At 44.5% G+C, this 72,089-nt stretch overlaps 1 long non-coding RNA gene across 1 annotated transcript; it reads right to left on the reverse strand.

Moving 5' to 3' along the window:
• Nucleotides 1-47,282: 47,282 nt before the first annotated feature.
• LOC142492029 (uncharacterized) lies at nt 47,283-49,435 on the reverse strand. Its single transcript, XR_012800680.1, has 3 exons — nt 49,379-49,435; nt 48,476-48,548; nt 47,283-47,343 (listed from the first exon to the last, which is right to left on the reverse strand). It is a non-coding gene; the product is annotated as an uncharacterized LOC142492029 (long non-coding RNA).
• Nucleotides 49,436-72,089: the final 22,654 nt, after the last annotated feature.

Consider the following 72,089-nt stretch of genomic DNA (forward strand, 5'->3'; position numbering starts at 1 on the left):
GATAAGTGGAAAAAAGGGAGTGTTTCACTTTAAGTACATTTTCGCTTTACATACATGCTCCGGTCCCATTGCGTACGTTAATGCAGGGTATGCCTGTATATATATATATATATATATATATATATATATATATATATATATACTGTAAAATTATAATATAATATTACGTGTACTTTATGTGTGTGTGTCATAAGTAATAATGAAGTGTGATAATTAAGGAAAGAGGTGCAACTCACTTTGAAATACTATGGGTGTCTTTAAATTAATTGATTATAAGAATGTAAGAATTTAATTATTATAATTTAATTATGATAATTAAGGAAAGAGGTGCAACATACAATTTTTTATCTCAAATTTACATTTTTGGCCTTACCGTGGGCGTGTTAGCTGACAGTGGCTGCTGGTACAACGAGGCCCAAAGTATTTATCCAGCATTGAATCTGTGAAATTCATTGTCCTCTCTTGTACATATCCTGTATTCTCATGCTGAGATCCTTAGAAATCTTTTTAACTGGCATCACTGCGTTTAGAAAGAAATACAAGCACAAGAATGTATATTCAATGTGTAGTCTGTGTATTCAATGTGCAGTGAATCAACAAAATGGATGGTGTATTTATACTTTAATGAGTCTCATTACAGTTCGCCCACTTTTAACACCTGCACCTCGTTACCATGCACGCAAAAACAAACAAACAAACAGGGGCACAGTGTATAAAAGGTGACACAAATTGCATCGCCTACAAATCGCTGATCTGTATCTGAACTTGCCCTTGTCCAGATACAGCATTGTGCCATCTGCTTCCATGGATCAACCCCGATTATACGGACGCAGGAATCTGCTTTCTTCTGCCATGACTGCCATGAAAAAGCAAAAGGTGGAAGCCTTTTCCAAGCCAAAGCCAAAGCGAAAGGATAATAAAGAAACGTTCAGACGACTCCAAAGGCTAAGAAGCCTGGGACTTATTATGTCAAGAAGAAATTCACTGGCGTACAAAGAAAGCAAAAAGCTTGGAATCCACCAGCACCCATCCACGACGCTGCTCTCCAGGGAACCCCCAGGTCACCTTCTCCTGCACCCATCAACGACGCTGCTATACCGGGAACCCCCAGGTCACATCCTCCTGCACTCATCGATGACGCTGCTCACTATGGAACCCCTAGGTCACATCCTCCTGCACTCATCAATGACACTGCTCTTTCGGGAACCCTCAGGTTACCTGCTCCTGCACTGATCGATTATGCTGCTCTCCCAGGAACCCCCAGGTCACCTGCTCCTGCACACATTGATGACGCTGCTCTCCCGGGAACCCCCAGGTCACCTGCTCCTGCACTCATTGACGACGCTGCTCTGCTGCTGGGAACCCCTATCTCATCCGCTCCAGCACCCATCCACTCAGATGTCTACAGCACTCCTTGCACAAGATCCAGCTTGTTCGCCTGCATGCTGAATGAGTTGAGTGTCGATATCCCTGAGAAGTCTATGGTGCTAATGATAGGTCTTCTTTTAGAGACCATGTTAAATATGGATAGGCGGATGGAGAAGATGGAGAAGCAGATGGAGAAGATGGAGAAGCATATGGAGAAGATAGAAACTGACATAGCAGGGATACATTGTTTGCTTGGAGTTCCTGCCCCTGTATGTCGGACGCAGGAGCAGGAGGGTGGCATGGATGTGACCTTTATGCTTCCATCACCAAGCGCATCCCCTCTGTCTGAAGAATATGTTTACATGTATGCCATTGATAAGCGGTTGCATTACCGTTGTCTTGTTAGTAAGACTTTGTGTGCGAGGCAGGTGGGGGTGTGGGGAACTGCTACTGTCGAAGTGTGTGCAGGATTAGTTAGTAAACACAGTAAGGGCGGGGGGGAGATGTGTGGTGTCTCTTGTTCCCATACAGGCATGCGTATAAATGTGATGACACGCATATGCATTTCAACAAGGTTCCATGAGACATACTGTATACTGTACGCATGCGCATTAAATCAAAATAGTATTAAAACAATACATACAGGTATAGAATACACATACTGTATACTGTAGAATAAATACATAGTGTATAGCATACTGAAAAAGAATATAATTTTTTGGGGGGGTTACTTATACAGTATGTAAAAAAGTATTGTATATGAAAACAGCAGCATACTGTTTAAGGTTTTCTATAAAGCTCACAGTTATTCTATCCTAATCAATAAAAATGGCACTGTCACAAAATTGTTGCCTCCAGTACTTGGATTTTTAAATCAGATTCATCAATGCGCAAGCAACGTTACAAAAAGCGATATTATCCATCAAAATCCCTCCATTTGTCGGTCTCCGCTTGATGACAAAGTTTCTTTTCTGAGGAAAAATAAAATTATTACTGGTACCGTATGTTATATTTTTCCGTTATTGCTGCTGATAGATTGTTCTATTGTTCAAAATTTAGAACATAATGTTTTAACTCAAAAAAATAAAACAAAGTTGAATATATTTTAAATTGTTTCATTGTGCAACCTTTTATAAAAATGTCAGTGTTTCAAAAACATACAGTAAGTACTGTATAACATTACACATACTGTAATGGTTGGTTAAAATCAGTCAGTCCCCTCAAGAAGTTCCCACAGTCAGTCCCCACAATAATTTTCTGGGGGGTGGCGTCTCTTTTCACATACACGCATGCGCCTAAATGTGATGACGCATATGCGTTTAAACAAGGTTCCAATGAGACATACTGTAAAGTACACGCATGCACCTACAGTAGATGTCCACCAATTGCTCAGTATCGACTGTAGAAGCTGCTCAGCCAATGATATTGCTGGACTACATTTTCTCCAATTGTGACTAAAATAATAGAATTAAATAACCATAAGCAAAGCGATTGATTAAAGGAGAACGGACCGAACTGCAGTAATTGATTGCTTCTCTGTGTGCATAATTTATTGATATTTAAAAAAAATACGGCAGCTGTACTGTACTTTCACTATAAACTTTGCAAAACAGTTGGCGCCAAGCCACTGCCAGTCCCGTATTCTTGATTATACATGTAGTTGACAGGTGACAGCGGGCCTGCTACACATGTACAGTAGTTGAGAGCTGATGAAGCTGGAAATCTTTTTGGTACATGCAAGCTTGTTGGTATCTGTACGTGAAATCTTGCTCAAGCTGCAGGTATCCTGGCGGGGACAGATAGCAAGGGTTGCCGGTCACCCGGTTTTCACTGACGGTCGGACCGTTATTGTAAGCCGGTGCTGGCGCTTGCCCCGGCTCAGGCGCTGTTCCTTGCTGGCATGGGACTGACGAATCTTAGTTGGTTTTCCATGACCTTTCGCCTTTTGAAGTCTCCGTGATCAAAGATACTGGAAAAATCTGGCACCAAACACCAATACCCTCCTCTAACTCCGTGTGCAGGATAAATACGAATAAAACACGGATCAATACATAACTTTTTTCTTATTGCATGCTTTCACACACAATCATCTGGTGAAAATTTGTAAAAGTCATAATTTCAGATAAAATATTGATAAATTTGACCAAGTGTGGCCATTTTATCATCTGCTGCATTAAATGTGGACCATATTAAATAAGCGTACGTTATGTCGGGCTTTTTGCACACGTACTGCGGTGGTGTACTCATCTCAAAACTTTCAGAACAGTAGAAAACCAGTACTGTAAAGTAAAAAAGACACTGTGCATTGAGTTTTTATTATGAAACACCTAAATTGATACAGTATTATAACTTGTTCAGTACCAAGGTCAATTCACAATGTGGTTTTTTTTAAACACCTGCAAGTCAACACATTAATGTACTGCACTGTAGAAGGACGTGCACAGAGGCATGCAATGGAGACTTTTTAAAGGTGAAATTAAATAAGGCTTTTATTGCGCCTGTTTCTTTAACATAAGAAAATCATCCAAACATATGCAAATAAGGGGTCAAACAAAGCTTCTGTTCCACTTGGGAGTATTTCTAGTGAAACCTATGCAGTCCACAACTCCCTTTAGATTAGCATGTCTCCCAGCCCCAAACATATATCTTGATATGTGCAGATATACAAAAAGTCTTATAAAGGAAAGTCTTATCTGTTTTCTTGTAGTTGGAGGGAAAGTCTTCTCTGTTCCTGGGTTGCTGCCTTTTTCCTCAGACTATATCAGCATTCAGGTTCAGAAGTGCTTTCCCCTGTGTCTTGCAAGCAGCGTGCAGTTTCTTCTGGCTGGTTCAAGACATCCGTTCCTATGGTCAGTCCCACAATTTGTGAGACTTAGGAAATCTCCCTTCCTGTTTCAAGGGCAGGCTTTTCTAACAAACCTAATCAGCCAGGTGGTGTTGGTTAATTGACTACCTGCAGTTAACCACCACACTGCAGGATTAGAGGCACATTTCCAGAACAGGGATAAATCCCCTGTTACATACCCTCCCCTGTTTGTGGGAAGCTCGGGCTTGCCACGGCCAAAGCCCATCCTTCCACTTTCATTCGAGACATCTCTGTGACTTGTATGAGAGTGGATGGAGGAAAAGAACCCTCAGTCCCACTGGGATTGAAGCCCTTTCTCCAGTTTTTTCGTGTCTCCTCCCGAAGGTGCTTGCGATCAGCACTCTTCAGTTGCTCGAGGAGGACTTTTTCCTGCATGCGCAGTCATGAGATTTCCCTCACGTCGGGTGCTCATCTTATTGTAGGCAGACTGTATGGCAACAGTTGCAGAGCATTTGAAAACAGCCGTTTGAGTTTTCCGCTCTTGAAGCTGTCTCTGCACTTTTTCCACTCAATGGAGTTGCTAGTTCAGCCTCTTTGGGAGTGAGTTGCAATTCCACATTCACTTCCAGAGAATATCCCATCTTTTCAGTTTTATCAGCTAAGGATTCTTCTGGTTTTGATTCAGCACGTGTACCTTTTTTTGTTGCCTGTTGGGTGGCTGAAGGTTTTGCTAGTGCTTGTTTAGGTGGTCCAAATTTTGCAACCATGTTTTTTAGACAAGCGGTATTCCCAGCTATCACTGTACCCATGTCTTCATGGGTTTTTGTGGCTGTGGGATACTGACGCTTAGTCAGGGTCAATACATGTCCTTGTAGAACTGTAATCTCATCCACGAGAGATCCCTGTTTTTTGAGTGCGTCTTGCAAGTCTCTTCTCAGGGAATTTATCTGCACCATTTTGCTTTCGCTGAGCTTGCTTCATTATTTTCATTGTATTGTGAAGCACTGTGAATTTCTTTGCTCGGGCCACAGTTACTTGTCTCAGTTTCTGGACCATCTTGTGCTCCCTTTTGTGCTGAGTCACCTGGGTTCTAAGCTTGGCCTTTAGCCGATGCTTTGGTGATGCTCAGGGTAGCCTTCAGTTTCTCATGCTGCTTTGTGGGGACATACTGGGTAATCAGACGTTCCTGCAGCACTTGTACTTCTTTAGCAGCCTGCAGATTGTCTTCCTGCAGAGTTTGCTGCTTCTCCTCGGCCTTCTGGAGGTGCGTACGCAGACCTTGCAGTTGGTTCTGCAGTCGGTGCTCTGCTTCAAACTTTTCATCTTCCAAAAGTCTATTTATTTCTTTTAGCTCATGCAGCTTTTCATTCTTTTCCTTGACGTAGTCTGTCAAATTAGAATTTTCTTCTTTCAGTTTTAAGTTTTCTCTTTTTAATCTTAAATTTTCTCCTTGCAGTCCACCTTGGCGTAGTCAGCAGGATATAGCTTAGTCTTGAGATCGTCCAATTCTGTCCTGGCCAAAGAGTAAATTGTGAGCACATCTTTCTGTAGCTTCACGTTATTTTTCTGTAGCTCTGTGTAACCATCTGTTCAAAGACTATGCACACAGGATCCTGCGCTTGGTAAGTGGCATTCCTCATGAGCAGTGAAGGGGAAAAGTATGCACAGGCGCTCTCGTGACTTGCCACATCTGCAGCTTTCTGTGGAGCACCCTGTCAGTGACGTCACCAGCCAGACGATAGGAGCTGTCAATCCTCTCTACTACTTAAAGCAATGAATTCAGCTTGTTCAGTCCCAAGCACTCGACAGGGCACCAGGAAGAGGGTTTGCTTATACTTGTTCACTGATTGACATCTGATATCTGCATATGTTCTGTGTCTTTCACAATATTCTTGTTTCTACATTTATTGTTTGATATTTGATATCTGCTTATGTGATTTGCCCTCTTTAGACTTTAGATTTATATCATTAGCTGAGTGTGAGATTATTTGACAGTGGGGAGTGAAGGCTTAGGGAAGTACCTCTGGGACCCTTTGGGACCAGGGGGAATGGGCCAGATGATTTTTTGCTTTTCTTTTGTGTTTTTTCCCGTTCTCCTTCTTTCCCCTCTACCCCCTTTAATTTTTGATTTTCTCTATGGTGATATTTATTCTTGCATTGGCGTATTGGCTATTGTTGCTATATTTTCAGTTTATTATTAGTGTAATTAAATTATTCATATTCCCTACACTGGTATTTGCTTATATCGGTAGCTGTGAGACAGAGAGTGCTGGTACTATCTTTTGATTTGTTAGTACTTCTGAAGGGAATTAGGGTCCCTTCCTGTTCCGTGCACCCTGCAACCTTGCTGAGTCATTGTGTCAGAGTGCTGTCTATCACCCCCCCTTTCTACCATCATTCTTTTGTTAAAATTGTTCAAGGAGAATATCACAGTCATGCCTAGCATTTTTCAGGGCATATTCAGGGCTGGTCAAGGGATCGACACACACTGGTTCTGGCTCCGCTTCACTGGGATTGTTGGTTGAAGGTTTCTCACTGTTGGCACAGGACAGACACTTCTTTTGGGTACACGACTTCTGCCTTGGCCCCTATGGACATTCGGTTATCCGCGGGATGCATTCTCCATTTTCTCTAGGCTGCAGGGCAGCTCGGTCCCCCTTTTTCTCCACAGGATCTGCGGACGTGTCTGTTCCTTCCACGGTAAGTGAAGAACCGCTTTTCTTTTTCTTTTTCCGCCTTTTTGTTTTGGATGACTCCGTCCCATCAGGAATACTGGGGTCTCCTTCTTTATTTGATACTTCAGCGGCTTCATTGTATACGCCAGGCTTTTCTTGCAGTTGCGTTAGCTGACAGAAATATTTGGTGATCTGCTGCTCCCGCTCTTTCTCCTGACGATCATATTCATCATCATAGAGAGCGGTCTTTTCGGTTCGTGCCGTGTTCAGGCACCCCACCATTCTTGAGGTGTTTTGTGGGTGTGAGTCAGTTTGGGTTCCCCGTAAGAGATGTCTTCCTCTTTATTGGACTGGAAGGGCCACTCTTCCGTGGGGTAGGGTTTATTATAGGAACGCTGCATCTTGTCCTCCGTTTTGGGGATATCAGGTGTAATTTTCTTCCTGACCTCAGAAGGCGCTATTGCAGCTGTTGCTACTGTATTTGCTAGAACCCCCAATTGTGGTAGTCCTACAGATGGGAATATTTTGCTTGTAGAGGTCGTAGCTCTCACAGGCATCTCTGTAGACTTTTTTTTTTCTTAGGTAAGTATTACAATATCAGCAGTACTGTGCACGCATTCTCTCTCATTAGGTGTACTGGATGTGCAGTTGCTAGGTAAAATCTTCTGCTTGCTTTACACCATTTACTTGCTAGGTGAAATCCCTCCGCTTCAGCCAAATTATGTGGTTTTCTGCTTGAGTTTAGTAATTTGGGCATTATGCTCAACTTTGGGTATTATGGCATTCACTCTTCAAACTTTGGGTGCCTGTTTTACTCCCAAGATACATAGAAAGACTTTACTGTATTTGCAGAAAAAAAAATATATTCTTTGCAGTGGAATATTTCTTTCACTCCGGGCAGGGTGACTCAACACTCAGCAATTGGCTTTGGGATACCTTTTACACAGCTCAGAAATTCCTTTTTCCCCAGTAGGGCAATTTTACCCTCAGCACTTGTTTACTGAAAATTCCCCTGCTTCAGCACAGTCTTGCATCAATTTTCACACTTTTCTGCATATGCTCCATTCACAGCTGGTAGTCCTATGCGGTGTGGCAGCCTTTACTTGCAGAATCAGTACCGCTCGTGGGTCACCATCTGTATTCACTGCTTCAGCGAAACATTTGAAAACAACAAACGCCTATCCCTTTTAAGGGCTAACTTACTTCTTGAACCCTGACTACGGCTGGAAGGCAAAACCCCTATTTCAATGACCAAATTACACTTTATTGTGATAGGCAAATAAGGTTTACCTGCTTCAGCACAGTCTCTCTCTCTCCTCTTGGAATCGGGGAAAAGAGTCCATCTGTGGTTTTGTGGGTTTCAGTGCAGTGTAGATTTCCTGCCTGTGTATCATTTTAACTCTGGTATCTGTTGCATGAGTTCTTTGTTTATGTTGCTCTGGCTGTTTGTAGGAAAAAGGCACAAAATTTTTTTCACAGGCAATCTCCGGGGCCACTTTTAACTTCAAGGGCCACCTCAATCCCACTTCTGACACCATATGTAGGAGGACGTGCGCAGAGGTATGCAATGGAGACTTTTTTAAGGTGAAATTAAATAATGCTTTTATTGAACCTGTTTCTTTAACATCAGAAAATCATCCAAACATAAAGTCTTCTCTGTTCCTGGGTTGCTGCCTTTTTCCTCAGGCTATATCAGCATTCAGGTTCAGAAGTGCTTTCCCCTGTGTCTTGCAAGCAGCGTGCAGTTTCTTCTGGCAGGCTCAAGACATCCGTTCCTACGGTCAGTCCCACAATTTGTGACACTCAGGAAATCTCCCTTCCTGTTTCAAGGGCAGGCTCTCTAGCAAACTTAATCAGCCAGGTGGTGTTGGTTAATTGACTACCTGCAGTTAACCACCACACTGCAGGATTAGAGGCACATTTCCAGAAGAGGGATAAATCCCTTACATGCACACATTAGAATTCATTACAATTCATGAATATCTGCCACCTGGCGGATAAGCGAAGAATTGCCCCAATTAAATCCGAACCATTATAATTAAACAGATCAACCATGGATCAGCCGCGGGTGCTGGGCGGCGCGAATGTGGCATGAATGCAGGGATGCCCAATTTATTGTGCATGGAATTCAGAAGATGCAGTCGCTATGCCCCCGAGAAGTTTTAAAATAAAGGCTGGCGAAGCAGTAAGTGAATGCATTAAGGAACAAATGTTATGCATACATGAGCTGGGGGTATTTTCCTCTCCAGCTTCAAAGGCCCCCTGTTGAGGCAATGCCTATGGGTCTAGGGACATGTGGGAGATGAAGAGCCCCAGAGTCTTAAAGTGTGACTTAACCGGGGTGTTTCTGAGTAGCAGATCCTGTTCCTCATCCTGGATGTTTCACACCTTGGGACCAAAAGAAGAGGTTAGAGAAAGAAAGCTGGAGGCCCAAGGGAGAGAGAGGTCATCAATGTGGCAATTGAAGTCCCCAAGGAGAAGAACAGGGGAGTCTGAGGAGAGGAAGAAAGAGAGCCAGGATTCAAAATGAGAGAGAAAGGCAGAAGGGGGATGAGTAGAGGTAGGTGGGCGATAGATGACCGCCACATGAACAGGGAGAGTAGAGAAAATCTGGACAGTGTGAGCCTCAAAGGAGGGAAAAGCAAGAGATGAAGGAATAGGAAGGGTTCGGTAACGACAGAGAGAGGAGAGCAGGAGCCCCACGCCTCCACCCTTGCCATCAGTGTGTGGAGTGTGGGAGAAGGAAAGGCCACCATAAGAGAGGGCAGAGTCAGACTGAATGAGCCGGGTCTCAGTTATAGCAAATAGGAGCAGAGAGTGAGAGAGAAAGAAGTCATGTACAGAGAGGAACTTGTTAGAAAGGGAGCAAGCATTCCAAAGGGCACAGGAGAAAAGGAGAGAGGAGGGAGAGTGGCAGGGTATGGGTATGAGGTTGGAGGTGTTGACACCAGAAGGAGTAGAGGTTGCAATTGGCAGGCGAGGATGAGCGCATGTAGAAATAAGGCAGGGATCAGGATTGGGAGAGATATCCCCAGAAGCAAGGAGGAGAAGCATGGATAGAAAGAGGATGTGTGAGGATGATTTATAGGGGTGTGTTTTAATGCAGGGGATATAGCTGTGTGGTGTCAGAGGGCGCAGGTAAGAAAGGAGTTCATGTGAACAGAGAAGTGGTGAAGATAGGAGAGATGGAGATATATGAATAGAGTTAGAGACATACTGAGGCTGGTAAAAAGAAGTGCATAATTTGAGAAGAAGTGAAATCACAGCAAATATAAATGGTAAAGGCAGCATTACAGCACTATACTGCTGCGGCCAAGTTTATTCGAGCATTTGCCCGTTCTTGGCCGCAGCAGTAGCCTGGCGCGCGCCCGAGAGTGACGGGCGCGCGCCGAAGCAGCGGAAGAGCGCCCTCCGATCGGGGTGCTCTCCCTACCGCTACCGGGTCCGCCGGGTCCCCCGGAACCCCCTGCCGCCGTCCCGCAATCGCGGGACACCAGGGCTCCCTCGGGGAGCCCTGGACGCGCGTGCAGGGGGCGCACGCTCCCGAAGACGCGTGACCGCGCGTCTATGACGCGCGGCACGCCGAGGGGCGGCCACTAGCAAGCCGGGAAACCTCCCGGCTTGCGGATCTGGCCGCAGTGCGATAAACTGTGTCGCCACTGTACACAAAAATATAATTTGTGATTGTAATCAGAATTACTTTTGTTTCTTACAGAACGAAAAAAGGATTTCAACCGGTTTTGCACCGGCATCATAAGAGAACAGTCAGGGACTGATGCAGTCTGGTATAGATGATATCCTCCTTTCCAGCGTAGTTCAAATGCAGGAATCAGGGCCAGTTGGGGGTGTCCACTTCTTCACTTCTTTTGAACTTCCTTTTAAACTTACTTTTAAACTTGAGTTGTCCAGTAGTCCTGCCACTTACAGTATAATGTGCCACTTGGACATGTGCTGCATGCAGACTAAAGCTGTTCTACCTGGGTTTATATGGGCATAAACAGTCACCTGACAGTGTGGTTCAGTCTGCTTAATTAGCACATCTGAGGCACATTCAAACCGATGGTTTTCTACACAGGGTGTTCCCTGCCCAGGTGGCAACACTTAATTTGATTAGGGGTAGACAGAAAACAGCATTCAAATATGGTTTTTACCTAGCATTGTCACTTGCATATACTGTACTATAATACACACAGCAAAGGCTTCAATGAGAGGATTTAGGGATGGTTTTTACCTGAGGAGAGAAGAAGGATAAGATCCATTAGGGTAAAAGTTCCTTCGTTTTAAACTTGAGTTGTTCAGTAATCCTGCCACTTATAATGTGCCACTTGGACAAGTGCTGCATTCTGGGGATATTTTTCCCAATCCTGGTTCTTGTCTTATTTCTATGTAACCCTCTTTCCTGCTAACATAGAAAGGCTACTAATGATGTATATACCTGCTGGTTCAGCGAGATCTGAGCCTCCGCTAAATGGGAGCCTGCGGTAAAAATAAATAATCTGGCAGCACCTCCACTCGCCCAGGATCTCCAATAAGTGAGATGCCCCTGGACAAGAATAATAATACAACCCACAACTCTGTAACCTTTTTCTAGATAGAGCATAGATATACGTAATCAGTCAGATATCGATACAACAGTGAACAACATATGCATACAGAATGTATTGATACCTTACAATAATATAACACACTGAATATAGATTGTCCTGGCCTCGGTAATCTGTATATCAGTGGCTTTGGCCATACTCCACCCTGGAGTAGTGTCCCTCACCCACCACCGCGTGGGCCCCACACCTTGTCCAATATACTGAACCAGTCCCTTGGTCACTCAACCTCAGTGTCCCCAAAGAACCAATCCCCAAGGCGGGATCAGCTCCTGCAGGTACCCGTGTTGGTGCACTTATAATATTACCTTCCAGGCACTCCAGTACCCGGTAACTGTACTTCAAAAAGGATCCACCGATCCAGCATTGTCTCTCTCAGTTGATTCCTCACTGACAGAGGATCTCTCATGAATATTTACTTGCGTCCAGAAGCTTGATCCCAAAATACTGATCACCAGGCAGCGCAGGAAGATACTGTGTCCCTGTCTGCTACTATCAGTAAAGGGTATGTTGTTCCTATCAGTACCACAAGCTGGTGGTGACTCAGGGCCTGCACTGGGGCCTAGGGGAATTCCTAGCCTATGCAGTGGGTCACTGATCCCTGCAATACACCTCTTCTCCCCTTGCTCTCCCCGGAAACATTGGCTAGCGTGGTCTCTGCTGCATACTTCCCTTTCCTGCCTGTCAGAAATCCTCACACCCTATTGGCTACTGAGCCCCCTCTTACCCTACTAATGCTCATGGGAAGTGTAGTCCCAGCTCAGAGCCTCCTATCTATTGGCCAGCCGTTCGCGCGTTTACACTGCGCATGCGCGACCTACAAGGGATGCCCCCTCGCACATCTACTCTGCAGACGAACATCCCAACAAAGAGACAGAATCAGCGGGCACTGCTGGGCAAAGGTACAAGGCTGGACTATGCTGTAGTAACCAAATTGAATTTATTAAATCATGCACAAAATGGATAAAAAGGGATAAACCCCTGGCAGAACTCTAACGCGTTTCAACCCTTGCGGGTCTTTGTCATAGAGTACAGCCACTTGATATACAACCCGTTATGTAGCAAGCCAGAACCGGAAGTGACGGCGACCCGCCAATGACGCGGACCATCCTCTGCAATCAGCCGAGGGCGGTCAGCGCAGCCAGGGTGGCGGCGTGAACAAGCGGACCGGACCATAACAACAGGACTACACAAATGATACAGAACAAAGAAATATACGTGAAAAATCATCTTTAAGCATTATATATATGCATGCCAATAAAAAAGGTTATAATGTGACGGATAAATCATATTCAACTAAATACAATCTATATAATGTAAAAATGTTTAAGAAATAGTGAAATGTAAAATCAAATGGGGGAGGTAGGGGAAGCAAAAAGGGAGGGAAAATATACTTGCATAGATGAATATGTATAAGGTGAATTAAAAATGAGTTAAATGGCAGAAAGAGACTCTCCGAGTCATATGCTAATGTTTGTATATAATAATTGTTATGAATAAACCATATTTAATATAAGTTGAGTCACATGATTTTTTCGTCAATTATATTCAACATATTTCACCAATGATGGAATTAAGGGAAAATATAAAATAATGCAAAACATAACATGAACATTTGAACGTTGTTATATATCAGACAAATGGTATTCTCAAAGAAGGTATATATATATGTAGTATTCCATTCTTAATTAATAATTCATGAGTTAATGGAAAATAGTTGGATTAATACCCAATCCAATAGATACAGAGAATAATTATATCCAAGTTGTCACCACAGTATCTCACTAGGTCAAAACATTTGATCAGTAAATGATCATTGGTTTCTTCAAATATGGTCAACTTTAATCATAAAAGATTCTAGAGAAAGATTTGAAATATAGGGAAGGCGAGGAAGGGACAAGATGAACATCCAAGTGGAAAGGTAACGCATGCTAATTTGGTTATGCAGAACAATACAAAACTATGATAGACATCACTTGCAAAGAAACAATGTCACAAATAATGTGACTGAGTAGTTATTATGAAAATTCCAAATGATGTATAAATGCAAATGTGTCATAACATAACATATTCAGAAACCCATTTAAATTTGTTAATTTCCCCATGTAAACCCTAGATGTTAGGGAGAGGCAGTAAGTATAAAAAGGAATGTTATTAAAGAAAATGTTGTATTTCCCAGTCTACATTAATTCCTTTGGGGACCAGAGTATCCATTGTAAAGATCCAGATCAAAATCTGATCATAAAGAATGCCGATATGGGTGGAGCAATTGTGATCCAGAGCAGCATTAACTACAAGATAGAAGCCCTTAGGCAACTACAGGATAAAAATTCTTATCTATTATTAAAAACAGATCCGACAGATATTTCTTGGCACAAATTAAAAATATCTTAGATTTTGGTGTGATCTTGCAGGAACTCAATGACAAAAAAAGAATTTTTTTGTGTGTTCCTAATCCCGTTATCCCCATCTTCCACCATCTCCCAAATATCCATAAATCTCTGATCGGCCCTCATGGTCGACCTAAAAAATCAAGCATTGGATCTTTGGGGGATGGTTTATCGAGGTATGTTGATATCTTTTTACAGCCATTGGTCCACAAACTCCAATCATACCTCAGGGACTCCACTGACTTACTAAATGCACTTTCTTACATCACTTGGTCCCCCAATTATTTGTGAGTTACCTTAGACGTCACATCTTTATATACAATTATTGATCACACACAAGGAATCACAGCAATTCAATATTTTCTCAATCAGTCAAAATTTTCACCTGTACAATCCACGTTTATTATAGAATCTATTTTATTTTTATTAACTCACAATTATTTTTTATTTGATTCACATTATTATTTACAGACACATGGAACTGCAATGGGCACGTCATTTGCACCCTCATACGCTAATTTATTTATGGGTGAATGGGAATTTTATCACATTTTTAGTCACACCAACCTCTATCATCACAATATTATCTTTTATCGTAGATATATAGATGACTTGATTTTGATTTGGGAAGGTGACACAGGGTCACTGAATGAGTTTGTGGACCATTTGAAACATAATCAATTTAATTTGCATTTTATATTTTCGTTTCATGCTCAAAAGATTGACTACCTCGATTTACAACTATATGTTGACTTGGATCACCGGATCCAGTCTGACATATTTAGAAAAACAAATTCTAGGAATGCCTTTTTGAAAGCTGATAGTGGACATCCCAAGTCTCTACTCAGAGGTATTCCTAAAGGACAATTTTTGAGGCTGAAATAAATATGTTCAGATCCAGAGAATTTTTTGCAACGATCTAAAGAATTAGCCTCTAGATTTTCTCAAAGGGGATATAGAGAGACGGACATACAGAGAGCTTTTGAGAGTGCATATTACACCCCACGAACAGATTTCTTGAAAAAGAGAAATAGTAATAAATACAAGGATCGTAATGTACCCCTTTGTTTTATTATACAACATAGCCGACAGGCAAATGCTATTCGTTCTATTATTACCAAACATTAGAACGTTTTAAGTCTTGACATGAAATTAAAGCCATCTATTGAAGACTTACCTAAATTTGTATTCAAAAAAGCAAAAACATTGTCGAACTATGTTTCACCAAGTTTATTTGTGACACCCGCAAATCTTCACAAATGTGGATATTGTAAAATGTGTCCTTATGCGAAGTCTATAAAAAACATACATTCTAAGAAGATTGGGGACAAGATCAAATTGAGAAGTTTCATCATGTGCAATACCAATTATGTTATCTATATGTTAACCTGCGGATGCGGGAAGAACTATATAGGTAGAACTATTTGTCCATTGAAAATACGCATAACGGAACATGTAAGATCTATAAAAAAATAAAGATTTAAGGCTTCCAGTTGCCAGACATTTTGCTGAATGTTCAATGGGCAAATTAAATTTGCTCACATTCAGCGGTATCGAGCATGTTCCATCTCCAGTCAGACGGGGGATCGTCAGAACATTTTAAATCAAAAAGAAATGTTCTGGATCTTTACAATGGATACCCTGGTCCCCAATGGAATTAATTTAGACTGGGAATTACAAAATTTTCTTTAATAACATTCCTTTTTATACTTACGACCACTCCCTAACATCTAGGGTTTACATGGGAAAATTAACCAATTTAAGTGGGTTTCTGAATATGTTATGTTATGACACATTTGCATTTATAGATCATTTGGAATTTTCATAATAACTACTCAGTCACATTATTTGTGACATGTTTCTTTGCAAGTGATGTCTATCATTGTTTTGTATTGTTCTGCATAACCAAATTAGCATGCGTTCCTTTCCACTTGGATGTTCATCTTGTCCCTTCCTCGCCTTCCCTATATTCCAAATCTTTCTCTAGAATCTTTTATGATTAAAGTTGACCATATATGAACAAACCAACGATTATTTACTGATCAAATGTTTTGACCTAGTGAGATACTGTGGTGACTACTTGGATATAATTATTCTCTGTATCTATTGGATTGGGTATTAATCCAACTATTTTCCATTAACTCATGAATTATTAATTAAGAATGGAATACTACATATATTTTTATATATATATATATATATATATATATATATATATATATATATATATATATATATATATATATATACCTTTTTTGAGAATACCATTTGTCTGATATTGTCATATTCTCTAGCCTGCTGTACCCATGCTTGGCCACCGGGACTGCTGCCACTCTCAATGTCTTGTTCTAGTCTGCAGTACCTATACTTGTCCACTTGGATTGCTGCTGCTAAACTAAGGAACATTCCAGACTCTGATACCTGACACCTCTGCACCTGTGCTTCCTCTCAGCCTGCATATATAAAACCTCCCTTTCCTGTTCCTCCCTTGCCTCTGTTTCAAGTCAGACTCCTATGCACATGCCTCTGATCCTGATCTGTACCTGTATTTGAGTCTGTTCGCAGTAAAGGCCCTTTGCTGGTTATTTGGCTTGTCCCTATTTGTTCCCGTTCTCAGTCCCTGCTCCCAGACCTGTCCCTGCTCGCCTGTCCTGTTCCAGTCTCCTCGTTGCCGACCTCTGCTTGTTACCTGACTTTGCTACCTGCCACCTGCCTCGGACCCCTGCTTGTTACCTGACTTCGCTATCTGCCGCCTGCCTCTGATCTCTGCTTGGGACCCCTACTACGCTCCTGCTGTTCCGGCCACTGAGATCCTACCCGCCACAGGAGTCTCCCGTGACAGAAAACAGAGGACACTTCTGGACCTCGCTGGAACAGATTCTTCTTCTGCCTGCTGCAGCAGACCACATCCGCATGGTTGAAGATAAGTACTTTCGTTTCTTTTTTGGAAATCCCAGTTGGGATCTCGAAGGTTTTTTTTGTTGCTGCTAAGTGTTCTGCAAGAATTATTGCGTTCATAAAGAAAAAACATTTTTGCTGAGACTAGAACTGTTGCTGCAGAGACAAGTGCACCTTTCTTTGAGGTTTTTTCTTTTGTGCAGTGCCTGGGTTAACCCTTGCAGTACCTGTTGCCACCTTTTTAGACTCTGACTTTTTATTCCCTGGACAAGGCTTGTCTCTGAATCCCTGGTTGGACCACTGCTGTTCACAGGGTTCCCATTTCAAAAGACAAGAGTGCTTCCATTATTTTGTTACTGCATGCTGTGATTTTTCCTGCAATCTGTAGTTCTTCCTATGCTTGGTTCTAAGGTTTCAGGTTTACCTGCAAGTTCCCCTAAAGTTTGTTTCTCTGCAACCTGTGATATCCCTACGCCTGATATCAGGAGTTTCAAATTTAACTGCAGGGTTCTCTGTCTGATATTCCTATGTCTGATGTCAAAAGTTTCAGATCTAACTGCACATTTTCTCTGTAGTAGTTTTCTGCTGTCTATGATATCCCTACGCCTGATGTCTAAAGATTCAGATTTAACTGCAGGTTCTCTCTCTCTGTCTGTATGATATCCCTACACCTGATTTCTAAAGTTTCAGATATAACTACAGGTTTCTCTGTCTATGTTTTTTCCTTGCATTTATAGATCTCGGTGACTGATGCTAAAGTCTCAAAAGGTCAGCTCTCCTATCTTGTGACTCTCTGTGTCTAATATTCCTGTTGTTCATTCTAATGCTTCTGCTTTAAAGACACATTTTCTGCATTACTGTTTCTTGGGAAGTTTGGTTTCCCTACAGTATGTCTGAAGTTATGGCTCCCACTCTGAAAACAGTCTTGAGCAGTAAATGTGAACACTGTACCACTGATTCTTCAGAATTTCTCAAAGCAAGGAAGAAAAAGAAGGGAGGTATTACTGTGGAAGTTTAAACTATGGATGAACCTTTAACCCCAGAGTCTGCATTTGATGAAAGAGATATGCTGCAGCTTAAGGCAACTCACAGATTTATGCCAAGAATAGTGGAAGAAAAGAACGATGTATTTAATCCAGGAAAAGATGCCTTAACTCAGACACTTCAATCTGCACGAAAAGAGATTGATTGTCTTCATGGACGTTTAGATAAAGCGCAAGAAGCCAAGGCTGCACTACAGAGCTGTCTATCCTACGCAATTGCTAAGTGTGTTCTCCAGGAAAAAGAAAAGCACCAGTTGGAGAGTGACCTGGATGTCATGTCAGGTGAGCTGGAGAAGGCATATGCTGATGCTGCTGAGAATCGGCGCCTCGCTTCTAAAAGTAACGAATTCCTGGAAATCTCTATGAAGGAAATTGACAGGCTTAATACAGAGCTTAAAGTCTCCCAGGTGGAGATTTGCTACTTCAAAAAAGAGATGGAAGTTGTTCAGGAGGAGAGATGCTACTTGAAAACAGAGATACGTTCTATGAGAGACGCCTCCGAAGCGTTAAATAGTAGGTTTGAAACTATAAACCAAATGAGTAAGAACTTCTCTGTCCAAGCCAGTGAAGGAGATAAAAGACTCCATGAATCAGAAGAGGAGAACAGACTATTGATAGAAGAAAAGTCAAGGATGCAATTAGCACTGGAAAAAGCACAGGGTGACTGGGAAAAAGAAAAATATCAGTTGGAGAATGACAGGGTGATCTTGTCAAGTAAGCTGGAGAAGGCCTACGCTGATTCTGCCCAGTACCAGACTTTCATGGCTCAAGTTGACGCAGCACTGGAAGCATCTCAAAAAGAGGTTCACAGGCTTACTATAGAGCTGGAAGCCTCTAAGGAGAAGAATTGCCATTTCAACACAGAACTATGTTCATTGAGAGAAATCTTCGAAGGGTTAAATATCAGTTTTGAAACTGTAACCCAAGAGTGCAAGAATCTCTATGTCCAAGTCAGTGAAGGAGATAAGAAACTCCATGAATCAGGAGAGGAGAAGAAACAGTTGGCCCGGGAAAAAATAGACGTGCAGACAGCACTGCAGGATACAGAGAGAGTGCTGCAAGAAGAACGTGTCTCCCTGGAGCAGCGCACACAAGCAGAAAATATGCTACAGAGTCAGCTGCAAGAACTGCATATACATCTGCAGGACATGAAAGAGAAATAGGTGAATGCTGAGGAAAAGCAGCGAGTTCTGCAGGAAGAAAGTTTCCAGACTGCCTACAAGGTAAAAATGCTGCAAGAGTAGTTAAGTACCCAGTGTGTCCCCAAAGAGCAGCATGAGGAGCTGAAGGCCACACTGAGCATAACCAGAGCCTCTCTGGAGGAGGAGCCTGGATCCCAGGTAACCCTGTTTGAGAGTGAGCACAAGGCGGTTCAGAAACTGAAGCAAGACTTAGAGGAGCAGAGACACTGCTCCATCCCTAACAGCCAGTACACCCAAGAGAAAGAGACCTGGAAAAGACAAGCTGCTGAGACCATAGCAAAGGAATTTGCAGAGCTCCAAGACGTGATGAGGGATGCATGGAAGCGAGTTCAAAATTATCTCAGTGAAGAGATGAAGGCCCTAAGAAGAGAATTGCAGTATGCACTTAACCAGGGATCTCTCACAGAGGAGTGGAAATTGCAACAACACCTAAAAATGAAAGAGCTAAAGCTGACAGCTGAACACACATCACAGCATCTCACAGCGCTGCTGATCGCTGATCTCAAGACACAGCTTGCCAAAAAAGAGAGGGAGGAGGTGTCTGTCCATCAAGTGGTAGGCCTGACACTGCGCTATGAGGTCAAGATGGCTGAGGCCTGCAAAGTGTTGAATCACACAGCCCATGAGAAGGCCTGGCTGCAGCATGAGCTGGACAAGGCCTGGGAGGAGTACCGGCAGCTACAGGTCAGAAATAAAGAAAAAGAAACACATTTAAGCCTTGTTCTAAGTCAGCTGGGAGATATGGAGTCACGACTCAACTCCAAAGAAGCTGAGCTGACAACTGCTTTGAGTGGGAAAAGAAGTGCAGAAAGACAGCTTCAAGATCTGAAAACTCAAATAGCTGGTCTTTCATTGGGTGATGCCACAAAACGTCAGTCGCAAGAGGAGACCATGGAGAGAGAAATCTGTGTCCCCACTGACTCAGGTGGAAAGGCTGCACCCATCCTTGATGCCCACATTCCTGATGTCTCTGCCCCTGCATTTGGGTTGAACGCACCCATTCGGAGGTTCCTTGCAGCACTCAATGTACCTGTGGAGTACCCTCTGCCCGCTGACAAACCACCAGAGGTGGGTCACCTTGAGTCCACTTTTCATCAAGGCCTCCGGGAGGAGCCTGGAGGATCGTCCGGAGAATGCTCTTGGGAGGGGGGAGTAATGTCATATTATCTAGCCTGCTGTACCCATGCTTGGCCACCGGGACTGCTGCCACTCTCAATGTCTTGCTCTAGCCTGCAGTACCTATACTTGTCCACAGGGATTGCTGCTGCTAAACTAAGGAACATTTCAGACTCTCTCTCAACGTTCAAATGTTCATGTTATGTTTTGCATTATTTTATATTTTCCCTTAATTCCATCTTTGGTGAAACATGTTGAATATAATTGACGAAAAAATCATGTGAATCAACCTATATTAAATATGGTTTATTCATAACAATTATTATATACAAACATTAGCATATGACTCAGAGAGTCTCTTTCTGCCATTTAACTCATTTTTAATTCATTTTATACATATTCATCTATGCAAGTATATTTTCCCTCCATTTTTGCTTCCCCTACCTCTACCATTTAATTTAAAATTTCATTATTTCTTAAACATAATTACATATTTACATTATATAGATTGTATTTAGTTGAATATGATTTTTCCGTCACATTATAACCTTTCCAATTGGCATGCATATATATGTAATGCTTTAATATGTTTTTAAATGTTTTTCACATATATTTCTTTGTTCTGTATCATTTGTATAGTCCTGTTGTTATGGTCCGGTCCGGTCCGGTTGTTCACGCCACCCCCACGGCTGTGCTGACCGCCCTCGGCTGATTGCGGAGGATGGACCGCGTCATTGGCGGGTCGCCGTCACTTCCGGTTCCGGCTTGCTACATAACGGGTTGTATATCGAGTGGCTGTACTATTTGACAAAGACCCGCAAGGGTTGAAACGCGTTAGAGTTCTGCCGGGGGTTTGTATATCCCTTTTTATCCATTTTGTGCATGATTTAATAAATTCAATTTGGTTACTACAGCATAGTCCAGCCTTGTACCTTTGCCCAGCAGTGCCCGCTGATTCTGTCTCTTCATTGGGATGTTGCTCTGTTGATTTACATGCTGCTAGGAGCACGCTTACCAGATGGAGCAAGGAGACTCAGTAAGTGACTTTTACTACCCCAGGTGATTTGGCCATCTTTGCGGGACTTTGCATATGGGGGCCCAGTTTTAGGTTATGAGCCCCTCACCGGTCATCCCCGTCTCCTCTTTGATATCTCTGCATTTATTTATTGCTCTTGCTCCTCTACTCCACGGGTATTGGCAATACTGACATTTGATTTCCAAAGGGATTGTACACTCTGCAGCACTCATCAATTTGTGGGGACCGTTACACCTATCTACTCCACATCTACTCTGCGCATGCGCTAAGATACAACCTGGCGGCGTCCTGTACTTGCCGGGCCGCCGTGGAGCCTCCAAAACACTGGAGCGCTCCCTGCTCGGCCCCCACCTTCCAGACTTGCCGGCGGTCTGCCTCTTGGCTCCGGTGACACTCGCGATGCCCCTGGCAGTGCAGGAAACAAGGGGGGGGGGCAGGGGAACATCATTACACTCTCCCCCTGGTAAAACCCCAACCTTCTCGCTTGGGACAGCGTAACTTACACAAGTATACATCATATATAATAAAAAAAATTCATATAAGCAATTCAACTTATCACTGTATACTCTACATGAGATTATACATTTCATTGAACATTCCAATCACAGATCTCACTCTACTGCGAGCCCACTGCTGAGCTTCATAATGGGGTGCCCCGAATTGATCATGTCATTCTCATGGGAGGTTGACCAACTCTTTGGCTTCTACGCAGCTGCTCTTCAGTTACTCCTCTGGAGAGTAACTAGTCTCAGTTTGCAACTCTGTCTCTTCCCTTGAGGGGCTCAATGTTTCAACACAGTCTCTTTGAGGCACAAAGCATAGGCTCTGTGGGTCTAAAGGCTGGCTCACTGGAGTCACCTTATCTGGTGTTTGACCATGGGGCCCTTTACCCGTAGCTCCTTCGGGAGATGCGCCTGCGGTCGGAAGGCCCCTTTGAGAGGTTCTCTCCATAGAGTCCTCATAGTTAGTACTATTTACAGTCTCTGGACCAAGCTCTGTTACGTTTGGTTCCCCATCTAGTGAAGCTGCTGTTATTTCCAAATCTTCATCTCCTACTTGAGGTATAGGGAGTAGATGATTTCTATGCCATACCTTTACCCAGCCTTCTGAGTCTTTGATACGGTACACCGGGAGGCCAGGCATCTGTGACTCCACCTCATATACACCATCTCTCCATCGGTCAGCCAGTTTATGCTTTCCGGGGATGCCCAGATTGCGAAGAAGGACAGCATCCCCTGGACGAATTTCCTTATGCCGCACCTTATGATCATAGCGTCTTTTATAACTCGCATTTAATTGAGCCGAAGCTTTCTCTGCCAATTTATATGCCTGCTGCAAACTGTCTTGTAGCCTTTGCACATACTTGAAATGCGTTCTATTGTATATCCCATCGGTAGATATCCGCCGGCGTACATCCACTGGTAGCCGAGCTTCTCGTCCAAACATCAGAAAATAAGGCGTATATCCAGTGGACTTATGGCGAGTACAATTATAAGCATGCACTTAAGTCTCTACAGGCTTACTCCATTCAGTCTTCTGTGAGCCCTTCAGGGTACCATGCATGTCGAGCAGCTTTCGGTTGAACCGTTCAGGCATAGCGTCCCTTTCTGGGTGGTAAGGTGTCGTCCGGGTGATATTCAGCAACTTAAGAAATTCTCGTATAAGATTACTTTCAAAGTTCCGACCTTGAGCCGAATGCAATCGATTTGGTAGCCCATAATGAATAAAGTACTTCTCCCATAAGAAAAATACAAAACAGTAGGATTCCTGGCGCTAAAACTGCACTTTACCCTTGTCCATAGAATTGTCTATATGCTATCACAGTCCTCTTGATGATTTGCAGGTAGGTACAAGGCAATTGGACACTGACTGGCCCCTTGGTGGTCCTCCTAATATCAAATATACACAGTAGCAAAAACTAGGTTGCAATTCTATAGAACAAATAGCAATGCCTACTTACAAGAGAATTTCTTGTTGTGTTCAATTGATAGAAACTGTTCTTTGGCTTGGCTCTTCTCCTCAACCTCACGAATCCCACATGTAGTCGTCACTCGATCAGTCTCTCCAATTGGGATGTTCATATATCCACCGTGGTTCCCCAAGAGAGAATAACAGTTGACAGATTGGTGCAGATTGTTAAAAACTGTATTTAATAAAATGACAAAATAGCCAAAAACTCACTCACGTGGTTAAGGCTCAAATAAAACAATTCTCAATGTGCCGTCCGCAGCTTGTAATACAGGTACTGTGTATGCCCCAATGCACCACGAGCACTCTCACAGCTCATTTGAGAGCGCTGCTAGCCAGCGGTGGCCTGTAGCATCCAACTTAGCAGACGTGTTGATGTATGTCAAAGGGTTGTTATCAGTCCTAACTTCAAATGTAACCCCAGACAAGTAGTCATGCAGCTTGTCCACAATAGCCCATTTGGGGGCTAGAAACTCCAGCTTGTGCACAGATTAGTTCTGTTCGCTGGGCGTTAAACTCCGACTGACATAGGCCACTGGTCGAAGTCCGGTATCGTATTTCTGGTGCAACACGGCTCCTAAACCATTAAAACTGGCATCAACATGTAGAATATATGGCCGATCAGAATCTGCATAGGCAGCACAGGAGCTGTGTTAAGTTCCTCTTCAGCTCCAGAAACCCCTTTTCACAGACGGGAGTCCACTTATCCTCAAAGGGTGCTTGAATGGAAACGGCTTTCCGACCCGTGTCTTCGGGGTAGATTTTGAGAAGGTTGTTGAGAATCTTCGCTTTGCTGGAATAGTCTTCCACAAACCTTCAGTAATAACCGCAAAACCCCAGGAAGGAGCGTAATTCCATAACGTTATTGGGTTGCGGCCAGTTCACCACTGCTTCTATCTTCCCTGGGTCAGTAGATATTCCTTCCGCAGTGACAATGTGACCGATGTAGGTCACTGAGGTGCGGCAAAACCGACACTTATGAATCGACAGCTTGAGTCCTTCTGTGCTGAGTCGATCCAGCACTTTTATCAGCCGCTCTTCATGCTCCTCCAGCGTCTTCCCGAACACTATAATATCGTCCAGATACACTAAGCATTCCCTGGTGTTCATATCCCCAATCATCTTTTCCATACGCATACGCGTGAATTGATAAAACCCTAATGGGCAAACAAAAGCTGTTTTCTCCTGATCTTCGGAGTTCATTGGCACTTGGTAGTACCAATTAGTCAGATCCAACACACTAAACCACTTGTTTCCCAACAGGGCCTTTAAGAGGTCTTCGATCCGAGGAAGGGTATACTGATCTGGTACAGTACGGTTATTCAAGGTTCTATAGTCCACACATAGTCGTACTGACCCATTCTTCTCACCACCTCGATAGGCGATGCGTATGGACTGTGAGATCCCATAACGATGCAGGCCGCCTCCATTTCTTGTAGTAGAGTTCTCACATCTTCTACATCCCTAGGAGCAATGAGACGGGATCTTTCTCGTAAGGGACTCGTGTCATGGAGCCATATGGTACAGCTGCAGCCGCCTTTATCCTAATGCGATCGTATCAGCTGCGCTCTGCTAACCGCGGCCAGATGTGGTATATTTTCTTTTTTTCCATAGCGCTTTCCGGTATGTTAGCGCTTGGATTTTTAGCGCTGTCCGCTATACTGCAATACCGTATAAAAACACAGGTGGGCGTTCGCGAGCTGTTGTCTTAAAAGTCTAATGCATTATGTCTGTATTTGTAAAATGGAGGATTTACAGTAAACAGTATTACAAAAATATAGCGTTGCGTCTTCTTCGAATATAAAATGATCACATTTCTATACAGTACTGTATGTACGGTATTATTTTGTAATCAGTACTTTTATTTTTACTTGTTTTCATACTCTTTTTATACAGTATTATGCGTATACCGTTTCAGTGTGAGATGGGTAGGCAGATTATTGGAGATAAGGAAAAAGCTGAGGTATTAAACAAATTCGTTGCTTCTGTGTTTACCAGGGAAGAATCAAGTTCAATAGTAGTGCCGCAGGAGGAAGCCACAACCTCCATATTAATGAACAATTGGTTAACTGAGGAAGAAGTTCATAAGCGACTTGAAAAAAATTAAGTAAATAAGGCACCTGTCCCCGATGGCATACATCCAAGAGTTCTCAAGAAGTTAAGCTCAGAAATAGCAAAACCATTATAATTAATATTCAAGGACTCTATTTCCACAGGCTCAGTACCACAAGATTGGCGTAAAGCAGATGTGGTGCCTATATTTAAAAAGGGAGCTAGATCGCAACCGGAAAATTACAGACCTGTAAGCCTGACTTCAATAGTAGGGGAACTAGTTGAAGGTTTAATACGAGATAATATTCAGGAATACCTAATGGAAAAAAAATTATTAGTAAAAGTCAGCATGGATTTATGAAGGATAGATCATGCCAAACTAACCTTATTTGTTTCTTTGAGGAGGTAAGTAGGAATTTAGACCAGGGTAATGCAGTTGATGTGGTCTACTTAGATTTTGCAATGGCTTTTGATACGGTTTAACACAAGAGGTTGGTGTACAAAATAAAGAAATTTGGACTCAGTAATAATATAAGCAACTGGATTGAAAACTGGTTAAAGGACAGACAACAGAGGGTTGTCATAAATGGAACTTTTTCAGGTTGGGCTAAAGTCGTGAGTGGAGTACCTCAGGGATCGGTACTGGGACCCCTGCTTTTTAACTCGTTTATTAATGACCTTGAGGTTGGGATCGAGAGCAAAGTCTCCATCTTTGCTGATGACACTAAATTGTGTAAGGTAATAGAATCAGAGCAGGATGTAATTTCTCTTCAGAAGGACTTGGAGAGACTGGAAATGTGGGCAGGTAAATGGCAGATGAGGTTTAATACAGATAAATGTAAGGTTATGCATTTGGGATGCAAGAATAAAAAGGCGACTTTCAAATTAAATGGAGATATATTGGGGGAATCCTTGATGGAGAAGGATTTAGGAGTGCTTGTAGACAGCAGGCTTAGCAATAGTGCCCAATGTCATGCAGTAGCTGCAAAGGCAAACCAGATCTTTTCTTGCATCCAACGGGCAATGGATGGAAGGGAAATAAACATAATTATGCCCCTTTACAAAGCATTACTTTGACCACACCTTGAATATGGAGTACAATTTTGGACACCAATCCTAAGAAAAGACATTATGGAACTAGAGAGAGTGCAGAGAAGAGCCACCAAATTAATAAAGGGGATGGACATTCTAACTTATGAGGAGAGGCTAGCTAAATTAGATATATATACATTAGAAAAGAGGCGTCTAAGAGGGGATATGATAACTATATACAAATATATATAGGGACAATACAAGGAGCTTTCAAAAGAACTATTCATCCCACGGGCAGTACAAAGGACTCGGGCCATCCCTTAAGGTTGGAGGAAAGAAAATTTCACCAGCAACAAAGGAAAGGGTTCTTTACGGTAAGAGCAGTTTAAATGTGGAATTCATTACCCATAGAGGCTGTGATAGCAGATACAATAGATTTGTTCAAAAAAAGGTTGGACATCTTTTTAGATGGGAAAGGTATACAGGGATATACCAAATAAGTATACATGGGAAGGATGTTGATCCAGGGATTAATCCGATTGCCAATTCTTGGAGTCAGGAAGGAATTAATGTTTCCCCTTAATGGGGTTTTTTGTTTGTCTTCCTCTGGATCAATAATTAAGTATAGATATAGGATAAAGTATCTGTTGTCTAAATTTAGCATAGGTTGGACTTGATGGACCTATGTCTTTTTTCAACCTCATCTACTATGTAACTATGTAACTATGTAAGTTCTGTATGTCTCATTTGAACATTGTTGAAATGCATAGGCATGTTACAGTATCACATTTCGGCACATACAGAGCTCTCCCTCTCGCCCCCGCACACACACGGCTAAAGTACTATTTCAACTTCTTATCTACAGTTTAGTACATCTCTCCCAGACAGATGGCTTCCTGGTTTCAATCATCCCGAACCTGTCATCACATTCCTGTGTGTATAATGTACAGAGCCTGGTGTCACATTTCAGCGCCTGCGTGTAATCCTCTTTGGGAAGTGACCTAGTAGATGATTAATGCGCATGCGTGTGTAACTTCACAATCATGTGGAAGTTCAAGTCTGGAAAAAAAAAAATATATATTTTTAATGTTTAGTTTCCAGACATGTGTGCTTGCATAAAAAATCTTGTTATTCTGATATTCTATTGGTTCTGTAGCTTTTTAATGTGACACTGGATATTCACATGCTTTATGTAATTTTTATTGATTTGGGGGTGTGGGGTCAAAACATTATGATGACCTGTTCAAAATATGTCTTTGCACTATAGTACAGTACTGCTAATCCTTTATGCAGCTTTACCCCCCTCCCCCCGCAGACACACACAAGGCTCAAGGATTTCAACTTCTTATCGACACCTCTCGAAAACAATTCATTTTCAAAAGCTTGGCTTTGTGCTTTTTATCATCCCGAGCCGAGCGTCACATCTCTGTGCCTGCGTGTAATCCTCTTTGGTAAGGGACCTAGTTGATGATTAATGCGCATGTGTATATAATTTATGCTAATCCATTATGATGACTCATCCATTCACCCCCCTAACCCTTTGAGGCTTTGTTTACGATAACGCATGCGCACTTATGATAAACCCTTCTCGAATTGAATATGTTAATCTGATAGGCCAATGAATAAAAATGTAACCAATGAATAAAAATGTAAGCCTTCTTGAAGAATCCCCCCCCCCCCCCCCACACACACACACACATTCACAGTGAATTTAAAGTTCAAAGAAAAAAAATGTGAATGTAATGAAATATTTATTTTATTGTATCAGGAATAAAAAATACAAATAATAATTTTCAGTTTTTATCTTCTTTGTACACATACAGTAGTGTACAGTAGTGTACTGTAGTTCTTCTGTCAGTTGAAATTTGAGGGCCAGTGCATAACCATGGAAGAATGAAAAATACAAATAATAATGAATAATGCACATTTATAATAATAAAAAAAGTAATACAAATTTTTAGTCTTTCTCTTGTTCGTCATGGCCACATTGCATTCTGTAGTTCATTGAGAGAGGGGGGGGGGTTTGTGTAAATCATGACTGCTGTAGATACACTATACACACAGTTTATACAATTTACACATGATACCCCCCCTACCCCCACCCATCCTTTTGTAATGCAGCCAACTGTCTCTGAAAAGGAAAGAAAAAATGAGTGCAGTTAAGTGCATAAAATTGCATTGTGTACAATAAAACTACTCCATATTGGACTACTGCATGCAGTTACTACGGTCAAACTACTGTATACTGGAACTACTATACTGTAAAATATTTTGTAACTAGATTGGTAGTGCAGCTCTCTCTAAAAATTTAAAATTAGTGCAGTAAAGTGCATGCTGTATACTGTAAAACAATCTGTGCCATACTTACCTGTATCATACTGTACTTCGTGTGCCTGTACTTACCATACTACAGTACAGTACTATACTACTGTCACGCCTGTATGCCCACAGACCTGGCCAGTCCCCAGTACTGAGGTGGGAAGGGTATTACCACGCACCCACAGCAGTGAGGGCGTGCCTGGAGTGTGGTATGGCGTTGCCGGGGCTGTAGAGAGATGGTTAGTAATACTTGCAACGCCTTTGGAGTTCAGAGTAAGAGTAGTGGTGTCCGTGCGCCAGAGTCCAGGGATCCAGAAGTCAGAGTCGTAAAGTTCGTAAGCCAAAGTCCAGGGGTCACAGAGGTCAGCAAGGTAGAGTTCGTAGGCAGGGTTCAAGGGCAACAGAGCAGAGTAGTCCAGGATGAGCAGAGGTCAAACCAGGGAAATCCAGGGGTAACCAGGAGCAGGAACAAAGCAGGAACACAGAGGAGAGCCAAACATAGGACTGCACACACAGAAGTAACAAGAGCTATGCAGAGCAATGAGAGAAAGGACAGACAGGGTTTATAAAAGAGGGAACACCAATAGGAGAGAGAGGAGGAGAGGTGGAGCAGAGGGTGACGTGGAAGACAGCAGGATAGGTGAGGAGGAGAAGAGGAGGAGACAGGTGAGCCAATGAGAGAGACAGCCCACAGGGCATGAGAGGAGGAGCCAGGAGGCTGAGAACCTAGAAGAGGCGCATGTGCGTGCGTCCTCTGTAAGTTTAGATTGCGCGAGCACAGGCTGCGTCATGAGGCGAGCGCCGCGCCGCGCCAATGGGGCACCTGCTGAGGATGAGGGAGGAATGGAGGGGAAAGCCACCAGAGGTAAGGGGACTGGAGTAGAGACCGAGGGGGTCATGAGCAGGGAACGCCGCAGCAGGGCGCCAGGGACCGAGAAGGTGCACGAGTCTTGCGGGGAGCGTGTGCTGGCGACGGGATAGCGTCAGAGGCTGCCGGAGAGGGACAGCTGCGGGTAGAGGAAGGGAGGCTAGCAAGGGAAGGATCAGAGAGGGTAGGCAAACGTGGGATGTCAGGGATACATGGAGGGGAAGGAATCCCCTGAACCGTCACAGTATCCCCCCGTTGAGGATCGATCTCCGAGCGATCCAGTCACAGTTTCTGGGGAAATTTTAGATGAAATTGCTGAAGACGTTTAGGAGCATGAATGTGATGTGCCGGAACCCATGAACGCTCCTCCGGACCATAGCCCTTCCAGTGGACGAGGAACTGGAGCTTGTTCTTTGACCAGCATGAGTCAATGAGAAATTGGACCACTCCTAGGGTGGACACTGGGTTGGGTTTAGGGGAAGGGTCCGGGAAGTGCGAGCTCTGGACAAAAGGCTTGAGTAGGGACACATGAAAGATGGAAGGGATCCTCATGGTGGGGGTGAGAGCAAGGCGGTAGGCGACTAGGTTTATTCTTTCTAAGATTTTGAACTGGCCCAGAAATCTTAGTGACAGTTTGGGAGATGGAGTTTTAAGCCTGATGTTCTTCGAGGACAACCACACTCTGTCATCCGGCTTGAATTATGGACCTGGTTGGCGACGGCGATCTGCCTTGGTTTTTTGTCTAGAGACAGCAGATTGTAGGGACTTGAGGATCCTTTTCCAAGAATTCTGCAGGGTTGTAACATGGGAGTCAGCTGCAGGAACGCCAGAAGGGGGGAGGAGAGGGGAAGACTGCTAGGGTGAAAGCCGAAATTAATGAAAAAAGGAGACTCTTGAGTAGACTCCTTCTTAAGAGAGTTGATCGCAAATTCGGCCCATGGTAACAAGTCCACCCAGTTGTCTTGTGACTCCGATATGAAACATCTGAGATTTTGCTCTAGGATTTGATTCATCCTTTCGGTCTGACCATTGGTCTGAGGATGGTATCCTGAAGAAAAAAGGAGGGAAATTCCGAGTCTCTGGGAAAACGCCCGCCAGAACTTAGAGATGAATTGAGACCCTCTGTCAGAGACAATAGAAATGGGAACGCCATGTAATCTGAAAATTTCCTTGGAAAAAATATCGGCCAGAGTAGCAGAATTAGGAAGACCCTTGAGGGGCATTGTAGGAGGACATGTGCAGAGGTACACAATTGAGACTGTTTTAAGGTGAAATTAAAACAAGGCTTTATTGTGCATGTCGCTTTAAACACAGCAAAAATATATGAAAATAAGCCAAACAAAAAACCTATCTCTGCTTTGGAGATTATCTACACATGTAGCTCAGCCCTCTCTGACTGGGTTGGTTAACTAAGCTATTTACCAGGCCCAAAATATAAACATATATACAGATATATTACAGTTCCAAAAGAAAGTCTTATCTGTTCTCCTGAAGCTGTAGGGGAAGTCCTCTCTGCTCTCCTGGGTAAGACCCTTTGTGTGCTACAGCAATGTCTTTCCAGGTTTTGAGGTCTGGTCCCCTTGTCTTGCTATCAGCATACAGTCCAGTCCTTCTGCAGCTCAAGACAGCAGTTCCTCTGGTCAGTCTCCCCAATTGTGCAATTCAGGAATCTCTTCTCTGTCTCCTAGTTCAGCTCAGGTGTGAGCTAAGGAGTCTTACTTCCTGTCTCAAAGTCAGGCTTTTTCTAACACCTCTAATCAGCCAGGTGCTGGTCAATTAACCATCACACTGCTGGATTAGAGGCAAGTTTTCTGAACAGGGTAAGTCCCCTGTTACATACCTCCCCTGTTTGTGGGAAGCTCGGGCTTGCCACAGCCAAAGCCCATCCTTCCACTCTCACTCGAGGACTTGAATGAGAGTGAATGGAGGAGAACCCTCAGTCCTGCTGGAATTGGAGCCCTTCCTCCAGTTTAGTAGTGTCTCCTCCATAAGGTGTTTGAGTTCAGCAGTCCTCAGTCGCTCAAGGAGAACTTTTCCCAAGTACAGTCTTTCTACTGACCATGTGGTCCTGAGCTTTCCCCTATGTCGGGCACTCCTCTTTTTGTAGGCAGACAGTATGGCGACAGTCGCAGAGCGCCTATGCAAATCGCTCTCTCTCGCCATCCTTCCCAGGTGCTCCATTTTAGCACAAAATGTCAATTTCCTGGTATCAACAGAGCACCCTATAACAGCCATTTGAGCCCTCAGTTCTTGAAGCTGTCTTCCTGCACTTTTCCCATTCAATGTAGTCGCCATTTCAGCTTCTTTGGGATTGAGTTGCGATTCCAGCTCCATTTCCAGAGAATGTCCTATCTTTTCAGCTTCCTCAGCTAAGGATTCTTCTGGCTTAGATTCTGTAGTCCAACCTCTGTTTGTTGCCTTTTGGGCGATTGCAGGTTTGGCTAGTGCTTTCTTAGGTGGCTCAAACTTCGTAATCTTGTTTTGAAGGTGAGTGGTGTCCCCAGCTCTCACTGTACACTTGTCCTCACGGGCATTAGTTACTGTGGGATACCGACGCTTGGACAGAGCCAATACCTTTTCCTGTATTGGAGGCATCTGTAAGTTAGTGGACTGCAGAGTCTCACTCTGTTTCTTGAGTGTTTCCTGCCATTCTCCTTTCAGGGTCTTTACTTCTTCCCTGTGCTTTCTCCGAGCTTGCTTCCACCTATCATTCTTTATTTTGTGGAGCACTGTGAACTTCTTCGCTTGGGCCGCAGATACTCATCTCAGTTTCTGGACCTTTTTGCGCTCCCTCTTGTACCGAGTCACCTGGTCTCTAAGCTTAGCCTCTAGCGATGCTTTGGTGATGGTCAGGGTAGCCTTCAGTTTATCCTGCTGCTTTGCGAGGACGCACTGCAGAGTTCGCTGCTTCTCTTCGACATTCTTGAGGTGTGTACGCAGACCTTGCTGTTGGTTCTGCAGTCTGTGCTCTGCTTCAAATTTCTTATCTTCCAACCGTTTCTTTATTTTTTCAAGCTCGTGCAGCTTTTCATTCTTTCCATTGACGTGGTTTGTCAACTCCGAATTTTCTTTTTTTAATCTTAAATTTTCTTCTTTTTCAGTCTCTGTACTATTCAGGGCCTCCTTGCAATCCAACTTCCATTTTTGCACATCTGTTTGGAGGCCGGGTGTCTCCTGGCGTGAGATTTCCATCTCCAGGTTTAGGTTCTGAAGCTCCTTCTGAGAGACTTTGAGATTTAAGTTAAGATGTACAGTAGGATAGTTTTCTTTGAAATGTCCAGCTCCTCAGTGAGACTGTGAAGTTCCTTTCTGGAGACTTCCAGTTACGTGCGACAGCTGTTGATCTCATGATGTGAGGCATCCAGTGCTCTGTGGAGTGTATGAACCTCCATCTGAGATACGTCTACGTCTGTCCAGACACTGTTGACCTCCTGTTGTGAGGCATTCAGCTCTATGCGAAGAGTGTGAACCACTTGCTGGAAGACTGCCATCTGCTTCAGTGCCTCCTCATACTTCCGCTTCAGCTTAGCCATCATTTTATCAGATTGGCTCTGCTTTTCATCCATGGCGGTAATAGTAGAGTTTGCAGTATCTAGCTCAGTCTTGAGATCGTCCAATTCTGTCATGGCCAAAGAGTACATTGTGAGCACATCTTTCTGTAGCTTCATGTTATTTTTCAGTAGCTCTGTGTAATCATTTTTCTTCAGTTTCAATTGTTCCCGGAGCAGATCACAGTCACGCCTGGCAACCTTCAGGGCATCCCCAGGGCTGGTCAAGGGATCGTCACTCAGCGGTTCCGGCTCCGCTTCCCTGGGATGGTTGGTTGAGGGTTTCTCACTATTAGCACCGGACAGACACTTATTTGGGGTAAACGACTTCTGCCTTGGGCCCTCTGGATATTCGGTCATCCGCGGGACGACTTCTCCATTTTCTCTAGGCTGCAGGGCATTTCGGACCCCCTTTTTCTCAGCAAGATCTGCAGATGTGTCTGTTCCTTCCACGGTAAGTGAAGAACCGCTTTTCTTTTTTCGCCTTTTTGTTTTGGATGACACTGTCCCCTCAGGGATACTGGGGTCTCCATCTTCATTTGAAATTTTAGCAGTGTCACTGGATCCACCTGGCTTTTCTTGCAACTGTAACAGCTGACGGAAATATTCGGTGATCCACTGCTCCTGCTCTTTCTCCTGCCGATCATATTTGTCATCATAGGGAGCGGTCTTTCCGGTTCGTACCGAGTTCAGACACCCCCACCATTCTTGGGGTGTTTTGTGTGTGTGACTCGATTTGGGTTCCCCATAAGAAATGTCTTCCTCCTCATCGGACAGGAAGGGCCACTCTTCCGTGGGGTAGGGCTGATTACAGGAATGCTGCATCTTATCCTCCATTTTGGGGCTATCAGGTGTACTTTTCTTCCTGACCTCAGGAGGCACTATTGCAGCTGTTGCCACTGTATTTGCTAGAACCCCAAATGGTTGTAGTCCTACAGGTGGGCATATTTTTCTTGTAGAGGTCGTAGCTCTCACAGGCCTCTCTGTAGACTTTTTCTTCCCTTGGGTAAGTTTTACAACATTAGCATTGCTGTGCACGCATTTATTTTCATTGTCTGAATAAGGCCTGAAGGGATACTGCTCCGTGTGGTGGGGTTCATTACACCAGGAACACATTTTCTTCCCTATTGTTACAGAGTCTGTATTTGACTTCAGCTGGGTGGCCATTTTAAATTCCCAGGGTTCTATTTCATTGCAGTGGAATATTTATTTTACTCCCAGCAGGGTGACTTAACACTCAGCAATTGGCTTTGGGATACCTTTTACACAGTTCAGCAATCCCTTTTTCCCCGGTAGGGCAATTTTACACTCAGCATTTGTTTGCTGAAAATTCCCCTGCTTCAGCACAGTCTTGCATCAATTTTCACACTTTCTGCATATATTCCATTCACAGCTGGTAGTCCTATGTGGTGTGGCAACCTTTATTTGCAGAATCAGTACCGCTCGTGGGTCACCATCTGTATTCACTGCTTCAGCAAAACATTTGAAACCAACAAACACCTATCCCTTTTAAGGGCTAACTCACTTTTTGAACCCTGACTATGGCTGGAAGGCAAAACCCCTATTTCAATGACCATATTACACTTTATTGTGATAGGCAAATAAGGTTTACCTGCTTCAGCAGTCTCTCTCTCTCTCTCCTCTTGGGATTGGGAAAAAGAGTCCATCTGTGGTTTTGTGAGTTTCAGTGCAGTGTAGATTACCTGCCTGTGTGTGTTGCTTTAACTCTGATCTCTGCTTCATGTGATTGTTTATGTTGCTCAGGCTGTTTGTAGGCAAAAAGCACAAAAAAAAAATTCTGGGCCCTTTTAACTTCAAAGGCCACCTCTCATCCCACTTCTGACACCATATGTAGAAGGACATGTGCAGAGGTACACAATGGAGACTGTTTTAAGGTGAAATTAAAACAAGGCTTTATTGTGCCTGTCGCTTTAAACACAGCAGAAATATATGAAAATAAGCCAAACAAAAAACCTATCTCTGCTTTGGAGACTATCTACACATGTAGCTCAGCCCTCTCTGACTGGGGTGGTTAGCTAAGCTATTTACCAGGCCCAAAATATAAACATATATACAGATATATTACAGTTCCAAAAGAAAGTCTTATCTGTTCTCCTGAAGCTGTAGGGGAAGTACTCTCTGCTCTCCTGGGTAAGCACCTTTGTGTGCTACAGCAATATCTGTTCAGGTTTTGAGGTCTGGTCCCCTTGTCTTGCTATCAGCATACAGTCCAGTCCTTCTGCAGCTCAAGACAGCAGTTCCTCTGGTCAGTCTCCCCAATTGTGCGACTCAGGAATCTCTGCTCTGTCTCCTAGTTCAGCTCAGGTGTGAGCTAAGGAGTCTTACTTCCTGTCTCAAAGGCAGGCTTTTTCTAACACCTCTAATCAGCCAGGTGCTGGTCAATTAACCAGCACACTGCTGGACAAGAGGCAAGTTTTCTGAAAAGGGTAAGTCCCCTGTTACAGGAATAAAGTGTGAATGTTTAGAAAATCGGTCTACTACAACAAGAATGGTATTCATTCTTTTGGAATTGGGAAGTTCAACAATGAAATCCATCGAGATGTGTTTCCAGGGTTGCTCTGGAATGGGGAGAGGCATGAGGAGGCCAGAAGGTTTGTGATAGGGCATCTTACTCTGTGCACATACTGGACAAGCACTAGTAAAATAAAAAATGTCTTTGTTCATCTTCGGCCACCAAAATGTCCGTTTAATAAGGTCCGCTGTCCTCTTGAAGCCTGGATGACCGGAAGATCTAGAGGAATGTCCCCAAAGTAGAATCTTGTGGCTAAACCGTGGAGCTGCGTATAAGCGCCCTTCTGGTATCCTGAACCTGCTGGGGATGTGAGCCTGGGCTTTTTTTTTTTCATCCAACACGTCAAAATTATTAGCAGAGATTATGCATTTGGCAAGAAGAATGGGTTCCGTGGCTTCATTAGATTCATTTTCCGTGGCGACCTGGAGAGAGAGAGCATTCGCTTTGACATTTTTGGTACCAGGAATGTACGAAATAGTATAGTTAAAGCGGGAGAAGAAGAGAGACCACCGAGCTTGGCGAGATCCCAACCGTCGGGCCCCCTCGATATACAGAAACATTTTGTGGTCGGTGAGGATGGCAACAGGTTCCTTGGTGCCTTCTAAAAGATGCCTCCATTCTTGAAGAGACAGTTTAATGGCCAAAAGTTCACGATTACCAACATCATAATTTCTTTCGGCAGACGAAAATTTCCGCGAACAAAAACCACAGGGATGGAGTCTTTCTTGGGGAGAAGACCTCTGAGAGAGAACTGCACCAGCTCCTATGTCCGAAGCGTCGACTTCCAAAGTGAAGGGAAGAGAGGTATCCAGGTGGCGTAGGATGGGTGCGGACACAAAGGCTTTCTTAAGAACCTCGAATGCAACAATACCTTCAGGGGACCAGGTCGCAGGATTGGCGCCTTTCTTGGTCAAGACGGTGATGGGAAGAGCAATAGAAGAAAAGATTTTGATGAATTTCCTGTAATAATTGTCAAAGCCGAGGAAACGCTGCACAGCCTTGAGCGAATTAGGCAGCGGCCAGTCGAGAAGAGATTTCAATTTTTCTGGGTCCATAGAGAAACCTTGGTCAGAGATAATGTAGCCTAGGAAGGCAGTAGAAGTCTGGTGGAACAAACATTTCTCCATCTTGGCATATAGGCGGTTAGAACGGAGCCTAGACAGCACCAGTTTGGTATGGTGAATGTGTTCATCCAGGTTTTTAGAAAAAATGAGAATGTCATCCAGATATACTATGACAAATGTCCCCAACACATTGTATTGTATTGTATGTCTTTATTTATATAGCGCCATAAATGTACATAGCGCTTCACAGTAGTAATACATATCATATAAATAACAAATAATATAAATAACAGATCATGGGAATAAGTGCTTCAGACATAAAAGTAACATTAAGGAAGAGGAGTCCCTGCTCCGAGGAGCTTACAATCTATTTGGTAGGTAAGGAGAACAAACAGAGACAGTAGGAGGGAATTCTGGTAAGTGCGTCTGCAGGGGGCCAAGCTTTATGTATTATGTGTCCATGATTATCCAGTGCTATTCATATGCTTCTTTAAGCCGATGTCTTAAGGTGGCCTTAAAGGTGGATAGAGAGGGTGTTAGTCGGGTATTGAGGGGAAGGGCATTCCAGAGGTGTGGGGCAGAAAGTGAGAAAGGTTTAAGGCGGGAGAGAGCTTTAGATACAAGGGGGGTAGAAAGAAGACATCCTTGAGAAGAACGCAAGAGTCGGGATGGTGCATAGAGAGAAATTAGGGTTGAGATGTAGAATGTGAGGGGCAGAAGAATGTAAAGCTTTAAAAGTGAGGAGGAGAATTGAGTGTGAGATACGGGATTTGATCAGAAGCCAGGAGAGGGATTTCAGAAGGGGAGATGCGGAGATAGATTTAGGAAAGAGTAGAGTGATTCTGGCAGCATCGTTTAGGATAGATTGTAGGGGAGACAGGTGAGAGTCAGGAAGGCTGGACAGCAGGAGGTTGCAGTAATCGAGACGTGAGAGAATGAGGGCCTGAGCCAGAGTTTTAGCAGTCGAGCAACAGAGGAAAGGGCGTATCTTTGTTATATTGCGGAGGAAAAAGCAACAAGTTTTAGAAACGTTTTGAATATGAGAGGAGAATGAGAGAGAGGAATCAAGTGTAACCCCTAGGCAGCGGGCTTGGGCTACTGGGTGAATGATCATATTTCCAATAACAATGTGGAAGGAGGTAGTAGGGCCAGGTTTGGGAGGAAGAATAAGGAGCTCTGTTTTTGCCATGTTAAGTTTCAGTCGGCGGATGGCCATCCAGGATGATATTCCAGAGAGGCATTCAGAAACTTTGGTCTGTATAGCAGGTGTAAGGTCAGGGGTTGAAAGGTAAATTTGTGTGTCGTCAGCATAGAGGTGATATTTAAACCCAAAAGATGTGATTAGGTCACCTAGAGAGAGTATGTAAAGATAAAAGAGAAGGGGTCCCAGGACAGAGCCCTGGGGTACCCCCACAGAGAGATCAATAGAGGAGGAGGAGATGTTAGCAAAAGAGACACTAAAAGTACGATGGGAGAGGTAAGAGGAGATCCAGGATAGAGCTTTATTCCGAATACCAAGAGTATGGAGAATGTGAAGGAGAAGAGGGTGGTCCACAGTGTCGAATGCTGCAGAGAGGTCGAGTAATATGAGCAGAGAGTAATGACCTCTGTCTTTGGCAGCATGGAGGTCGTCAGTTATTTTAGTGAGGGCTGTTTCAGTAGAGTGAGCAGTGCGGTAGCCAGATTGTAGAGGGTCTAGAAGAGAATAGGTGTTGAGAAAGTGTAGCAATCGAGAGAATACAAGACGTTCAAGGAGTTTGGAGGCAAAAGGCAGGAGGGAGACAGGTCGATAGTTAGAAGGACAGATAGGGTCAAGCTTGCTGTTTTTGTGTAATGGTATAACGGTTGCATGCTTGAAGGAGGACGGAAAGGTACCAGAGTAGAGGGAAGAGTTAAAGATCTGTGTGAGCATAGGGATTATAGAAGGAGCAAGAGGTTTTAGGAGATGGGAGGGAATGGGATCAAGAGGGCAAGTGGTAGAGGGAGAAGTGGAGATCAACAGTGACACATCCTCTTCCGAGATAGCGGAAAAAGAGTCAAGAAAGGCAAGAGGAGAGTTGGGAAGCAGGGTGGGATGGGAGGAGGCAACAGATGGGATGTTCTGACGTATGGATTCCACCTTTTCCTTAAAGTCAGCAAAGTCCTGAGGTGAGATGGAGGAAGAAGAGGAGGCAGCTGAGAGTGGTCTGAGTAGAGAGTCAAAGACAGAAAAGAGTCAGCGTGGGTTAGACTTGTGTGTGTTGATTAGTGATGAAAAGTAGGTTTGTTAAGTCTGAGAGAGGGCAGAGTTGAAACAGGACAGCATAAATTTGTAGTGAATGAAGTCTGCGAGCGTATGAGATTTCCTCCAAAGGCGTTCAGAGGAACGAGTGGTGGAACGCAGCATGTGTGTGTGGGAGTTTAGCCAGGGTCTGGGGTTAGAAGGGCGAGGACAGCAGAGAGAAAGCGGGGCATGAAGATCAAGAGAGGTAGATAAGGCAGAGTTGTAGCTCCTGACCAGGTTGTCAGGGTCTGAAGCAGAACTGAGAGAGGAGAGGGAGGAGCGTAAAGTGGAATCAAGAGCTGGTAGGTTAATAGAGCGCAGGTTTCTGCAAAAACGAGGGTGAGATGGAGATGGAGAGAGGCGAGAGAGAGAAAATGAGATGAGGTGATGGTCAGAGAGAGGAAAAGGGGAAATGGAGAAATCGGAGAGAGAGAAGTTTTTAGTTTACCAGTTCTTGGTAGTGTCCATCCTTGTTGGTGCTGGCTTCAGTCCACTGTTGAAGGCCAAAAGAAGAGGTTAGAGAGAGAAAGCGGGAAGCCCAAGGGAGATAGGGGTCATCAAGATGGCAGTTGAAGTCCCCAAGGAGAAGAACAGGGGAGTCTGAGGAGAGAAAGGAAGAGAGCCACGATTCAAAGTGAGAAAGGCAGAAGGGGGATGAGTAGAGGTAGGTGGGCGATAGATGACCGCCACATGGACCGGGAGAGGAGAGAAGATCTGTACTGTGTGAACCTCAAAGGAGGGAAAAGCAAGAGAGGGAGGAATAGGAACGGGTCGGTAGCAGCAGAGAGAGGAGAGCAGGAGCCCCACGCCTTCACCCCTGCCATCAGGGCGTGGAGTGTGGGAGAAGGAAAGGCCACCATAAGAGAGGGCAGCTTTCAGAGCAGAGTCAGTGTGAGTGAGCCAGGTCTCAGTTATGGCAAATAGGAGCAGAGTGTGAGAGAGAAAGAAGTCATGCACAGAGAGGAACTTGTTAGAGAGGGAGTGAGCATTCCAAAGGGCACAGGAGAAAGGAAGAGAGGAGGGAGGGTGGCAGGGGATGGGTATGAGGTTGGAGGGGTTTACACCAGAAGGAGTAGAAGTTGCATGTGGAAGGCGAGGACGAGAGCAAGTAGAAATAAGGCAGGGACCAGGATTGGGATCCCGGATGATGTCGTTCATGAACTCTTGAAAGACGGCAGGAGCATTGCATAAGCCAAAGGGCATAACTAGATAATCATAATGTCCAGATCGCATATTAAACGCGGTTTTCCATTCGTCCCCTTCCCTTATGCGAATGAGATTATAGGCCCCTCTTAAGTCGAGCTTGGAGAAAATAGAGGCCTTAAAGTATAGAGGAGAAAAGGAAACCTAGTATATCAGCACTCAGTCAAACTAAATGTATAATGACATAGGGGTTCATGCAGTAAGCAGCGAAAAAATGCATTCGCCAGTTTAGCAATTAGCCATGTTTTTGGCGTGTTTAATTCGCTGTATGCTGTAAGTGGCGAAATGTGCGGCGAATCAATGCGCCGCCACCATTAGCAAATATGTGGATTCGCTTGGCGGGAATGTGGAAATGGCGTGTACGCAGTGCGTGTGGCGTGCACGCACCACGTGTGGCGTGCACGTACCGCCAATGGCATTCTGTTTGTGAATTGCGCGCTTAAACAACCAATGGCGTGATTGTGCGGCCTATTTAAAGGTAACATTTGTTTATATTTTTTCTCTGTGTTGTTGTGAGAGAGAGGGAGTGACGGACAGAGCTGTGCATTGCGACAGTACTTCATACAGGTGTTGATTGATTTGTGTTGTGGTGTTATATTTTGTTTAGCATTTGTTGTTATTGTCTATTTGAATTTGTTTAGTGAGTTTGAGGTTTTATTTTTTTGTGTTGCTTGTGAGTGGTACAGGTATGTACGGGAGGCGTGGCAGTCAGAAGACTGATGCTGGGGTGAGTGATGTGAGTCAGGAGAGTGATGTTGATGACAGTCTTGATGCTGACTTCAGTCCTGATGCTGACTTCAGTCCTGGGAGTCAGGACAGTGATGCTCCTGTGAGAAGTCGTGTGAGAGAGGAGAGTGATGCAAGGGTGAGTGCTGGTTCTCGTGTGAGTAGTCGTGTGAGTAGTCGTGTGAGAGAGGAGAGTGATGCAAGGGTGAGTGCTGGTTCTCGTGTGAGTAGTCGTGTGAGTAGTCGTGTGAGAGAGGGGATTGATGCAAGGGTGAGTGCTGCTTCTCGTGTGAGTAGCCGTGTGAGAGAGGGCAGTGATGGTAGGGTGAGTGGTGCTCGTGTGAGTAAGGGGACGCGTGGTGGTGGTGTGCGTCGTGGTGCTGTGGCATCTGATGGTGCATTGGTTCTGGATTCTCTTCCATTGGAAGAAGGGGAGTCCAGTCAGCAGCAGGCAGGTGCCAATGCAGCACGTGCTTCAAGGACTACAAGTACAGTGCCAAGAAATAAACGCTTTAATAATGCAGAAAAGACAGCCCTTGTGACGGGCATTGTGGCAAAATATGACCAGCTCTGTGGTCATTTAGTAGGTAAGATATTGTAATCCTTGATTATGTTTTCTATTATATTCCTATGATTATGCTTAAATATGTAGTAATACATGTGATTTCATGGCCTTTATGTATGTCATATGTAATACATGGTATATATGACAGTATGTAAAGGAGGTTAAGGATGTATGATAAAGTCATGTGTGTATTTATAAATATAATGCATCTAATAGATTTGACTACATAATGATTGTATACACATTATCATTGAATCTAACAAATTTTAATTGCATTAATATATTATAATGGAGGTAATCTTCATTACTGATTAATTTCCTTCTACCAGTAGTTTAAGGCAGCATGCAAAGTACTATGATTTAATAATCAATAATTTTCATGTATTTGCTATTCTACATAGGTGATGAATATTCATGTCTTGCGGTATTAATGTTACATGTGATCAATTTCTTAATGTATACTTATGTATATGTTTTTTTATGTCAACATCTGTATACATATATGTTATACTATATATTTCCCATACACAGCATATATAAATATCCAAACTCTTACTCTCCCTCTGTGTACACACACAACACATTCGCTATACTGCTGCGGCCGAGTTTATTCGTGTCCCGCGATGTGGGGGACGGCGGCAGGGGGTTCCGGGGGACCCGGCGGACCCGGCAGCGGGAGGGAGAAAGCCCCGATCGGAGGGCGCTCCTCCGTGTCTTCGGCGCGCGCCCGGCACCCTCTGGCGCGCGCCAGGTTACTGCTGCGGCCGAGAACGGGCAAATGCTCGAATAAACTCGGCCGCAGCAGTACACCATGATGTCAATATTATTATGCACACCCATATATGTATTATTTAATGTGGCACATTGTTTACATTAATTCTCATCTTCTAAAAGTGTACACTCTTGCATGCATTGTTCATAACTGAACTATAACTTTTCTTGATAGTACAACATTATTATATTTTTTTTAAAGCCAGGACCAGTTCCACAATTCGGCGTCAGTTATGGGAGGAAATTCGTGATTCCGTCTCAGCATGTGGAAATCAGGTGCGGACAGTGAAGAATTGTAAGAAAAAATTTGATGATATACGGAGAAATTTGAAAAATGCCATTCAATTTGGACACAGGCATGCTTCTGGGACTGGAGGTGGACCACCAGCATCACCAATTACATTCACCCCTTTGGAGGAGATGTTGAGGGAAAAAATATTACCTGTTGTAATAACAGGATTACCTGGAGACAGGAATATAGGAGTTTATCGTCAAATTTTCCCACCAGGTGATTAATCTCTATATATTTCAGGTTTATAATACTGTTTATTATAATGTGACAGTTGAGGAAATAGTTTAATACTGTTTAATTTCAAATAACATATAGGGTATTAACAATCTGCTGGATAACGTTTATCCTTTTTAGTGTTAAAATGAAATAGTGTAGAAATCATTATCTAACAATTTGTCAGTAACTTCAGTACTTGGGGTTAGTTAGGAAACTGTCTACGTGCATTATTGTGTGACGTTACACATGAAGTTGTTAACGAAGTGCATACTTCAAATAAGGCTTTATGCTATCATAATTTTTTTTATTTTTATGTTATATTTTTCATTAACCTTCTAACATTCAAAATTGTCATCTTGTGTTTTTTATTTTTTTTACATTCATATAGTTACACCTGTGCCTCCGAACAACCAAGAAGAGGTGGTCAACTCGGATTCCTCTTTAGCATCATCAATTTTGGAAGGTGAGTCTATGAAGTTAGAATGTTTGTGTGTTTTTGTTCCTGTAACTAACATGATGTTTCAACATACATAACAACCACATGTGGGAGATATGATCATAATTATTATTAGAAACATGAGTTATGTAGTTGCAGTCATTTAAATAGCAGCACCACATCACATGCTTTGTGATGTAATCTAGCACTAATAATGCAGGAAACATTATAACTGTTGGTAGTATGTAACTTCAATAAATAGTCACCATCTCAAATACATATATACGTACATTTGTGACAAAACAGTTTTTCATTCATTAACGTTAATATTGTATGTTCAACATGACATACACACAAGTAAATATTGTACAATGACATACTAGTATAATTGTAATAGTAACTGTGTATGGGACATGTTGTATTTGTCATGTTCCTCTAAATATGATGTGTCTTTGTTTACTGTGTATGGTGTCCCTTGCACTGTTCCTTGTATGAAGTGAACACACATTAAAATTAATTCAGACAGTTAAATAATCCATTGCACCACTGGTCTTTATTAAATTATGCTGTACAGCCTGTGCTTGTGCTTCCATACACCCGTATGTCACAAGTAACACATCCAGCAACACAATGTTGGTAAAGGATTTGTTCTAGAATATGTGTAGATGTTACACTAATGCCTATTACGTTAAAACATATGTTCATCATTTATGTTGCAGCCTGTGTCAGAACCAGTATTTATAATACTGTTCTGCATAATTTCTTCCATCACACATGTCACCATTGAGTGTAAGAATAATGTTTAACTGCTCATTAATAATGCAACATCTAAATAAATATAGGGAAATATTAATGATTTATTTTGTAATATCTCAATGCTTAATTTAACATACACATGGAGACATGAAACCATGTCAACAATGACAACTGTTAATGGGTTTTTTTCTCACCCAAAACTAGGCATTGCATCTGAACAACATCAGAGTCCAATAGTAAGACAAGCATCTACATTACCACCTGCAAATAATACACAAGAAAGTTTGAAAGCAATGGATGCATCAGAATCAAGGATTAGCGTACTACACATAAAACACCATCAGGAATTAATGGGGATACACCAATGTATGTCAGTAGAAATGCACAAAATACAAGAGACAATATGTAAAATCCCAGAAGAATTGCATGTAATGAATCAGACATTACGGACACTTGTGACCACTCTACAGCAAGGAAATCATCTTGTTCCACAGTCTGCACGAAATGAGGAAATCCTCAGCGACAACAATCAAGGTATGTTCCATGGAGGGATTTTGTCTCCACAAACAGACGTATTCAATCAATCTAGTGATGATATATCCCAAGTCAGAAGCTTTGTTCTGGAATCACCAACGACAGCTGAACAAATGCAGACATCCAGTACAGATGATTATCTTAGACACGCACCTAAAAGGACAACAAAAAGGAAAAGATCAAATACAGAAATACGACATTCACTTGGCTGGAAGACTTTGTCCTATACTGCTAAACAATTTACCCAGCAACAAGGTATCCATGTGTATAAGCAGCCTGAAACTGTTACTGTGTCTACCCAGGCCCAAACTGCATCTCTATTTTTAGAGACACAACCTACACCTGTTTTTACACAGGCCCAAACTGCATCTCTATTTTTAGAGACACAACCTACACCTGTTTTTACACAGGCCCAAACTGCATCTCTATTTTTAGAGACACAACCTACACCTGTTTTTACACAGGCCCAAACTGCATCTCTATTTTTAGAGACACAACCTACACCTGTTTTTACACAGGCCCAAACTGCATCTCTATTTTTAGAGACACAACCTACACCTGTTTTTACACAGGCCCAAACTGCATCTCTATTTTTAGAGACACAACCTACACCTGTTTTTACACAGGCCCAAACTGCATCTCTATTTTTAGAGACACAACCTACACCTGTTTTTACACAGGCCCAAACTGCATCTCTATTTTTAGAGACACAACCTACACCTGTTTTTACACAGGCCCAGAGTACTCCTGTTCTTACACAGGCACACACTGCACCTGTTTTTACACAGGCCCAAAGTACTCCTGTTCTTACACAGGCACACACTGCACCTGTCTTTACACAGGCCCAAAGTACTCCTGTTCTTACACAGGCACACACTGCACCTGTCTTTAGCATGGGCCAAACACAACCATTTTTTACTGTTGCCCAAAGTGCACCTGTCTGTACCCTGGCCCAAAGTTCACCTGTATCTACCTTGGAAAAAATACAACCTGTCTATAAGGATACACCATTTCTTCCAGTGTCTACACAGGCACAAAGTGGATTTTTGTACAACCATCCCCAACATGTTACAGTGTCTAGCCAGGGACAAAGTGGATTTTACTACAACCATCCTGAACATCTTACTGTGTCTACCCAGGGACAAAAGCCATTTGTATTTACCCATCCTCAACTTCTTACCGTGTCCAACCAGGGACAGACAGCAGGTGTGTCTACCCATCCTCAACTTCTTACCGTGTCCAACCAGGGACAAACAGCAGGTGTGTCTACCCATCCTCAACTTCTTACCGTGTCCAACCAGGGGCAAACAGCAGGTGTGTCTACCCATCCTCAACTTTTTACCATGTCCAACCAGGGACAAACAGCAGGTGTGTCTACCCATCCTCAACTTCTTACCGTGTCCAACCAGGGACAAACAGCAGGTGTGTCTACCCATCCTCAACTTCTTACCGTGTCCAACCAGGGACAAACAGCAGGTGTGTCTACCCATCCTCAACTTCTTACCGTGTCCAACCAGGGACAAACAGCAGGTGTGGCTACCCATCCTCAACTTCTTACCGTGTCCAACCAGGGACAAACAGCAGGTGTGGCTACCCATCCTCAACTTCTTACCGTGTCCAACCAGGGACAAACAGCAGGTGTGGCTACCCATCCTCAACTTCTTACCGTGTCCAACCAGGGACAAACAGCAGGTGTGTCTACCCATCCTCAACTTCTTACCGTGTCCAACCAGGTACAAACAGCAGGTGTGGCTAACCATCCTCAACTTCTTACCGTGTCCAACCAGGGACAAACAGCAGGTGTGTCTACCCATCCTCAACTTCTTACCGTATCCAACCAGGGACAAACAGCAGGTGTGTCTACCCATCCTCAACTTCTTACCGTGTCCAACCAGGGACAAACAGCAGGTGTGGCTACCCATCCTCAACTTCTTACCGTGTCCAACCAGGGACAAACAGCAGGTGTGGCTACCCATCCTCAACTTGTTACCGTGTCCAACCAGGGACAAACAGCAGGTGTGTCTACCCATCCTCAACTTCTTACCGTGTCCAACCAGGGACAAACAGCAGGTGTGTCTACCCATCCTCAACTTCTTACCGTGTCCAACCAGGGACAAACAGCAGGTGTGTCTACCCATCCTCAACTTCTTACCGTGTCCAACCAGGGACAAACAGCAGGTGTGTCTACCCATCCTCAACTTCTTACCGTGTCCAACCAGGGACAAACAGCAGGTGTGTCTACCCATCCTCAACTTCTTACCGTGTCCAACCAGGGACAAACAGCAGGTGTGGCTACCCATCCTCAACTTCTTACCGTGTCCAACCAGGGACAAACAGCAGGTGTGGCTACCCATCCTCAACTTCTTTCCGTGTCCAACCAGGGACAAACAGCAGGTGTGTCTACCCATCCTCAACTTCTTACCGTGTCCAACCAGGGACAAACAGCAGGTGTGTCTACCCATCCTCAACTTCTTACCGTGTCCAACCAGGGACAAACAGCAGGTGTGGCTACCCATCCTCAACTTCTTACCGTGTCAACCAGGGACAAACAGCAGGTGTGTCTACCTATCCTCAACTTCTTACCGTGTCCAACCAGGGACAAACAGCAGGTGTGTCTACCCATCCTCAACTTCTTACCGTGTCCAACCAGGGACAAACAGCAGGTGTGTCTACCCATCCTCAACTTCTTACCGTTTCCAACCAGGGACAAAGAGCAGGTGTGTCTACCCATCCTCAACTTCTTACCTTGTCCAACCAGGGACAAACAGCAGGTGTGGCTACCCATGCTCAACTTCTTACCGTGTCCAACCAAGGACAAACAGCAGGTGTGTCTACCCATCCTCAACTTCTTACCGTGTCCAACCAGGGACAAACAGCAGGTTTGTCTACCCATCCTCAACTTCTTACCGTGTCCAACCAGGGACAAACAGCAGGTGTGTCTACCCATCCTCAACTTCTTACCGTGTCCAACCAGGGACAAACAGCAGGTGTGTCTACAGATCCTCAACTTCTTACAGTGTCCAACCAGGGCCAGAGTGCTGCAGCAATTGTTCAGACAGAAACTGCACCAGTGATTATTCCAAAGAAAAAAGGGGAAAAAAAAGTTGTTAATGCAGAAAAAAATGTATGTGCACCATCAAAAAGGCCACTTACCCGTTCCCAAACTAAATAGAAATAAAATGAAGTTTATTTGCAAACGTTTACTGTGTGTTTATTTTTAAATAGAAATGTAAGGATAAATTCATGCCACTTAAAAGTGAGTTAATGTGTTATTCTTAAAATAATGAATTTGTGTTCTTACACATTTAATAGCATTATGACACAAAAATCACATTTGTACAGGTGTCAATATATCAAGGTTATTCACTAAGTACATAAACAGTAATGAGCACATATAGTAGTATAGTGATGTACATCTTACAGTGTTTATACATTACTGACATTCATTGTATGTTAAAAACATATATCATAAGTACACATGGTACAACATTGTTTACAACTACATACTGTATATGTTCATTTACATTCAATGATTATCATATTTAACGCTGCCATTAAAAACTGAAGTACATTAATTAGTATTACACTTAATATTCCATATGCATGTAATTGTGTACTAAATTATTCACATAATTTAAACGACTTACCTTAACATTCACATACTTTGTTACAAATGTGTACATTGACTGAGAGTTATAATCAGTGTGTGAGTATATGATCTATATAAATATTATTTGGAATTTTACTATTCATATTAATATATGTATATAATATAATATAATATATATATATATAATTATGTTTACATATACATTGTTATGTAGAGATTTATATGTAATGTACATATATATATATATATATATATATATATATATATATATATATATATATATATATATATCTATATATATATATACACACTCTATATATATTTAGATATATATATATACACACACTCATATATATATATATATATATATATATATATATATATATATATATATGAGTGTGTGTATATATATATATCTAAATATATATAGAGTGTGTATATATATATATAGATATATATATATATATATATATATATATATATATATGTACATATATATATATATATATACACACACACACAATGTGTGTACAGATACGTATATTACATATTAACTTATTATAAATATATGTATATATACTTACCATTATTTCTGCATAAATGCAATCACACACGTGTGGGTTGTACAATTTGTTAGTGTATGTAGACATTCCGTATCTGTAAGTGCAAGAAGTATGGCTCAATTATTTTATTTTTTTGTAATGTTGACTCCAAAACATTGGTGTTTGTTCACACGCTCATTAAAAGGTAATATAAATAATAACAATATTTCATAACACATTTATTGTGACAACATACAATAAGTAATCTAAATTATTTCCATAAACATGAATTCTTGAAATACTTTAGCATGGTGGTTTTTTTCAACACCTGCTTGTGGGAGTTTTGAATGCAGGAAAACTGGCTTTTGTTTAATAACCTTCAAAATGACGTCACATTGATAAAAAGTAACAACTTCTGTATTTGCTTGAGACCATTATAATTACACATTAGTCTCAGCTATTTACAAAGGAGAAGACATGGCGTCAAGTGTTAGACATGAAATGAAATTTTTCATATTTCAGGCCATAGAATTTCAGCCAGATAAAAAAGCGAATTTGCATCAAATTTATGATTTCATACATGACAAATTTAATGCAGAACAACAAACTAGAAACCCCCAAATTTGGAAAGGATCAGTACGCAACAATTTAAGTAATAATGAATGCTTTGAAAGAGACATTCCCCGTCCTGGTGAAATGGCCACTTGTTGGAAAGTGACTGATTCTAAGAAGATTACTTTAGAACATGGAACATATTTCGTGATAACCAGTTTTTTTTTACCCAATCCAAATTTCAATGAACGGCCACAGACTGCTGTCGTGTACCCAAAGGAACAGCAGGGAATAACAGAATCTGAAATGGTATGTGACGGTAACTTCAATGCTATGCTGCCTACTGTACATGATACAAACATGTTTGGATTGGAATCAACTGAACGTGTGTACCTGCCTCAGTCCGTGTCGTGGGAAATGAATGGTGAGATACCATATGAAGGCGTCAGTGACATGTACAGTATGTGGATGACCATGGCACTGTTCTTAGTGCAAATCAGAATCAATTTCTGTATAGCAGCAGCAACGGTGAGGAACACATGGACGCCAGCAGCTGCAGGTTCCAACAAAGTCGTTTCTAAATATAAAGATAAAGGTAATCATTGTTCACATTAGCCTATAAGTAAACTAATACTAATTTTCTATAACACCATTTTATGAGCCCACGCTACAGACAACCATGTAGTGTTAAAACACACTTTCAGTATAATGTATCCATATACTTATGGATGTATTTTTAAAATACAGCTGCATTCGATTTACACACATGCAACGTTCACTTACAGATGAGTGAACCGAAATTTGGCTCAATTACACATATATATGTACACACACAAATATGTTATTACAATTGCCTACAATTATACATTGTGTACTTGCTGTAGTGCTGAACAGCAGTCCTGAAGACACACAACAGGTCAGGTTTTCAGGATATCCCAGCTTCACCACAGGTGGCACTACCAGTGCTGATTGAGGCACCTGTGCTGAAGCTGGGATATCCTGAAAACCTGACCTGTTGGTGGTGTTGATGACTGCTGTTCAGCACCCATGTATGTTGTTAGTCGCGTCCATCTGTGACGTCACTCCGTGATCATGTGACAATGCGGAGTAAACTATGAAGTTAATCATGTATTATACAATATGATGGCAAAACCCTGTCACTCGCGTGTTCACACACATTATGTAAATATGTGAAAATACACAACAATAGTGTAGTCAAACGTTGGGACTTATAAAAGCTTAATTATTAACTTGCATCAGTTTACTAATGCGCGTGCACATTGTTAACCGTTATGGTATTTGGCCGGACATAGGGCGAACTTGTGACGCGAGGGGGCGTGTTCAGATGTTAAGGGGGGCGTGTAAAATGATAACTGTATATTGAAACACATAACAAGGCAGCGGGGACACTAATGTGTGTGTCAAATGCGCGTGGGGGGGGTTGCTTGGGTGTTTAGTGCGTGCTAAGTGAGACATGCAGTATGTGAGTGAGATAGTGATATAGCGAAGTGAGGGGGCGTGATCATGCATGTCCGTTGCCGTGCCCATTACATGACGCCACAGAGTCGCATTTACTGTGAGAGATGACGCTGGGGGCGTGGCCACGCATCTGTATAACAAACCCAGTCACCATCAGAGCGCACGGGTCTGCGTGCGCTGTGCTATGAAGGGGCGCCCCACCAGTCCGCCCGGTACAAGTCCCTACCTTGGCGCGCACCTTTAAACAGTGGTGCGCGGCAGCTTTTCAGGGAGGCAGGGAAATTTAAAGTTCACATCTGCGACGGAGGCGTGTCCACGTTGCCGGCGGCGCTTCAGCCAATAAGGGCAAACCACAAGCGGAACGTCATGGCCACGCCCCCGCAAACTAACAGCCACACCCCCTCCCGTCATAAACCTTCCCTCTCCACCCAGACCGCGCATTGCGCTGTACCGCTGTGCACGCACCGCCCCCCCGCCGGAGGCGCGTGTGACAGTCAAGACTGGGGACTCAGGCTTCTAAAATAAATGTTCCACACTTTCAATTAACCACTGCGCATGCTCATTCAGTGTGAATGGCCATGAAGTGCGTAGCAACATTGAGTTGCGCTGTTCAGACGCACAGCGCAGCCAGCGCCATGCACGCAAACATCACTGTTTACACTAATGTAATTAGAAAAATTTGTTCAAAAATTGTAACACAGCTGCCATGTTATATGTGCACGTACACATGTACATGTCCATAAGTCACTGGTGCCATGTGTTACAGAGCCCTATGCACACACATGCAAGCAGTATGCAAGTCCCTGTGACCGCATCATAGCAGTAATTGTAATGGAACAATATGTGTAGCTTATGCGTGAACATGGACAGTGATGAACATGATATTACAACATATTCTGAATATAATAAAGATTCTGATGCAAATGAACAAAAGTCTGTTCTTTGTATTTCAGAAACATGAATGTTACATGGACTCACAATCAATGCATGTTCCAGTCAAGACAAACAGAGTTTGGTGATTTTTGACGGCTGACATTTTTCAACAATGGTCCTATGTTTGAAAGCAATGATGCTTATGCTATTGTGAAGCTTATTTGTGCTTTTAGTAATTGTAACATCATGAAATGGTTATAATTTGTTTTGTTACATGTAGTTCTTGCTAACATTAATGATATGTAGAATATAAACACATATAAATGTCTAAATATGTTTTAATATGTTTCTGTTAACTTATGTTAACGACATGTATTAGCAAAGCTTACATGACCAATACATTATTTTTTACTTGCACATATAGCATTACCTGTAACTAATCATGACTATTTTTTATTTCTAACATGATGGTTCTACTTAAATCTATAACATAAGGAGACCATTACCTTTTCTCATGCATATTGAACTAGTCTATAATTTTAGTTATAATTATGCAATACTATTTGCTAATATTGAACATTACACATGACACAATGTAACATTTGCCAGATGATATTATACAACACACATTAGGTATTGTGTTACACTATTTGAACATAAATTAAAACTTACATAGTAAGAATATACATACCATATCAAGATGTGGTTGACCAAAATACACAGATGTTTAATGTGAGGAGGAGGATAAGAAACACTAGCCTATGATGAAAAAAAAACTGTGACATTATGAAAACACACTTTCATGGCAGAATGTCATACAATCCATACATATGTTGTTGGTTACCTGAGAAATAGGTGTCGATCACATTCTGACGTGTTTCGACACCACTGGCTGTCTGCTCATTGTCACCTGCAGCTATTAGGGGATGTTGTTCGTCAAGCCCCTCCCCAATGTCGCCTTCTAGGTTATGACTCAATGCAATATTGTGCAGAATGCAGCAACAAATTACAATGTCAGAAACCTTCTCAGGCTTATACTTTAATGCGCCGCCAGTTTTATCTAAACACCTGAACCTACTTTTCAAAAGTCCAAATGTACGCTCGATAACTGACCGAGTGGATATGTGCGCAACATTATATCTGTCCTCTGCAGGGGATTGCGGATTAGCCAATGGTGTCAAAAGCCACGGTCAGATACCGTACCCTGAGTCACCTAAAAGACAACGTACAAATTAATATAGAGAGTAAACATTTTCATAATGTTGTCACATCGTTTTTAAGGTCAATTTGTTATATTATTGTCGGCTACTATTCCACAATTGTACTTTTCATGTCACATGTGTGAGATGATATGTAATCATGGACATATATCATCTTCACACAAACCATTTTGACACCTATAATAAGTAGTTACACAATCATATGTAGTATATGTAAAATTAGCATAGACTATAGAAATAAAATATTCTAGCAATATGTGACATCATATCTTTACAACAACACATGTATTCATGACCACTTTTGCTGTACTGTTATTGTGGGTGTGGTTGTAGGTGTCCATATTATCACTTAAATATAGCATGCTTTATTATGAGAATGACACAATTAAAACAGGACAATCATTATGTGCAATGTAAGTTACCATTATCCGAAACAAATGTTGTCACATTGAACTATTATAAACAGAAGCAATAAAAATAGATGACATATGTATGTTAGCACTTCACAATATGTACTCACCCACCAGCCAACCATGCCCAAAATGCCCATTTTCAAAGGCATGTAAAACTGATGAGTTCCTAAGAATATATGAATCATGGCTGGAACCACAGAATCTGGCTACAACATTCATTATCTTCATCGTAGCATCGCATACCACCTGCACATTCAGGGAATGGTAGTGTTTTCTATTACGGTATGCATGCTCACTCTGACTAGGCGGGATCAAGGCAACATGTGTGCAATCGATGGCACCCATCACACATGGCATCCCTGCTATGTTATAGAAGCCATTTCTGACTTCCAGCCACTCTGTCTGGTCACTAGGAAAATGAATATAATTCCTAGCGCGTCTAGTCAGTGCACATAGAAACTGGCTAAAGGCCCGCGAGAATGATGACTGCGACACCCCGCCCACTATGCCCACAGTTGTTTGAAAAGACGCAGAAGCCAAAAAATGTAATGAGCACAGCATTTTAACAAGACCAGGGACTGCACGACCTCTGCTTGTTACACTATCCAAATCTGGTCTTAGTTCTTCGTAAAGAGCTAAGATTGCTGCTGAACTCAATCTATAACGACTTCTTATCTCCTCCTCACTCATCCCATCTAAAAGTGTCCTTTCACGGTACACACGTGGATGGACTAACAACACCTGTCTCCTGTGTCTTCTCCTCCTATCCCTCTCCTGTCCCTCTCCTATCACTATCACATCCTGTCTATTTTGAGCCTCCTGCAAAAGAACATCCGCCTTCTCATCTTCAAATGTCTGCTTAGCATATCCATGTCGACGTCACAAGGAGGGTTGATTGTTCCTCCTTTAAATACATATGTGATTATGTCAGGTGTCAGATGTCAATTAACATGTTGACTACATATAATTTGAGTATTAAAACTAATTACTGTTGTTAAACAATGAGTAACTGTTCATATGCACACAAAAACATGCCACTACTATAATGATCTATATATGCTAATGACTACACAAAATGTTTAAGTACAACCTTACAACACAATCAAAATCCATTCAATTGCTATGTACACAAGTGTGTGCAATGAAATGTGTTAACAATCATTTTGAAACATATATGACAGCACATAGCACGATGAAGGTGTTTATTAGCAATCATTTGAAACATGAACACACTTGATTGTGGTTCACATATGATCAAGTGAAATAACAACAACAACATTAACATATCCATATCCATATCTCAGATGTGAATTTTTTGGTGTGTGAAGAACTGTAGGAACATGCAAGTGTAGCAGTACATTGTGTAATACAAAATCATGGAATTTCCTTGTGTGAACATCATTGGTAACACGATTGTTTAAGTACTAAAGATAGTTTTATTCAACATAAAACATGTCAATATTAAATACATGTGTAGCGGACATGTAAAATGGCTACAGTCATCTCTCCTGCTGACAGTAAGGCCTGGTAAGTTGTGGGCATGCCAGCAGTAATTATGGAGGTTTGCCCTCACACCCTGGTGGGGTGCCCTGTGTATGGATGGGAGTAGTCACATGCTCTGACTCCATGGTTAGTGATGTCAGAGGTGTGTCAGCTTCCAGAGTATACATAAGGCACAGCACTGAGCCTAAAGTTAGTTCTACGTTCAGCTCTGCCAAGAGGAGGAGTTCTGGCAGGAGCCAAGTTCAAATACTAGCCTAAGAGACTGAAAGTTATGTTATAGTAACCATAGAGGAGACTGTGTCCAGGGACCTGGCACAGGGCAGTGATCCCTGCGGGGATAGGGAATCCCTATCTAAGGAGAGATACACCTTTTAAAGGGAGGCACTGACTGCAGAATGAGTGGCTAAGAATATACTGCGAGGGGCAGCTAGCCCACATCACCCAATAAAGATGTTCTCATTCACAAACCCTCTCGTGTACATGTGTGGAGTGAATGTACAGAGAGGAGCACCACGGAGGAGTTCCTCAACAGGATCATCCCCTTGCGGATGCAGGGACCCTGATGAGGTGGAGGCGCTGCACTGGAACTAGGTGAGATTGAGCACACTTCCTCAGCTGCCTGTCTGGACGGGTCCTCCCCACACACCATCATGCGGGAGACTCAGGAGTCCTGTTGCCAACAGGTGCACCACCAGACACTACCACACTGTAATGGGGGCCGGTTAGACCACAGGGGCCAATGTGAGATTGGGTGGGTCAGGCCGGTTCAGAAATACCGTTACACATGCATAATGTGTGACTTCACACATGCTTTCCACATTACAATCATAATGAAATACATGCAAACATTAAGTCATATGTACTTGCTATGACTATAATGTATTTGATGTATGTTAACTATATAAAAAAAAAATTTAACCCATGAGGCATCTTATATGAAGTGTTCCTTTAAGACAGTAGCCAAATTTGTAACATGAATAACACATTGATCTATTCTTTAATTATTCATAGCAGAAAAATACATTTTTGCAAATACATTATAACCGTTAAAGGTTACACTATTCTGACAAATACATGAAGTACTTAATGTAAATAATCATGTTTTTAAAACACAGCACAATAAGAAATACAAAGTTATATGTGTTAGCCCCATTGACATCATGCTAACATAATATATATCAAGAAGCATTTTTTTCTAAGTGCCCATCCGCCGCTCATCCGCTGCCTCTGAGCAGCAACTTGCCATCTTTTTCTTGCGTGGCTGATCCGCCAGCAAAACGGTATTCTCGCCAGGCGAATAGCTCCGCTTAGCTACTCACCTCTACTAGAATACAGGGTGGCTGAAAAAGTTGGATTTTTAGGCGTAAAGTGCCTTCTCGCCCCGCCACCGGCGGAAAAAATTAAACCGCCAGCCAAACTGGCGGTTTGGTTGAATCTCGCAACTTGCTCTCCCGTTACTGAATACGGATAGGCTTTTTAGGCAGAAAAGTGGCGAGAAGTGCCTTTCCGCCGCTTACTGCATGAACCCCGTAGTTAAAATACTTCATTAATAAACAATGAATAAAAAAATGGGCTTTAAAATCAGAAAGTGTGTCAAACAGCACGTGCCTGTGATCATTGGTAACTTAACCAAAGGTAGTTAAGTAGTGTATACATATGGAGATCCTTTATGGATATTTAGGATCTGATGCTATGTATATAGCCTCCTATATATATGGAGATAGGTCCGTGATGTAAACACCATACACTAAATGTCAATCCTAGTGTAAATGTATATTCTCAGAGCGTGTATGTGCTCTGAATCTATGGTGACATATACGTGGTGTACAGGTAACATCTATGCCAGACACAGCAGAATTCTGTGTGTGTCTACCTAAAACTGCTGTATGGGCCCATACAGACACTACAACCTGCTACCCTAATGCTGGAGAAGGCACTCTGTGATTGTAGTCCCTAGAGCCTTGTAAAGTAGAGGTCTTGAGGTGTGTACTTAATGTAAGGGTTAATGCAAACACCCTTAGAGGGTACTTTGAGCAATGCTAGAATAGCCCTACGGGACTAGTAAGGGAAGTACTCATGCATTCTCCATAGAGTCCTAAGCAGCTGATCGTTTGTATCCTCTGCACAAGATTTATAATGGCTGCAGTGATAAAGGAGTGTATACTGTTACCCCACACAATCTCCCCTGTTCAGGGAATTGTGGTTAATCAATACACCAAGTACACCCCTATGCAGCCAGACTGTGCTGGAGGTATACATACAGATCATGGTATGCATCTATAAAATGCGGTGGGTATAATTGCAATGGTAAGTATAGTAAATACCCAGACTCATAACACTCACCTAGTCAGGGAAGTATTAATGGGTGGTGTACAAAAGAAGCACTCCTAAATGGCTAATCCGTGAAGTTTCACAGACAGAGATCCTTAAAAGGGAAATAACCCCTTTGAGCCCCGTCAGCCCGAATAGCACACAGAGATAATAATAGTCCAATAAAATGTCCTCAATAGGATAATGGTTTAAATTGGTATGGGCTAATAGTACTAACGGTCTCTGTAAGGATCAATAAACCAGCCGAGAACTAGACACGTGCTTCTTACCAGACCGACATAGAACAGCTGATTGAGGCAGAGCCCCGGCGGTAGGCAGATATCATGTGGTGAGGTAAGTGTAGACCGATAACCCACACGGACCTCCTAATCAGCAGGTGAGTGAAAATCATACATTTAAAAACAGGTAGAACACACACTAATATCTGGCAATGCATTGTCCCCTACATCAGCGCTGATCATAGGTATATCAGCGCTGATATGCTCGAGGACAAGCCTAACTATATAGTGGATAGAAAACGGTCCCTATGATCAAAAAGATCCTACTGTGTAATTGTAACACGTAGGAGCAATAGTTTGAACCGCACATGGGGCGCCAAGAGTACCGCAGCTCAGAACAATGTCAATCAATGCTGCATTCAAATGAAAGGCTTCCCGCGTGTCAGGAGTAGGTAAGTTGCCTACAATTACACAGTAGGATCTTTTTGATCATAGGGACCGTTTTCTATCTACTATATACTGTATTTCTGAAAGCACTGTATGTCTGCGTCCCTAGCGGCAATATCATTGGTCCCTTGGCCCGCCCGCCCCCGCACACCTCTCATTGGCCTGAGGCGGAGTGACGGGCCAAAGGACACACAGGGACACACACACACACACACACAGGGACACACACACACACAGGGACACACACACACACAACACAACACAACACACACACACACACACCTCTCTCTCTGTCCTCTCCCCCCCCCATCACACTCACCTCCCTCTTCACTCACCTCCCTCCACCTCCCGCTCCACTCACCTCCCTCCCGCTCAACTCCCTCCACCTCCCGCTCCACTCATCTCCCTCCCACTCACCTCCCTCCCGCTCACCTCCCCCTCACCTCCCGCTCACCTCCCCTCACCTCCCGCTCACGTCCCGCTCACCTCCCTGGCGCGGGGACAGGCATTGGCCAGGGCAGCCTACCGCTGCCACCCGGCACCTAAGATGGCGGCGGACAGAAGGACCCCTTCCTCCCTCGCGGACTAACTAACATGGCGGCGGCCAGAAAAAGAGGTGAGTGAGTGTGTGTGTGTGTGTGTGTCACAGCGTGACAGTGTGTGTGTGGGACACTGTGTGTGTGTCTGTGTGCGTGTGTGTGTGTGTTACACTGTGTCTCAGACACTGTAGAGTGGGGACCGGAGCTACACATGGGGGGGTGGGGGGGTCAGAAGTGGAGAAAGATAAAGGGGGAGTGGAGAGGAGGGACCCGTCAATTTAAAGCAAACCAACCCCCCCCGCTCCCATTTCTCCCCCCCCCCGCTCCCCTTTCTCCCCCCCCGCTCCCCTTTCTCCCGCTCCCCTTTCTCCCCCCCCTGCTCCCCTTTCTCCCGCTCCCCTTTCTCCCCCCCCCCAGCTCCCCTTTCTCCCCCCCCGCTCCCCTTTCTCCCCCCGCTCCCCTTTCTCCCCCCCCGCTCCCCTTTCTCCCCCCCGCTCCCCTTTCTCCCCCCCCGCTCCCCTTTCTCCCCCCCCGCTCCCCTTTCTCCCCCCCCCGCTCCCCTTTCTCCCCCCCCCGCTCCCCTTTCTCCCCCCCGCTCCCCTTTCTCCCCCCCCCCGCTCCCCTTTCTCCCCCCCCGCTCCCCTTTCTCCCCCCCCGCTCCCCTTTCTCCCCCCCCGCTCCCCTTTCTCCCCCCCCGCTCCCCTTTCTCCCCCCCCGCTCCCCTTTCTCCCCCCCGCTCCCCTTTCTCCCCCCCCCGCTCCCCTTTCTCCCCCCCCGCTCCCCTTTCTCCCCCCCCACTCCCCTTTCTCCCCCCCCGCTCCCCTTTCTCCCCCCCCGCTCCCCTTTCTCCCCCCCGCTCCCCTTTCTCCCCCCCCGCTCCCCTTTCTCCCCCCCCGCTCCCCTTTCTCCCCCCCCGCTCCCCTTTCTCCCCCCCGCTCCCCTTTCTCCCCCCCCGCTCCCCTTTCTCCCCCCCCGCTCCCCTTTCTCCCCCCCCACTCCCCTTTCTCCCCCCCCCGCTCCCCTTTCTCCCCCCCGCTCCCCTTTCTCCCCCCCCGCTCCCCTTTCTCCCCCCCCGCTCCCCTTTCTCCCCCCCCTGCTCCCCTTTCTCCCCCCCCGCTCCCCTTTCTCCCCCCCCGCTCCCCTTTCTCCCCCCCCCGCTCCCCTTTCTCCCCCCCGTTCCCCTTTCTCCCCCCCCGCTCCCCTTTCTCCCCCCCCGCTCCCCTTTCTCACCCCCCCTGCTCCCCTTTCTCCCCCCCGCTCCCCTTTCTCCCCCCCCCGCTCCCCTTTCTCCCCCCCGCTCCCCTTTCTCCCCCCCGCTCCCCTTTCTCCCCCCCGCTCCCCTTTCTCCCCCCCCCGCTCCCCTTTCTCCCCCCCGCTCCCCTTTCTCCCCCCCGCTCCCCTTTCTCCCCCCCGCTCCCCTTTCTCCCCCCCGCTCCCCTTTCTCCCCCCCCCGCTCCCCTTTCTCCCCCCCCCGCTCCCCTTTCTCCCCCCCGCTCCCCTTTCTCCCCCCCCCCGCTCCCCTTTCTCCCCCCCCCCGCTCCCCTTCCCCCCCCCCGCTCCCCTTTCTCCCCCCCCGCTCCCCTTTCTCCCCCCCCGCTCCCCTTTCTCCCCCCCCGCTCCCCTTTCTCCCCCCCGCTCCCCTTTCTCCCCCCCGCTCCCCTTTCTCCCCCCCCGCTCCCCTTTCTCCCCCCCGCTCCCCTTTCTCACCCCCCCTGCTCCCCTTTCTCCCCCCCGCTCCCCTTTCTCCCCCCCCGCTCCCCTTTCTCCCCCCCGCTCCCCTTTCTCCCCCCCCCCGCTCCCCTTTCTCCCCCCCCGCTCCCCTTTCTCCCCCCCCACTCCCCTTTCTCCCCCCCCGCTCCCCTTTCTCCCCCCCCGCTCCCCTTTCTCCCCCCCGCTCCCCTTTCTCCCCCCCCGCTCCCCTTTCTCCCCCCCGCTCCCCTTTCTCCCCCCCCTGCTCCCCTTTCTCCCCCCCCGCTCCCCTTTCTCCCCCCCCCGCTCCCCTTTCTCCCCCCCGTTCCCCTTTCTCCCCCCCCGCTCCCCTTTCTCCCCCCCCGCTCCCCTTTCTCACCCCCCCTGCTCCCCTTTCTCCCCCCCGCTCCCCTTTCTCCCCCCCCCGCTCCCCTTTCTCCCCCCCGCTCCCCTTTCTCCCCCCCGCTCCCCTTTCTCCCCCCCCGCTCCCCTTTCTCCCCCCCCCGCTCCCCTTTCTCCCCCCCGCTCCCCTTTCTCCCCCCCGCTCCCCTTTCTCCCCCCCCCCCGCTCCCCTTTCTCCCCCCCCCCGCTCCCCTTCCCCCCCCCGCTCCCCTTTCTCCCCCCCCGCTCCCCTTTCTCCCCCCCCGCTCCCCTTTCTCCCCCCCCGCTCCCCTTTCTCCCCCCCCGCTCCCCTTTCTCCCCCCCGCTCCCCTTTCTCCCCCCCCGCTCCCCTTTCTCCCCCCCGCTCCCCTTTCTCCCCCCCCGCTCCCCTTTCTCCCCCCCCGCTCCCCTTTCTCCCCCCCCGCTCCCCTTTCTCCCCCCCGCTCCCCTTTCTCCCCCCCCCCGCTCCCCTTTCTCCCCCCCCCCCGCTCCCCTTCCCCCCCCCCCGCTCCCCTTTCTCCCCCCCCGCTCCCCTTTCTCCCCCCCCGCTCCCCTTTCTCCCCCCCCGCTCCCCTTTCTCCCCCCCCGCTCCCCTTTCTCCCCCCCGCTCCCCTTTCTCCCCCGCTCCCCTTTCTCCCCCCCCGCTCCCCTTTCTCCCCCCCCACTCCCCTTTCTCCCCCCCCGCTCCCCTTTCTCCCCCCCGCTCCCCTTTCTCCCCCCCCGCTCCCCTTTCTCCCCCCCCCGCTCCCCTTTCTCCCCCCCCTGCTCCCCTTTCTCCCCCCCCGCTCCCCTTTCTCCCCCCCCCGCTCCCCTTTCTCCCCCCCGTTCCCCTTTCTCCCCCCCCGCTCCCCTTTCTCCCCCCCCGCTCCCCTTTCTCACCCCCCCTGCTCCCCTTTCTCCCCCCCGCTCCCCTTTCTCCCCCCCCCGCTCCCCTTTCTCCCCCCCGCTCCCCTTTCTCCCCCCCGCTCCCCTTTCTCCCCCCCCGCTCCCCTTTCTCCCCCCCCCGCTCCCCTTTCTCCCCCCCGCTCCCCTTTCTCCCCCCCCGCTCCCCTTTCTCCCCCCCGCTCCCCTTTCTCCCCCCCCCCCGCTCCCCTTTCTCCCCCCCCCACTCCCCTTCCCCCCCCCCGCTCCCCTTTCTCCCCCCCCGCTCCCCTTTTTCCCCCCCCGCTCCCCTTTCTCCCCCCTGTTCCCCTTTCTCCCCCCGCTCCCCTTTCTCCCCCCCCGCTCCCCTTTCTCCGCCCCCCGCTCCCCTTTCTCCCCCCACCCGCTCCCCTTTCTCCCCCCCCCGCTCCCTTCTCCCCCCTGCTCTCTTCTCCCCCCCGCTCCCCTTTCTCCCCCCCCGCTCCCCTTTCTCCCCCCCCACTCCCCTTTCTCCCCCCCGCTCCCCTTTCTCCCCCCCCCGCTCCCCTTTCTCCCCCCCCCGCTCCCCTTTCTCCCTCCCCGCTCCCCTTTCTCCCCCCCCGCTCCCCTTTCTCCCCCCCCCGCTCCCCTTTCTCCCCCCTGCTCCCCTTTCTCCCCCCCCCGCTCCCCTTTCTCCCCCCCGCTCCACTTTCTCCCCCCCGCTCCCCTTTCTCCCGCTCCCCTTTCTCCCCCCCGCTCCCCTTTCTCCCCCCCCGCTCCCCTTTCTCCCCCCCCGCTCCCCTTTCTCCCCCCCCCGCTCCCCTTTCCCCCCCCCCCCGCTCCCCTTTCTCCCCCCCCCCTCGCTCCCCTTTCTCCCCCCCCCGCTCCCCTTTCTCCCCCCCGCTCCCCTTTCTCCCCCCCCGCTCCCCTTTCTTCCCCCCCACTCCCCTTTCTCCCCCCCCCTGCTCCCCTTTCTCCCCCCCCGCTCCCCTTTCTCCCCCCCACTCCCCTTTCTCCCCCCCAGCTCCCCTTTCTCCCCCCCCCGCTCCCCTTTCTCCTTCCCCTCACACACTAGCAGGACCCACACTCACAGAGAGCACTCACAACCCATGCGACACCTGCCGCCTCACACCCTAGCAGGACCCCACTCACAGACAGCACTCACAACCCATGTGCCACCCGCCGCCTCACACCCTAGCAGGACACACGCCTCACATTTTTATATCTGTTATGTCACCAAAATATACATTGTACTGTGGTGTGTTTACAATAAACCATTTTTAAACAACATCGTATTACATTTTATTCCATCTTTCTTTTCAACATTATTATCCAACCTTTACAACAAATACTCACCTATTGTTCCACGATTTATAAATAATACTACCTATTATGCATTTACATCCCGGGCAACGCCGGGTCTCTCAGCTAGTCCACTATATAGTTTGGCTTGTCCTCGAGCATATCAGCGCTGATATACCTATGATCAGCCCCCTGAAGACGATCGAATAGTTTAGAGATTAAGGGGAGTAGAGAGCGTTGATGACGCACTGCCAGGGGATCCTGAGAAAATCAATCAGGAGAAAGAAACAGCCAGGCCACTCCAAGGATGAAAAAATGGTGTTAGGTTTATTGCATGCTGATAAACACACAAGGAACGGACAGGTAAACGCACCTACGCGTTTCGTACTAAGTGTACTTTATCAAGGTGACCAAAGTGCTGTAAAACTGCTAATTTATACTTACCCAGACCGCTTCCAAACCAATGGAATGCCGCGTCACCTTCCCGCGTCTCGCAGAGTAAAGGCGGCTAATCTAGTCGCCTGTATGTGCGAAATCTTGCGAGAATGGTGCGCGCGCATCCATAGAATGGGCAGTGTGGGCAAAGTACAGATAGACATGGCTGTACTTTCGACTTCGGTCCACCGAGTGATGTCACAGCCGCGCGCCATGTTAAGTGGGCGCGCCAGTGTGACGTCATATTCAGTAGACCGATCGAGTCTCAAGTAGTGTTTTTTTACATAAAAATAACTTTATTGAGCAGACAATGTGAAACGGACAAATAAATAAAAAAATACATTAAAGATACAAATAACTACAAATAACTAGTTGCTATGTAAGCAGCAACCCTATGCAACTGTATAGGGGAGAGAATAGAAAGAAGGTACATTAGAAAATCTATATATATTAAAATGATAGATAGGTCATACAGGGATAATAATGTATGTTGCAGTATATGAATTTAGGTGAGCATAATTGAGTTTATCTAATTCAATATAACAAAGCCTTTGAAGACAAACTAATATATCATATGGCATATCAAGACATTTTTTGAAATATACATATTTGATATTATTTCATAGAATGTACCCATACAGTTGGTATACATAGGGAAAGATTAAAACACCTTGTTTATCAGAGTAGAGAACAGTATATGATATGGAAATCATATAAAAAATATATATATTCATAGTAATCATGACATCCTTACATATAAATTCATACAGTATAAAGCATTGACATCAGTACTATTCATAACAGAGGAATATTACAATATAACAGACATTTTTTCTCATTTCTAGATGGATATGTGTTACATGTTTAGTTTTATCTCATATAGCATGTTCATAATTTAATAGTTATGAACACCGAGTTAGAAATTCAAATCTGTTTCCAATATATATGGTTAATTATGAACATAATTAATGATAATATAGAAAATATATATATATTGTTTATAATTGTGATCTAGTGTTTACAGATGATATGTATATTTGAACTTATTTGTGAGTAAAATTAAAAAATCACAAGAATAATTATAAAAAGGTTATAAACAAAGTGATACACTGATATATAATAAATAAATATATACCAGCAAAAAATAAGTGTTTAAATTTATAACTTTATAAAAAGTGACTCAAATCCCAATCGGTGTTCATGCCCAGAGGAGTTCTTGTTCTCAAGGTGAAGATCCAAAAGGATTCCCGTTTATCTAGTTGTTTCATCCTATCTCCTCCTCTTATGGGCATAGGAACATGCTCTATGCCTTGAAATGTGAATGTGCCAGCACCGCCGGCCGGACAACTAGAAAAATGCTTTGCGACTGGATGGTTCTGGTCTGCATTATAAATGAGTCTTAAGTGTTCAAGAATTCAAATTTTTAAACATCTAGTTATCTGTCCTTCGTACTGTAGGCCACATCCACATTTCAGTAAGTAGACGACATATGAGGAATTACAATTTATGAATGATTTTATAGTGTAGTTCTTTCTTGTATTAGAAGAAGTAAAACGTTTACTTTTGGTCATTTTTGAACAAGCTTTACAGTGGGAACATGGATATGTTCCATGAGGTATCGTGGATCTATCTTCTCTTGCAGGTTCAAAGAGACTGGGGGATAAGTGATTCGACAGGGTTTTAGCCCGTTTAAAAATAACATTGGGGCCTGTTGCTATATAGGGTTTTAAAACGGGATCCAGAGACAGAACGTCCCAATGCTTTTTGAGAATGTGTTTTATAGCTCCAGCTTGCTTACTAAAGGGGGTAATAAAGGAAGGACTTATGTTGGTTCTGGGCTGTTTTGGTTGTTTGGTCAATAATTTTTTCCTTTCCATAGAGGACACTTCTAAAAGTGTCATATCTAAGTCCCTTCTATTATACACTCTCTGTAGAAAGCGTGTGTGTAAATCTCATAAATTGGCTTTTGGGTATCCCTCTGAACATGGTGGGAGGGTGACAGCTGCTGGGCCTCAAGAAGGTATTACGTGAATTGAGTTTTCGATAAAGAGTCGTCTGAATGTTTAAAGTAGTGTCTATGTATAGGCATAAATCTAAATAATTAATGTGATGTGCATTATAAGTGTGAGTGAATTGGAGATTAAAGCTATTAGTGTTAAGTGACAAAATAAATTCATCCAAAAGTGTGACATCACCCTCCCAAATCAATAACAAGTCATCAATAAACCGTTTATAAAACAAAATGTGCTCCCTATATTTGTTCACTTCTCCAAACACGTGAAACAGCTCCCCCCACCCCATAAAGAGGTTGGCGTACGAGGGGGCAAAGCTCGTACCCATGGCCAATCCACGTGTCTGGAGATAGTGAACCCCATTGAAAAGAAAAAAATAATAAGTGCTTTAACTCCCTTTGGTATTTTTGGGTGGGGTCTGATGGTAGTACAGCATAGGAAGTCACATCTCCCAGTTGGCGTAATGCCTCTTTGAGATAATCATCCCTATGCTGCACCACCACCACTCCACCCTTATCTGCGTTTTTAATTACCAGTAGTTTGTTATTCTTTAGTTTCTCTAAAGCTATAACTTCGTCATCTCTTAAGTTATTATTTTTGCTGTATCGACATGGTGAATCAAACATAAAGCCTTTCTGTAACAGCCTTAAGTCCCTCTCAACCAGATTTTTAAAGGTGGAGAGGAACTTACCCTTCACAAAGGTAGGATAGAAAATTGATTGCTGTCTCAGACCAGTGTTAGATCTACCCAAAAAATTGTTGGGATCATAAGTGGATTCAGTGCCTGTATATAGTTCTTCAAGGTCCTGAATAGAACACTGTTCCTTAAATGAGAATGTATTAATACACTCTGCCTTAGTTTCAACTAACCTGTCATGTATCTCAACAGGTGTATTACTTTCTACGTTGTCTTTATTATTAAAGAATTTTTTTTAGAGTGCATTTTCTAACAAATTTATTAAGATCGATCATGGTCTGAAAAAGGTCAAAATTTGTGTCTGGTACAAAACCCATACCCTTGTTTAGTAATGTCAGTTCAGTGTTAGTAAGTTCTACATTTGATAAATTAATCACTACATCACTTTCTCCTAGAAGTTCTTTTTCCTCTTGCTCGGTGCACCTTTGTAATGACTTCTTGTTTTTCTTACTCCGTCTTGTTCTTTTAAGTTTTTTGACCCAGATGGCTGTCCAGGTGGCTCAGAGGGATTATATGGACGGGTTTTATATTCTGTATCTCTATCACGTTGTTTTTTCTCCCAAAAAGGATGTTGCTCTTTAGGAGCCTCTGTCTCAGATTGAGAATGTTCATCTTCATGTGTATTGAAAAATGATACAGTATGTCCCGTATTTTCCGTGTCAGATATGTCTGAATCACCCCTTGATTTTAGGATAGACTTCTTATTCCATGAGTTGGTAATTTTATCTTCTGGTGTAGAATGAATGGGAAGTGTACTGCGGCTGGATCTCCTGCTAGGTGTAACCCTCTCCCATGTGTACACCTGATTGCGCTCATAATCGAGCTTGTCCCTGTGAAATTTTTGTTGTTTTCTAGATGTTATATCTTTTTCAAGATCTTTAATTGATTTTGCAAGATTTGTGTCTAGGGCTCTGAAACCCTCCATTTTGGAAAATTTAGCCAAATGTGTTTGAGATGTTTTGATGTCTTTCTCTAGATCACGTTTCTCTTTGGTCTTTGCTTTCACAATCAATGAGATTAGCTTAAAGGAACAGTCATTTAGGATAAGTTTCCATTCCTGTTCGAATTCTTGGATAATAAAGCCAAAGGTTGGTGTCTTTTTGACTCGTAGCCCCCTTGGAATCCTCTTGACAAGCAAGTAGTTTGACAAACTAGCATTGACAAACACGTAGGTGCGTTTACCTGTCCGTTCCTTGTGTGTTTATCAGCATGCAATAAACCTAACACCATTTTTTCATCCTTGGAGTGGCCTGGCTGTTTCTTTCTCCTGATTGATTTTCTCAGGATCCCCTGGCAGTGCGCCATCAACGCTCTCTACTCCTCTGGATCTTCACAAGATGGACCGCACGCTGCCGACGACACGAGTGCCCCCTTGGTAGTACAGGTAAAGACCATAGTGCCTTTCATTTATTCCTGCTTACCATGGTCATTGACCACTTATTTCTACAACACTGGTTGGGTTTGTGATACTGTAATCTAGTGAGGGTCTGGCTGACTCCACATCTGTCCCACCAGTTGTCAATGAACTCTATTGGGGGCACTCCAACGTTGTTAAGGTTAACCCATTGTGGACCTAAATAATACTGGATGTCCAACAAGGACTGGTCTCAATTCAGAGCATCACACCCATTCTGTTTCTAGAGATTAAGGGAAGGGGGTACCGATTCTTTACCGTGATCTTATTGAGTCCGTGAAAGTCAATACATGGCCTAAATGATCCATCCTTCTTCTTCACGAAGAAGAAGCCTGCCCCAGCAGGGGAGGTAGAATTGCGGATGAATCCCTTCTCCAAATTTTCTTGGATGTAGGACGTCATGGCCTTAGTTTCAGGAACGGACAAAGGATATGATTTTGACTTCAGAAGGATGGTCCCAGGAATCAAATCGATAGTACAATCGTACGGACGATGGGGAGGTAGAACCTCAGCTTGTACCTTGTTGAACATATCCAAGTACTCATGATACATGGTCGGTAGAATCGATAGATTGGAAGGAACGGAATCCAGGCCGGCAAGCACCGCAATAAGAGGGGCCGTGGGAGCAGACTCAGCAGAAGAAGGCCACTGGATAGGCAGGGTGCCGGTCCAATCAATGCGCGGATTATGGAGTTGAAGCCAAGGCAATCCTAAAATAAGTTGAACAGTAGGAGAATGAAAGATATCAAAAACTATTACCTCTTTATGACCGTCTACCAAGGTCAGCGTGAGAGGAATGGACACCCAGATGATAAATGCTGGCTGGAGCGGGCGACCGTCGATGGCCTCGAGACCAATAGGTGCTTTTCTTTTAACAATAGGAGTTTGGTTCTCAGAGGCGAAGGTCTGATCCAAGAAGTTACCACCAGATCCTGAGTCAATGAAAGCTTTTGCCTGCAGGAAGAGGTCAGGACCCTCCAGAGTAGCAGGAAGCATAAACTTCTTTGGAAGAACTTCAGGGAGAGAGGGGCAAGAAAAGATAGTACCCAGTAAAAGCCCCTCTACCTTTACTGGGTGTACCTGTTTCCCAGCTTCAGGGGACAGTTCTGGAGACGATGTTCCGAAGAGCCACAGTAGAAACAGAGTCCCTTCTGACGGCGTCGCATTCTCTCTGCGGCCCGAAGTTGTTGGCTACCGATTTGCATCAGCTCCGGGGCATCCAGTGCCAGGAGAGGAGAAGTGGGCGACCTGTGAGAGACAACAGGGGAAGGAAGAGAACGAGAACAGAGTCTCTCGTGCCGTTTTCCTGGGTACGCTGGTCGATCCGTACACTAAGAGTAATCAACTCCTCTGGGGAAGAAGGCCGGGCATGAGTAGCAAGATCATCCTTCAGGGTGTCGGAGAGACCGTTACAGTATGCGGCGGCGAGTGCCTCATCATTCCGTTGAGTCTCTGCGGCGAGGGTATGGAACTCGATCGCGTACTTGGCAGCAGATCTTCGGGCCTGTGAAATGTGGTAGAGAGAGAATGCGGCTGTCTCGCACCGTGCAGGAGTATCAAATACTTGCTGAAATTCTTGCCTGAATTTAGGAAAATCTTGGGTTAAATCGCTCCTAAGCTCCCAGAGAGGAGAAGCCCAGGCGAGGGCGTCACCAGTGAGCAAGGCGTAGATAAAAGCCACCTTAGAACAACCGGTGGGAAACTGAGAGGGGGACATCTCGAATTGCACCTCGCATTGGTTTAGGAATCAGCGGCAAGCGAGGGCGTCCCCATCATAGCGATTAGGCGGTGGATTATTGGGTCCAGCGTTAGCATACATCATAGCAACAGGGAGTGCTGGAGCCATTGGCGTCTTCTGAAGGGAGAGGTTAGCTAGTTGCTGGGAGACTGTGGTCAGCTAATTGCTCACAAATTGTAAGTGCCCAAGCGAAACACCTGCACCCACCTCAGGGGGGTCTGCATTTGTTGGGCTCTGCATAATGTCACGCCTATATGCCCGCAGACCTGGCCACTCCCCAGTACTGAGGTGGGAAGGGTATTACCACGCACCCACAGCAGTGAGGGAGTGCCTGGAGTGTGGTATGGCGTTGCCGGGGCTGCAGAGAGATGGTTAGTAATACTTGCAACGCCTTTGGATTTCATAATAAGAGTAGTGGTGTCCGTGTGCCAGAGTCCAGGGATCCAGAAGTCAGAGTTGTAAAGTTCATAAGCCAAAGTCCAAGGGTCACAGAGGTCAGCAAGGTAGAGTTCGTAGGCAGGGTTCAAGGGCAACAGAGAGCAGAGTAGTCCAGGACGAGCAGAGGTCAAACCAGGGAAATCCAGGGGTAAGCAGGAGCAGGAACAAAGCTGGATCACAGAGGAGAGACAAACATAGGACTTCACACAAAGAGGTAACAAGAGCTATGCAGAGCAATGAGAGAAAGAACAGACAGGGGTTATAAAGGAGGGAACACCAATAGGAGAGAGAGGAGGAGCAGAGGGTGAAGTGGAAGACAGCAGGGATAGGTGAGGAGGAGAAGAGGAGGAGACAGGCGAGCCAATGAGAGAGATAGCCCGCAGGACATGAGAGGAGGAGCCAGGAGGCTGAGAAAACCTAGAAGAGGTGCGTGTGCGTGCACCCTCTGAAAGTTTAAATATATATAAAAACAAACATCACAGCTTGCACTCAATGTACTGGTTCATATAGACAGGTGCTAGTCTCAAATAATAGAAAAACAACATTACCATTCTCTCGTCCGGTAAAGAAAGACTGCACTCGGTTCAGTAATCATGAAAAACTGTATTGGGCATCTGAATAGAAAAGATAAGTCACCCAATCCGACGTTTCGGTCCTGGAATAGGACCTTTCTCAAGGTACAGTACAGTACTTACGCAGTAGTTACCGTTGGTGTCCTCTTTACTTTTTTGGTCTTACCATGGGCATGATAGCTCACGGTTGCTGCTGGCAGAACGAGGCCAGAAGGACTTAGCCAGCGTTGAATATCCACAATTCGTTGTCCTCTCATGTACATCTCCTTTATTCTCATGCTGAGATTCTTAGAAATCTTTTTAACAGGCATCACTGCGTGTAGAAAGAAATAGAAGCACAAGAATGTATATTCGATGTTTAGTCGATGTGTATTCAATGTGCAGTGAATCCACAAAATGGATGGTGTACTGCACCGACACACTTTATTCGAGCAAATACCCAGTATGTACCTGGCAGATACCTGGAATGCGCCGCTCCTCACCTCTGACAAGCCCCATTGCGTTTGCCTTCCCAGCCTGGGTTCATGCCTGGCTGACGGGCGGCTGATCTGTTAAATGATAATGATTAGGATTTAATAGGCTGCAATGCTTCGCGTGTCTACCAGATGGCATAAATTCATGAATTGTAATGCAGTATATATATATATACTGTGCAGTATTGCAGCCGGCGGGAATAAAATGCTTCAATCCCTGCCTGGAAAATACCTCAATGCACTCGGGCAGAAAACAGTCACAAACCTCAATACACCCGGGTATACCCGAATTCGTGGGACTAGCCGAGCTCGAATAAAGTGTGTCGCCAGTGTATTTATAGTTTAATGACTCATATTAGGGTCCAGCTGCAGAAAACAACAAGGGCAAGTATACACTACCCTTTTTTTTTTGGTTACACATTACAAAACAGGCAACATCACAAGCCTAAGAAACAAGGGAGCGCCCCAGCCTCTATTCTTTTTGTCATATTAGGGTACGCCCACTTTTAACACCTTCACCTCGTCGCCACGCATAAAAGGTTACACACATTGCATACCCCACCACTCGATGATCTTTATCTGAACTTGCCCTTGTCCAGATACTGCATTGTGCCATCTGCTTCCATGATCAACCCCGATTCAACGGATGTCGGAACCCACTCGCCTCTGCCGTGCCTGTCATGCAGAAAAAGTGAAAGGCGGCAGCCGTTTCCAAGCCAAGGCCAAAGCGAAAGGCTTATGCTAATAAAGAAAACCTTCTGACGACTCCAAAGGCGACAGGTAAGGCTTTAAAGAAGCCTTATTATGTCAAGAAGAAATTCGGTAATGTACACTCAAAGCAAAACAAATTGTTACCTTCTGAATCAGCCCTCGCCACCGCTGCTGCTTCTCTCCCGGAAACCCAGATGACACCTTCTCCATCACTCCTCGCCGCCGCCGCTGCCGCTTCTCTCCCGGAAACCCAGAGGACACCTTCTCCATCACTCCTCGACGACTCTGTCGCTTCTCTCCTGGAAATCCATAGGGCACCTTCTCCATCACTCTTCGACGACTCTGTCGCTTCTCTCCCGGAAATCCACAGGACACCTCCTCCATCACTCCTCGACGACGCTGTCGCTTATCTCCAGGGAACCGCCATCTCATCCTCTTATGCACCCATCCACCCAGATGTCCACAGCCCCCCATGCACAAGATCCAGCTCATTAGACCACATGCTAATAGGGTTAAGTGTCGATATCCCTGGGAACTCTATGCTGGGAAAGATAGATCTTCTTTTAGAGACCATGCTTAATATGGATCAACGGATGACGAAGATGGATAAGAACATGGAGAAGATAGAGACTGACATAGCGGGGATACATAATTTGCCTGGAGTTCATGCCCCTGTATCGCTGGCGGCGGATCAGGAGGGTGGCATGGATGGGATGAATGGGACCTTCAACCTTCCATCACCAAGCGCACCCCCTCCATCAGAAGAATATGTATTCATTGAGCGCTACACCTGCTTCTATTAATTGTTCACACATATCCCTAAAAAAAACTTTCAAATTTCAACAATTACGTACTGAATTATAAGCATAGTCAACTTTGCTGTCATGGTAGTGATGTACATTATTATTGTTAGATTAGTACACAAGATATGCAGTGTATGTCCAAAAGAACACTTAATTGTACAACGCATTCCTGTATAAACATAGTATGTTGTATGGTATTTAAACAAAAATTTCCCAAGTAGACTCACATGTACATTGATGTTAAAAAGGATAATGTACAGCTTGCCAGAAAGATCTTTTCATTTCTTTAAGTAATGCTGATATTTAGCCATAAATACTCCAAATACACAATCTCTATGTTAATTATGTACACATGTCAATAAAAATCTTATGTTATTCTTCTATATAGTTGCTCCTGGAGCTCATGTGTCACCTCACACTGAACAAGTCTCATCACCTGGCTCATCCAGCTCATCATCAAGGCTGGAAGGTGAGTGTATGAGGTGCAGGATATCTAATGTGTACAGTTCTAGATGTTATGTAGCCATGCTAAAACTATGCCATTCACATGTAATTAACTTCACATAAGTTATTGTC

This window comes from Ascaphus truei, chromosome 4, assembly GCF_040206685.1.
Source record: "Ascaphus truei isolate aAscTru1 chromosome 4, aAscTru1.hap1, whole genome shotgun sequence".
NCBI lineage: Eukaryota > Metazoa > Chordata > Amphibia > Anura > Ascaphidae > Ascaphus > Ascaphus truei.